This window comes from Engystomops pustulosus, chromosome 6, assembly GCF_040894005.1.
Source record: "Engystomops pustulosus chromosome 6, aEngPut4.maternal, whole genome shotgun sequence".
NCBI lineage: Eukaryota > Metazoa > Chordata > Amphibia > Anura > Leptodactylidae > Engystomops > Engystomops pustulosus.
In genome coordinates, this window is record NC_092416.1 from 28,567,168 (window position 1) to 28,633,208 (window position 66,041).

The 66,041-nt window shown below is 45.0% G+C and overlaps 2 protein-coding genes across 2 annotated transcripts in view; both read left to right on the forward strand.

The window, feature by feature from the left end:
• The first annotated feature begins 28,180 nt into the window (after positions 1-28,180).
• On the forward strand, positions 28,181-60,720 carry LOC140134731 (protein-arginine deiminase type-2-like). The gene is made up of 16 exons (XM_072155274.1): positions 28,181-28,355; positions 38,183-38,366; positions 41,439-41,511; positions 43,259-43,320; positions 44,536-44,653; positions 44,733-44,858; positions 46,384-46,547; positions 47,946-48,049; positions 48,140-48,251; positions 48,343-48,450; positions 55,654-55,805; positions 57,497-57,641; positions 57,962-58,055; positions 58,147-58,223; positions 59,509-59,634; positions 59,713-60,720. The coding sequence occupies exons 1-16, from the start codon at positions 28,261-28,263 to the stop codon at positions 59,947-59,949; spliced, it is 1,977 nt and encodes a 658-aa protein (XP_072011375.1). The 5' UTR covers positions 28,181-28,260; the 3' UTR covers positions 59,950-60,720.
• Positions 60,721-64,844: 4,124 nt separating this feature from the next.
• Positions 64,845-66,041, forward strand: part of SDHB (succinate dehydrogenase complex iron sulfur subunit B) — a 6,233-nt gene continuing 5,036 nt past the window's right edge. Inside the window, exon 1 of the mRNA XM_072155275.1 lies at positions 64,845-65,004. Coding sequence (XP_072011376.1) covers positions 64,939-65,004 — 66 coding nt within the window. The 5' untranslated portion in view covers positions 64,845-64,938. The remainder of the gene's footprint in view (positions 65,005-66,041) is intronic.

The window sequence follows — 66,041 nt, forward strand, 5'->3', positions numbered from 1 at the left end:
TTGACAGAGATGATCAGGGAAGAGGAAGTCAGCCGGGCGATTGAAGGGCTCGCCCTCAAGAAATCGCCGGGTCCGGATGGCTTAACATCTGAGTTTTATAAGACCTTTAAGGACGCCTTGGTTCCCCTCTTGACTGAGGTATTCAATGAGTGTCTTTCCTCGGGCGCTCTGCCGAAGTCAATGAGGAGGTCAGCCCTGATCATCCTGTCAAAGGGTAAGGACCGATCTCGTATTGAGAACTGGCGTCCCATAGCGCTTCTCAATACGGACAGAAAGGTTTTGGCAAAGGTGCTGTTTAATCGGCTGGTGCAGTTTGCGCCCCGGCTCCTTTCGGGGACCCAGCACTGCTCTGTTCCAGGCCGCAGTACATTTAGTGCTGTGCTTTGTGTCCGGGAGGCAGTGGAGCAGGGCAGGGCTGGTAACTGGAAGGGGTACTTGCTGTCCTTGGATCAGGCAAAAGCGTTTGATCGGGTTAACCACGAGTACCTCTGGTCTGTCCTTCTGAGGTATGGCCTGCCGGGGGAGTTTGTCAATTGGCTAAAGGTTTTGTACGCAGGGGCAGAGAGTTTCCCGCTTGTGAACGGTTGGATTGGCCGCTCTTTTGAGGTTGGGTCTGGTGTTCGCCAGGGTTGTCCTCTGAGCCCACTTCTATACGTGTTTGCGATTGACCCATTCCTTAGGAGGGTTGATCGTGGGCCGTTGGTGGGAGTCGGGATGGACCGGGCGGCACCGGAAGCCACTCTAAGGGTGGTAGCGTATGCTGATGATGTCACCGTTTTTGTGTCCTCGAGAGGGGAGGCGCAATGGGTGATGTCAGAGGTTGACCGCTACTCAGAGGCTTCTGGGTCCAAGATCAACCGGGATAAGTGTGAGAGTCTCTGGCTGGGAGAGGGGGATCCAGGGTTTGATCTCCCGGACACTCTTCCAGGGCCCCAAGACTCTGCCAAAGTTCTCGGCATCGAATTTGGCCAGGGGGATTACCCCATGCAAAACTGGGACGGCAGGCTTAAGATCGCCGCCCAGAAGGTGGACCAGTGGAAGGGTTGGTCTTTGACCCTCAGGGAAAGGGTGAACTTGATTAAAACTTACCTGCTCCCATTGCTGATATATCTGGGCAGTGTGTGCATGTTGCCAGAACCCCTCTGGACTCGGGTGTACAGTCTGTTCTTCCAGCTGTTATGGGGGAATAGGCTGAACCTAATCAAGAGGGAGGTTACTTACCGCACGAGGAGACAAGGAGGGTTGTGTATGGTCAACCCTGTGGTGTTCCTAGTGAATACCTTTCTTAAGATCAATGTAGCAAACCTCTGGAAAGAGAGGGCTCCTCCGTGGGTATACTCCTGCAGGGGATGGTTTCGGCCTTTCTTCCAGGAATGGGAGACAGGAGGGCGAGTGAAGGATCTCCGTACACTGCATGGGCATCTTCCGGCTTACGCTACCCCGGTTCTGAAGGTGATTCGCCGGTGGGGTCTGGGAATGTGGGAGATCAGGACCATGTCGAGGAAAGTCCTTGACAAAAGGGTTCTGTTGACCCATTTCCAGAAGCCTCTGGCCCTCAGGGATTGCCCAAGTCGGGATCTTGGGGTGGGTTTAGGTCTTTTGAATTCCATCAGGATCCCCTTGAAGTTTTGGGACTTGACTTGGCGCTGCTTCCATGGAAAGCTGTGTGTGAGGGACAATCTGAAGTGTAGGAGCTCTGAGGAAAGGGGTTGTCCCCGGGAGGAGTGCGGTGGCCTGCTGGAGAGCATGGACCACTTCCTGCTTCAGTGCCCCTTTAACACAGAGGTGTACAACCGGGTGGGCGCTTCCCTACATTGGCCCGGGTTGGCCGGTCTCTCCTATGCGGAGTGGGCCTATGGAGCATTCAGGGGCCTGGGTGGCCGGGACCGCTGCACGTTATTCCTAGTTAGCCTAGTGGTCAGGTACCACACGTGGAACGCACGGTGTTTAGTATCGACGCAGCGTAAAATCCTCCCGGTGGATGAGGTGGTTAGGAACATTCTGGGTGACCTGGTGAAGGTGCGCTCTCTGGAGTATGAGAGGTGGGGCACGGGGAGGGCCTCTCTCCTTTGGAGGGGGTTCTCCTTTAGTGTCCCTTAGTCTGTCATCTCCTCTCCTGGTGTTGGGCTGAAGCTGACACTGTAGATTTTTGTTTTGTATCTGAGGTTATAGTGATGTGGGGCTTGCAGGCACCGAACCTGGGCTTTATGTGGTTGGTTTGTTATGTTGATATGTTTAATGTGTTTGTATTTTGTGTACAGTGTGTATTTATGTAGTTATAGTTAATGTGTATATAGCTTGGTTGGTTTTTGGGGTGTTGGTGTTAGGGTGTTAGGTTGGGAGGGGGGTGGACGGGATTTGGACAATATGATCCTGGGCACTGGTCTGGACTATATAGCGCGAACTTTGGACGTTAGACCAGTGTCTGGGTGGGAGGGTGATGGGCGTGGGATTTAGTTAGTTATATTTAATGTTTTTATTTCCTGTTTGTCTTTTTTTTTGCTGTGTATTCTTTAGTTATTTATGGGGAAAAAAAAAAAAAAAAAAAAAAATTATTATAAAAAATTATATTAAAAAAAAAAAAAAAAATTAGGTGGTGGGATTGGGTGAAGGTTTTGTTTTATAATGCTGATTGTGTGGTGTGTGTGTGGCTGGGCCAGGAGATTTTCGTAAGTCTCTTTTAGTTTGTATTATTGTTTTGTTATTATTATTATTGTTTTGTTTTGCCAGAAGTTATGGCTTGATTTATGTTTATTGTTGTAATGTTTTTCATTTTTATATATAAAATAAAAGATTTACAGGATGTAACTCAGGATCAGTACAGGATAAGTAATGTCATGTATGTACACAGTGACTGCAGCAGCAGCAGAATAGTGAGTGCAGCTCTGGGGTATAATACAGGATGTAACTCAGGATCAGTACAGGATAAGTAATGTCATGTATGTACACAGTGACTGCACCAGCAGCAGAATAGTGAGTGCAGCTCTGGGGTATAATACAGGATGTAACTCAGGATCAGTACAGGATAAGTAATGTCATGTATGTACACAGTGACTGCACCAGCAGCAGAATAGTGAGTGCAGCTCTGGGGTATAATACAGGATGTAACTCAGGATCAGTACAGGATAAGTAATGTCATGTATTTACACAGTGACTGCACCAGCAGCAGAATAGTGAGTGCAGCTCTGGGGTATAATACAGGATGTAACTCAGGATCAGTACAGGATAAGTAATGTCATGTATGTACACAGTGACTGCAGCAGCAGAATAGTGAGTGCAGCTCTGGGGTATAATACAGGATGTAACTCAGGATCAGTACAGGATAAGTAATGTCATGTATGTACACAGTGACTGCACCAGCAGCAGAATAGTGAGTGCAGCTCTGGGGTATAATACAGGATGTAACTCAGGATCAGTACAGTATAAGTAATGTCATGTATGTACAAAGTGACTGCAGCAGCAGCAGAATAGTGAGTGCAGCTCTGGGGTATAATACAGGATGTAACTCAGGATCAGTACAGGATAAGTAATGTCATGTATGTACACAGTGACTGCACCAGCAGCAGAATAGTGAGTGCAGCTCTGGGGTATAATACAGGATGTAACTCAGGATCAGTACAGGATAAGTAATGTCATGTATGTACACAGTGACTGCACCAGCAGCAGAATAGTGAGCGCAGCTCTGGAGTATAATAAAAGGTGTAACTCAGGATCAGTACAGGATAAGTAATGTCATGTATGTACACAGTGACTGCACCAGCAGCAGAATAGTGAGTGCAGCTCTGGAGTATAATACAGGATGTAACTCAGGATCAGTACAGGATAAGTAATGTCATGTATGTACACAGTGACTGCACCAGCAGCAGAATAGTGAGTGCAGCTCTGGGGTATAATACAGGATGTAACTCAAGATCAGTACAGGATAAGTAATGTTATGTATCTACACAGTGACTGCACCTGCAGCAGAATAGTGTGTGCAGCTCTGGTGTATAATACAGGATGTAACTCAGGATCAGTACAGGATAAGTAATGTCATGTATGTACACAGTGACTGCACCAGCAGCAGAATAGTGAGTGCAGCTCTGGGGTATAATACAGGATGTAACTCAGCATCAGTACAGGATAAGTAATGTCATATATGTACAGTGACTGCACCAGCAGCAGAATAGTGAGTGCAGCTCTGGGGTATAATACAGGATGTAACTCAGGATCAGTACAGGATAAGTAATGTCATGTATGTACACAGTGACTGCAGCAGCAGCAGAATAGTGAGTGCAGCTCTGGGGTATAATACAGGATGTAACTCAGGATCAGTACAGGATAAGTAATGTCATGTATGTACACAGTGACTGCACCAGCAGCAGAATAGTGAGTGCAGCTCTGGGGTATAATACAGGATGTAACTCAGGATCAGTACAGGATAAGTAATGTCATGTATGTACACAGTGACTGCACCAGCAGCAGAATAGTGAGTGCAGCTCTGGGGTATAATACAGGATGTAACTCAGGATCAGTACAGGATAAGTAATGTCATGTATTTACACAGTGACTGCACCAGCAGCAGAATAGTGAGTGCAGCTCTGGGGTATAATACAGGATGTAACTCAGGATCAGTACAGGATAAGTAATGTCATGTATGTACACAGTGACTGCAGCAGCAGAATAGTGAGTGCAGCTCTGGGGTATAATACAGGATGTAACTCAGGATCAGTACAGGATAAGTAATGTCATGTATGTACACAGTGACTGCACCAGCAGCAGAATAGTGAGTGCAGCTCTGGGGTATAATACAGGATGTAACTCAGGATCAGTACAGTATAAGTAATGTCATGTATGTACAAAGTGACTGCAGCAGCAGCAGAATAGTGAGTGCAGCTCTGGGGTATAATACAGGATGTAACTCAGGATCAGTACAGGATAAGTAATGTCATGTATGTACACAGTGACTGCACCAGCAGCAGAATAGTGAGTGCAGCTCTGGGGTATAATACAGGATGTAACTCAGGATCAGTACAGGATAAGTAATGTCATGTATGTACACAGTGACTGCACCAGCAGCAGAATAGTGAGCGCAGCTCTGGAGTATAATAAAAGGTGTAACTCAGGATCAGTACAGGATAAGTAATGTCATGTATGTACACAGTGACTGCACCAGCAGCAGAATAGTGAGTGCAGCTCTGGAGTATAATACAGGATGTAACTCAGGATCAGTACAGGATAAGTAATGTCATGTATGTACACAGTGACTGCACCAGCAGCAGAATAGTGAGTGCAGCTCTGGGGTATAATACAGGATGTAACTCAAGATCAGTACAGGATAAGTAATGTTATGTATCTACACAGTGACTGCACCTGCAGCAGAATAGTGTGTGCAGCTCTGGTGTATAATACAGGATGTAACTCAGGATCAGTACAGGATAAGTAATGTCATGTATGTACACAGTGACTGCACCAGCAGCAGAATAGTGAGTGCAGCTCTGGGGTATAATACAGGATGTAACTCAGCATCAGTACAGGATAAGTAATGTCATATATGTACAGTGACTGCACCAGCAGCAGAATAGCTCGTGCTGGATCATTCTGCTGTGAACTGCTGACGGGTGTGGTTGTCTGTGACTGAGCTCCTGCACCACCTGGTGGAAGACCAATCCACCCAGGCCTGCTCTCTCCTCCCCAGGGAGGGAGTGGGTTCTCTGGGATGAATCCTGCAGGAAAGTCCCAGGCTCCTGTCTCCCGGACCAGGCCGGCGGGGGGCAGGAGAAGCCAGTTACCGGCCAAAACTGATGGCGTGAGAAGATCTGCCCGGAGCCAAGGACGCAGCGATGTGACCTCGGCTGCCACCCCCAAGACCCAGGGAAGCCGCAAGGTCTCCGGAACACAGAAGATCAAGGCAAGTGACATCAGCCTAAGTGCTCCTCCTGGAAAGCTGGATGTATGTGCGGGAAAGCTGGGTGGTTCAGCTGGAAAGCTGGGTGCTCACGGAGGTGTGCAAAAAGCATGGGGTGATCTTAAGGCCCGGGAGTCTGCTTCCATCTATGGCTCCCGGATTGCTGAGCACCTCCGTGAGTACGAGGAAGCTGGAAAAGCGCTGAGGAGGCTCCAGGAGGAGATAAGGGAGACCTTGGCCCTAGCGGGGGTGGCTACGCAGAGAAAGAAAAAGTCTGATCTTCTTAACACCATAGACAGACTAAAAGCCGAGGTCACCGCTCTGCAGGAGAAGCGTCATCTAATCCGCGAGCACAGCGGTCCGTTTCGTGAAAAATTGGAGAATGACGCCCGGTTTGATGATATGCGCCAGGAGCAGCTGAGAAAGCTGAAGGGGCTTGAGATCCAGGCGGATGATGGCGATGATGAGGAGGATGAGGAAGACCTGCCGTGTCCGTCTGGTGGCCTGCACCAACACCAGCAGGCCTCGCACGACAGGCTGCCTGCAGAGCAAGCGCCATTACCATCAGGCTGCGGCTCTGCCAACCTGGAGGAGGAAAGTGATGACAGCGGCCAGGGGGGGGCGCTAATGGCTCAGATCCGTCAGCTTGAGTCCCCAGTTCACCTCCAGAACTTTTCCTTCGGCGATGATATGCCAGATGACGACCTAAAGAGAAAGAAGACGAGACCCAAGAAGACCAAGGCGTCTCAGGAGGTGAATCTGGTGTTTCGTCCCCTCCCTGTTCCCTCCGGGCGGGCAGCAGTGCCAGCCTGTCGTGTAGGCCCCGTTACCCAGCCCAGCACGAATCCTGCAGTGGACTCGGTGCCAGGGTGCGGGGAGAGTGCAAAGCCACGTTCCATCATGGCGCAGAGCACCAGCCTTGTTTGTAGTAGCAAGGATGGTGCAGGGAAGGCATCGGCCGAAAGGCCGGACAGTGAGGGCGATCCGGCAGGTCCTGGTACTGTGCGCTGCCCCCTAGTGGGAGGGGGGGGTGGCCCAGTGCCAGGGGCAGTGGCGGTGGCTCCTGTGGCCCTTAGCGCTGTTGTTGCTCCGGTGAGCAGCAGCAGTGTGATGGGGCTGCTGGGGCTTGTAGTGCGGCGCCTCCCAAACATCCCGTGCAGCCTGCAAAGAAAGGCGCAGAAAAAGTATTATTCTGTATTGGTGCATCAAACTCTGAAGCTATGAAAGGGGCAAAAAGACTGTCTGGAGTCTGTAAGGACAAGAGGCCTCTACCACCAATCGAGCAGCGATGCTCAAACATTATAAAAACTGCTGGACAACAAGGGGTTAATGCCAATGAGGCAGAGGGCACAAGTAAGATCGGGGTTGGAGCTGCCTCTTCTCAGGCTGTATCAGCTATGGAGGTGGCTCTACCCCCAGTGCCCAGTGACGCCGAGGCAACCCCAGGTCCTCCTGGCCCAGCTGGTGTGAGTGATGCAAGGAAGCGAGGCAGTATTGTACATAGTGTGGTGAATGTTGGGGTGGTGAATGGTGCTGAGGGGGATCCTGGTGTAAGTGCTGGACCATCTGCACCCCCAGTGGTGGCCGCTCCCATAAGGAGCTATGCGAGTGTCACCGCTGGGGCAAGTGGGGTTAACTCCTTGTCTCCTGGCTCTGGGAATAGCGTTTTGCAAAGGCGTCTTCTGGAGGCTCTCAGGAGAGGGGAAAAGTCAATCAATGTAGAGGGGAGAGAGGTTGATCTGTCCTTCTGGACAGACAGGCATGGCCTGGCAGCCTTCCAAGAGAAAAGGGGGGGAGAGACTGTATGGTCTTTACCCACAACTGGGCCCGGAGCTTCCCGTAGGAATGTGGTTCGTCTTCGCTGGAGGGGCAGTGACGCATGCCCACCCAGGTCAAGGGTGGTGGAGCTCCTCCTGAGGATGAACTTCAGGGCTAGTGACATCTTTGCCCTGATACATTCTTATGGTACTCCGGAGTTCGATGACAGCTTTGTTCGGCCGGAGGGCTTAGAGCTCTTCTGGTCGAATTATGAGCTGGCAAAGAACGAGCCCGCATGGCGAGACTTTGCTGTACAAGCAGTGTCTCGCCAAAACGCAGTCAAGAAGGTGACCGTTTTGACCCGTAACGAGTCACTTTCTTGCATGGACATCATGACTTGGCTAAGTCGTTATGGTGAGGTTGTACAGGTACCGCAGAAAAACCGCGATGAATTTGGCATTTGGTCTGGGGCCTGGACCTTCATGATGAAGTTGAAGTGTTCAGGCGGCACAGTCGCCCACATTCCTTCTTCAGCCTTTCTTGGGCGAGACAGAATCCTGATTTTCTACCAGGGGCAGCCGAAGGTCTGTCACAGGTGCGGTGACCCCACCCACTTTAGCGCCAGCTGCCAAGTGCAGAAGTGCGCTTTGTGTGGTGGGCTAGGTCATCTCGCTGCATCCTGTAAGGACATTAGGTGTAACCTGTGTGGTGAGCTCGGTCACCCTTTCAGCCGTTGTCCTCGCTCCTTTGCCAATGCGGTTGTGACCCCAGTGGAGGAGAGCCATGAGGTTGCTTCTGCTGGGGAAGGTACCAGCAGAGGTGGAGGAGCTGAGGGGCCTGTGAAGAAAAGTAAGAATAAGTCACCTTCTCAGTTGAGGCGGCTTGAAGCCAGACAAAAAGGGAGAGGACTGGGGAAGCCTCAGGTTGCTGGGGTGACCCTTGGTCCTTCCTCAGAGGCTGGTCTTGCTACTGAGGCCCTGAGGGATGATGAGTTGGATGAGGAGGTCAGGAGGATGGAGCGCGAGAAAGGTGCCATGTCCTCCACGTCCTCCCATTATGAGAGTATGGATGAGGATAACAGGATTTGGCTAGAAAATAAGCGCAAGCAGAAAAAGAAAAAGCGCGGCGTATCTAAGGTACCTAAGGAAGGGAAAACTTCCTCCCCTCTGGTTGAGCTTTCCAACCGGTTCCTCACCCTCGATGAGATCGCCTCCTCGGGAAGAGAGGCTGAGGGTGGGGTTCTGGAGGTGGCGGCGGAGCAGCCTGCGGGGGGCGCTGAGTCTCTATCCTCTGGGGATGCTGGGTCCTCAGAGTGGGAGACTGACTCAGAGTCAGGAGACAAGGACGAAGGAGAGGGTGGTCCGGGTGGGTCCTTGGGGGCCAGTAATAACATGGACACCTCAATTTCATTAAAGAGAAGTTGCCCCAATTCTGATGGTAAAAAAGAAAGGGGATCATCCTCAGAGGACAGTAGAGGGAAGGGAGGTAGTAAGAAAAAAGCCGTCTAACTCAATCACTCATGATGGCGGCACCCACTCCGTTGACGCTGGCGTCCATTAATGTCGCCAGCATTAAGTCTGATGCGGCTAGATTTGCGGCCTTTGATTTTCTCGGCCGCGTTGAAGCCGACATTTTATTTTTGCAGGAGACCAGGCTGCCAGATTTGGCGGCCGTGTTTAAAGCTAAGAGGGAATGGAGACACGGGCCTTCCTATTGGTCTCTTGCGGCCGAGCCGTATAGCGGAGTGGCGGTCCTTTTTACCGCACCGGTAGAATGCCGACGAGTTATTGAGTTAGAAATGGGGAGGTGCCTGATCCTGGATGTCCTCATGAAGGGACAAGAACTTCGTCTTATTAACATCTATGGTCCCCAGTCCAAGTGGGACAGGAAGTGTCTCTTTATGAGGATCAAGCCCTACCTTTTTACAAGTCGGCAGGTGGTCTTTGGAGGGGACTTCAATGCTGTCACGAGGTCCCAGGATAGGGGAGGTTCCAGAGACAAGCTGACTTATGATAGCGTCGCTCTTAATAGCATAGCTAGTGAGGCTCGCCTGGTGGATGTCCACATCCGGCACACCCCAGGCCACGCGGGGTTCACCTATTATAGGGGTAGCTGTAGGTCTAGAATAGACAGGTTTTATTTAAAGGAGGAAGCCATCTCTTCAGCAGTGTCCGTTGTTGAGGTGGAGTTCTCCGACCACTGTCTTATTTTGTTTTCTCTGAATGTTACAGAGACCCCCCGGATGGGAAGAGGCTACTGGAAGCTCAATTCGTCTCTCCTGGAAGAAGCAGAGATAAGACAATCCTTTGAGGACTTTCTTCAGAGCCAGGTACCATTGCTGGGCCTTTGTAGCAGTAAGTCAGAGTGGTGGGAGATGCTCAAGAAAAGGGTGGCGAGATTCTTCCGCCAGCTTTCGAGCCTCAGGAGCCTGGACAGGTACCGCCTGTATCAGGGCCTGAGGAGGAAACTCGAGCACCTCGTCTCGACTGGAGGTAGTCGTGAGGACATCTCCAGAGTGAAATCCTTGCTGAAGAGGTGTCAGTACGATAGACACGCATCTTTGGTTTTTGAGAGGGATTACGGGAAATACCGCTCGCCCGACCCTTACAGAAACTGCAAGATGTCAGTGAATGGTAAAGTTGTCACAGGACTGGTTGACAGTACGGGATCCCTGAAAAGGTCCAGATCAGGGATTCTGGAGGTCGCCAGATCCTTCTACTCGCACCTCTTGGGCAGGAAGGATCTAGATCGGGATGTGATGTCGGTTTTCCTGGCTGAAACTGTCCCTGAGCCAGGAGTAGACCCCTCTCTTGATGTTTTGACAGAGATGATTAGGGAAGAGGAAGTCAGCCTGGCGATTGAAGGGCTCGCCCTCAAGAAATCGCCGGGTCCGGATGGCTTAACATCCGAGTTTTATAAGACCTTTAAGGACGCCTTGGTTCCCCTCTTGACTGAGGTATTCAATGAGTGTCTTTCCTCGGGCGCTCTGCCGAAGTCAATGAGGAGGTCTGCCCTGATCATCCTGTCAAAGGGTAAGGACCGATCTCGTATTGAGAACTGGCGTCCCATAGCGCTTCTCAATACGGACAGAAAGGTTTTGGCAAAGGTGCTGTTTAATCGGCTGGTGCAGTTTGCACCCTGGCTCCTTTCGGGGACCCAGCACTGCTCTGTTCCAGGCCGCAGTACATTTAGTGCTGTGCTTTGTGTCCGGGAGGCAGTGGAGCAGGGCAGGGCTGGTAACTGGAAGGGGCACTTGCTGTCCTTGGATCAGGCAAAAGCGTTTGATCGGGTTAACCACGAGTACCTCTGGTCTGTCCTTCTGAGGTATGGCCTGCCGGGTGGGTTTGTCAATTGGCTGAAAGTTTTGTACGCAGGGGCAGAGAGTTTCCCGCTTGTGAACGGTTGGATTGGCCGCTCTTTTGAGGTTGGGTCTGGTGTTCGCCAGGGTTGTCCTCTGAGCCCACTTTTATACGTGTTCGCGATTGACCCATTCCTTAGGAGGGTTGATCGTGGGCCGTTAGTGGGAGTCGGGATGGACCGGGCAGCACCGGATGCCACTCTAAGGGTGGTAGCGTACGCCGATGACGTCACTGTTTTTGTGTCCTCGAGAGGGGAGGCGCAATGGGTGATGTCAGAGGTTGACCGCTACTCAGAGGCTTCTGGGTCCAAGATCAACCGGGATAAGTGTGAGAGTCTCTGGCTGGGAGAGGGGGATCCAGGCTTTGATCTCCCGGACACTCTTCCAGGGCCCCAAGACTCTGCCAAAGTTCTCGGCATCGAATTTGGCCAGGGGGATTACCCCATGCAAAACTGGGACGGCAGGCTTAAGATCGCCACTCAGAAGGTGGACCAGTGGAAGGGTTGGTCTTTGACCCTCAGAGAAAGGGTTAATCTGATCAAAACTTACCTGCTCCCATTGCTGATATATCTGGGCAGTGTGTGCATGTTGCCAGAGCCCCTCTGGACTCGGGTCTACAGTCTGTTCTTCCAGCTGTTATGGGGGAATAGGCTGAACCTAATCAAGAGGGAGGTTACTTACCGCACGAGGAGACAAGGAGGGTTGTGTATGGTCAACCCTGTGGTGTTCCTAGTGAATACCTTTCTTAAGATCAATGTAGCAAACCTCTGGAAAGAGAGGGCTCCTCCGTGGGTATACTCCTGCAGGGGATGGTTTCGGCCTTTCTTCCAGGAATGGGAGATAGGAGGGCAAGTGAAGGATCTCCGTACACCGCATGGGCATCTTCCGGCTTACGCTACCCCGGTTCTGAAGGTGATTCGCCGGTGGGGTCTGGGAATGTGGGAGATCAGGACCATGTCGAGGAAACTCCTTGACAAGAGGGTTCTGTTGACCCATTTCCAGAAGCCTCTGGCCCTCAGGGATTGCCCAAGTCGGGATCTTGGGGTGGGTTTGAGTTTGCTGGAATCAGGATCCCCTTGAAGTTTTGGGACTTGACTTGGCGCTGCTTCCATGGAAAGCTGTGTGTGAGGGACAATCTGAAGTGTAGGAGCTCTGAGGAAAGGGGTTGTCCCCGGGAGGAGTGCGGTGGCCTGCTGGAGAGCATGGACCACTTCCTGCTTCAGTGCCCCTTTAACACAGAGGTGTACAGCCGGGTGGGCGCTTCCATCCATTGGCCCGGGTTGGCCGGTCTCTCCTATGCGGAGTGGGCCTATGGAGCATTCAGAGGCCTGGGTGGCCGGGACCGCTGCACGTTGTTCCTAGTTAGCCTAGTGGTCAGGTACCACACGTGGAACGCACGGTGTTTAGTATCGACGCAGCGTAAAATCCTCCCGGTGGATGAGGTGGTTAGGAACATTCTGGGTGACCTGGTGAAGGTGCGCTCTCTGGAGTATGAGAGGCTGGGCACGGGGAGGGCCTCTCTCCTTTGGAGGGGGTTCTCCTTTAGTGTCCCTTAGTCTGTCGTCTCCTCTCCTGGTGTTGGGCTGAAGCTGACACTGTAGATTTTTGTTTTGTATCTGAGCATGTAGTGATGTAGGGCTTGCAGGTGCCGAACCTGGGCTTTATGTGGTTTTGATATATGTTGATTTGTTTAATGTGTTTGTATCTTGTGTACAGTGTGTATATAGTTATATGTAGTTATAGTTCTTGTGTGTATATAGGTTGGTTGGTTTTGGGGTGTTGGTGTTAGGGTGTTAGGTTGGGAGGGGGGTGGACGGGACTTGGACTGTACGATCCTGGGCACTGGTCTGGACTATATAACGCGAACTTTGGACGTTAGACCAGTGTCTGGGGGGGGAGGGTGATGGGTGTGGGATTTAGTTAGTTATATTTTATGTTATTTAATGTTAATGTTATTTCCGTTATATTCATTGTTATTTCTGTGTTTATTTATTGTTTATTTATTTATGTGTATTTTGCTGTGTATTTCTATATAAAAAAAAAAAAAAAATTAGGTGGTGGGACTGGGTGAAGGTTTTGTTTGTTCTCATGCTGAGTGTGTGGTGTGTGTGTGGCTGGGCCAGGAGGTTTTGTAAGTTTATTTTCGTTTATATTTGTTCTTTTGTAATTCTTTTGCCAGAAGTTATGGCTTTATTTATGTTTATTATTGTTATGTTTTTCACTTTTATATAAAATAAAAGATTTACAGGATGTAACTCAGGATCAGTACAGGATAAGTAATGTCATGTATGTACACAGTGACTCCACCAGCAGCAGAATAGTGAGTACAGCTCTGGAGTATAATACCGAATATAACTCAGGATCAGTACAGGATACGTAATGTCATGTATGTACATAGTGACTGCACCAGCAGAATAGTGAGTGCAGCTCTGGAGTATAATACAGGATGTAACTCAGGATCAGTACAGGATAAGTAATGTCATGTATGTACTGTAACACAAAAGACAGGGGATAGTGTGCCCTGAGCTTGCCCCAACCTCTGTCCCTTCCTATAGCCCCCCACGCTAAACCGTGGGGCGACTACTTGAAGACTCGAAATACACTGATAAGTGTGGGAAGGGAAACACAAATAGACTGACAAACATAAAACACAAAAGAATAGTAAACTATCCGGATTCACAACGAGAGGGTACGTCAATAGCAAAATCAGTAGGCAAAGAGTCAATGTCAAAAAACGAGCCGAGGTCACAACGATACAGATACAGATACGGATCAAGTCAAACCTAATGCTGAGAGCGAGTGGAGAAGGGATTTCAAACACTGGCACAGGTGACTAGTGAAGCTGCAATTTATGCAGCCAGAACTCCACCTCCAGAACCTGATAGGAGCTGGACAGCTTCTGGGAATTAACCCCTCATGGTGCAGAACAACCAGGCATCATGCAGAGGTACACAAGTCCCAGCAGTTCCGAACACAACTCCTAGACAGCGCGAGATCTTAGCAGCCGCTGCCCGGGACGAGAGGGGGTTTTTTTGCGGATACGCGCCGGGGGTCGGAGAACGCTGCTGGCACCAGCAGAAAAACCAGAAGTCCCAGCATTCTCCCTAGCGACCCTGACATGTACACAGTGACTGCACCAGCAGCAGAATAGTGAGTGCAGCTCTGGAGTATAATACAGGATGTAACTCAGGATCAATACAGGATAAGTAATGTCATGTATGTACACAGTGACTGCACCAGCAGCAGAATAGTGAGTGCAGCTCTGGGGTATAATACAGGATGTAACTCAGGATCAGTACAGGATAAGTAATGTCATGTATGTACACAGTGACCGCACCAGCAGCAGAATAGTGAGTGCAGCTCTGGAGTATACTAGAATGTAACTAAGGCTATGTAGTAACTAACACAGACTATTATTTGGGTCGGTGATGATTTTAAAATAACCACCCTTCTTCCAGTCCTCAGATCACCCAGAAACCTCAGCCGGGTCAGGGAGGTGAGTGACAGCTGCACTCAGCAGGGGATGTGGATGCTCGTCTAGTGTTGGTGATAGGGACACATTCTGAACCGTCTAGTGATGATAGGAAACATTTTGCTTCACAGCTTAATTTACAAAATAAGAACCTTAATGCATGCAATAAGTGGGGACATTCTGTATCACAGGTTTTTGTTATCAGTTATCAGCCATTTCAGATACGTCGGCTTGGAAACATTCATGGAAATGTTTAATCTCACAACTTCATAATTGAACTTCCCAAACACTGTCACAATGGGGCAGATTTACTTACCCGGTCCTGTCGCGATCCCCCGGTGCGTTGTCCAATGAGGATTCGGGTCCGGCGCGATTCACTAACATTGTGCGCCCGAGTTCCTGCAGGTGTCGCTGCTGCACCGAGGTCCGCCGAAGTTCACCTGCTTCTTCCCGGTGCATGTGAGTGCTTGATCTTGCGACACAATTCGTTTTTTAAATTCCGCTGGTTTTCCGACGGTCCTCCCCCCCACCCCCACCCCCAGGGTGCAAAACAGAAATATTCGGGAAACCCGACGAAAGTAGTAAATGAGCCCCAATGTCTTCATTGGCTTCATGTAGTTACTCAGCGACTTGCTAGCATATGCTATTCTAGGTTTATGGTTGTCTACCACCTCCTGGTGTTGTATAATGGTACTGCACATTTTTAATGGTCTTTGTACTGAAATGAATCATTTTATAAGGAAAAACATGGGAGTAACATTGAAAGTATTTTTTTAGATTTATGTAGGATGGTTTATTATCAGATAAAATTTATTTAAATATTTTGTACTATGTACTAGGAAGCTGGAAAAAAAACAAAATGTGGTCAAACTGACAAATAAAGGTCGCTGAGCCATTTTATAGCAGATACAGCTTTCACTTTGCAGTCCAAATGACAATATAATACAGCAGACACCTGCCCTGTATGGAGTGGACCTCTGTACACCTGGTTAGGGTTCTTTCAAACTACAATTTTCACATTTGTATTCTATACTTCATTTTTGCTGATTTTATACTAAGCCAATGGGGGTCATTTACTAAGGGCCCGATTCGCGTTTTCCCGACATGTTACCCGAATATTTCCGATTTGCGCCGATTTTCCATGAATTGCCCCGGGTTTTTGGCGCACGTGATCGGATTGTGGCGCATCGGCGCCGGCATGCAAGCGACGGAAATCGGGGGGCGTGGCCGAACGAAAACCCAGCGGATTTGGAAAAACCGCCGCATTTAAAAAAAAAAAATTGTCGCTCGGCACGCGCTTACCTTCACACAGTCGGGCTCGGTGTACTCCAGTGCGTTCCGATGCTCTTCAGCGCAACAGCGACATCTGGTGGACGTCGGAGGAACTACATTAGTGAATTGCCGGAAGACCCGAATCCACCGCAGAGAAGGCGCCGCTGGATCGCGAATGGGCCGGGTAAGTAAATCTGCCCCAATGTCTTCTATGTGGCTATTCCCATTTCCATTTTTTTCACGGATATGAGAACCATGAGGAAAAACAGCAGCATATATGTAAAATAGTAGGGACAATATAGTGACACAAAGCATACTGAAAATGAACACTTCTTTTGTGTACACACAAAAGGAAGGCATATCTGAAGAAGGGCCATGGCTTCTGATTTCATGCAAATGGTACAGAACTTTATGTGAATATATATTAATAAGTTGCTTAATATCATCATGTCCCCAATACAAAAAAAAAATAACATAAAGTGGTCTTTAGGTAATCCATAGGGGTGCAGCACTTCCATGGATGATTGTATAGAAATAAAGGGTGTAGGGTGCCTGGACAGCTTGAAAACCTGCAAATTGTTCTCCATGGTAGGGACACTCCTGGTGTATAAAGGTGTGTAAAGGATCACCAGAGAAGGCTCTTGACGCTAGCGGCAGCCAGGGATCACACGTAGACAAGAGATGTAGAACATTTACCCACAGTTCCTTTATTTCAGAACACAAACACAGCAAAGGCAACAGGCCACGGTAACAGTCCAATCAGTCCTGGTCCAAGGTAGTTGGTTGGATAACGTCCGGCAAAGAATGCTACTAGCCCAGTTCTTGTAGTTTTAGGTTGGAGAGGTTAAGAACTGCTTTAGCAGCAATCCTATATGGGCTCTGTTAGGGATCAGAGTTGCTCGAGGCCTGATATCTGCAGGCCATGTGTTTGGATGTGTTCTGTTCTTTAGCACTCACAGAAAGAGAATCTGTAACCTTCCATCCACAGGGAGTTTTAAAAACTTCCCCTGGGGCTGGAGTTTTCCAGGTATCAAACCAGGGACCTTGTGACAAACAGGATTAACAAATATCAAACAATACATCATTGGTCAATATGTAAACATTCCTTTCCAGGCAGGTGCCGTGCCATAGCATTACCCTCTGCAGCTAGTAGGTGGCATTGTCCGGATTCAGGGGAAGTGGACCCACTGAACCACCGCGGACAATGAAGCAAGACGACACCTGGGAGAGGAGTCTAAGTGGCACCTGGTTTTCACCAGAGCCCGCCGCAAAGTGACTTGGACTTGCTGTGGCGTGGTACCACCAGGTCGCTTCACAGGAACGCCTTTGTCCACGGGGTGGCCAACGTGAAGTATAGAATTGTGAGGCAAGAGGGAGTTGTGGACAAGCAGGAGGTCAGGACAGGCAGCACGGGATCAGAGTCGGGGACATAGCAGAAGGTCTGGGCAGGCAGCACGGGATCAGAGTCAGGGACTTAGTGGAAGGTCAGGACAGGCAGCATGGGAGCGAAGTCAGGAACAGAATCGAGGTCACAACGGGAAATCCCTATAGACGCACAGGGCATAGGGAAAAAGCTTTTTCTAAGGAACGGGGCTCAAAAATATGGCAAGGGACACCAGAAGGGGCTGGCAATATATCAGGGCAGGCGGCCAGCCAGCGCCAATTATCGGCGCGCTGGCCCTTTAAATTTTAAGAGCCACTAGGAGGCTGGAGCTTGGGGACTGCCGCTGCAGCCAGGAAAGGTAAGTGAGGCTGCAGACACAATCCAGGGGCACAGGGATGCACACAGGTCATAGGTCAGGACATGGGTCGCAGGAGCACCTGTGACAGGCATACTTACTAAAGAACCAATACATCACTAAAGACAAAGGACATATTCTTAAGGGCAACTTCATATAGGAACCAAACAGATTGTAAGATTCAGTTGGCCAAACTCCACCTACATCTTAGGGATATTAGAAGTATACAAGATTTGTAAAGGACACGTCCGGCGGGCCATTACACTTCAAACTTTCAGGACATGAAAAGTCGGACAAAAGTCACGATAAAAATTTTCATGCCCTGAGCTAACAGTTCCCTTCTCTATTATTTTCAACTCTGGAAATCTGGAACAAACCTCACACTATCTGGGAAAGACCCCAAAATTTGTGACTGCCCTGCTGAATCTGGGACAGTTTGGAGGTATGCTATAATGATCGACAGGGATTCTGGGTGTCGCACCCACATCACCTATTAATGACCTAATCCAATAGTAAGAGCACAAGTAGAGAAAGTGAGATTATCTGTGGTGGGTGAAGACTCCGCTTTTCCTTTGAACCAGTTAACTTCCCTCCATCATGCTGTATCGGTGGTCAGGCGCAGTAATGTGGGGTAGGAGTCGCAGCCAGCTGGACGCGGCTTGGGATGACAGAGCTGCTTGTCAATGGTAATTAGGAGAGATATTTGCCTGTTGACAAGATGGGTCATTACACATCTGTCAGGGGATTTACAGACGTGACTTTCGTGGGTCTGGCAGCTGGCTGCCCTGTAGTGATCGCAGAGTATGATTATCCGCTATGATATAGCCATGCGCCGTCACTCTCCATGCTATTCCTGTAACATGGGAGAACTGATCCGGCCTCTGTACCCAGAAGCAACCTCACTTCTGAAGGCGGTGACACAAAAGCTCAATTATACAGTTAATAGAAAAATGGCCCCACATTCCGACACCCATAACTTTAATTTTTTAGGGCTCAGTTTGAACATGTGGGTATTAGATTTATATTAACATAGAATGCAATATAACTCTATATTATTAAGCCATGTCACAGGTAGAGGTAAATAGTAATAAATTATATGCAGATCTGGAAGTCTTTGGAGGCTCCTGGCTGCCACAGCAGTGGTAAGGATTTTGTGATCTGCATGCAGGAGAGCCATTCTATTAATCTCACCAAAAGTGAATAGAACTTTGCAGATGCTGTGGTCACATCTAACCACGGCATCTGAGTGATTAAAAGTCTGTGCCTGCTTATCCCTGAACTAATCCCTGCAACCAATCCTTCCTTACAGGTAATAGCCCTGATGTTTGGAGAATAGTCACTTTTGCATATATCCATATGGATAATATATCAGGTAAGTTTTTCAGTAGATGGGTTCTGCATGAAGCGTTTCAAATCCATACTAACAGAGGGTGTGAAGACACACCATCTTTAAATGTTAGGTACTTCTTTGTAGCTGGTGACGGCACCCCTCATGGTGCCCCCCATATTGCTGCAGGTGCTGCTGCCTGAGGCGAGAGACTCAACTTGCATCATGGATGGTGCCTAACAAACCTAGTGGATCAGAGTCGTCTTGGCATGGTCCTGAAAAGTTGACTTAAAGCTAACATGGAAGTTAAACTAATATTTGAGAAACTGCTATTATACAGCAGTAAAACTATCCATATATTGTTCTTCCACATGCCCATAAAGTTCCATAGTCCCTTTTGTAAAGTTGACTCAACCTCTATGCAAATAACCATGTGAGTCCTGCATACTCATGTTCTTCCAGCTGAACCATGCCTCCAGCTTCTGAGATGCCAGCTGTGTGACTTGATGAAGAGAATTACTAAGGGAGAGGGAATGAGCTAGTTAAGAGAGACACTGACTCACTATAGAGAAATCAAGACATTCCCCTCCCTCAGGAATTCTCTTCAGCAAGTCACACAGCCAGCGTCTTTCTCATTCCTGAGGCAGGAACGAGGTAACAGAGCCAAGTTGACTTTGCTGAAGAGAGCTTTCCTTGTCAGGAAGCTCGAGGAGCGGCTGAACTGGAATAAGTAAACTTTACAAACAGACTATGGAACTTTAAAGGCATGCGGAGGAACAATATAAGAGGTTTCCTCCGAAACGCCGTCGTCTGCCTGTTTAGCCATTAACTTTTGGTTATGTTGGGTAGTTCTACGCTTTATAATTTTTTAAAGATATCTTTAGTTAGTGGGGATTAGGTTAACTGACAGTTTTCATTAAAATGGGGCTGGATTTCTCTGCCAGAGATTTTGGACTTCTTGCTATATCACTGCTGGTTTCACTATTCTCATATTTCTCATTTTACACTTCCTTTGATATCTTGTTGTGACTTCGGACTTCCTGACTTGACTTTGTATTTGTATTTTTGTTCTGTTCCCGACCGCTCAACCAACAAGCATGTGACAGACGGAATTGAGTTCTCCTCTTCCCCTTGTTCCCTTGCAGAGACTCAGAGTCTGTTACCAAGTTCTTTATACAGGCAGTCCCCAGGTTACGTACAAGATAGGGTCCAGAGGTTTGTTCTTAAGTTGAATTTGTATGTAAGTCGGAACTGTATATTTAATAATTGTAGATCCAGCCCCAGTGACAATTGGAGTTTAAACATTTTTAGCTGTAATGGGACCAAGGATTATCAATAAAGCTTCATTACAGACACCTTACAGCTGATTATTGCAATCTGGGAATATAGTAAAGCATTCAGAAAGCTTCACCAGAGGTCAGAGGGGTCTGTCTGTAACTATTGGTTGTATGTAAGTCGGTTGTCCTTAAGTAGGGGACCGCCTGTAGTGGGTTTACCCACAGCAGACTGGGCCGTAGTCTGATTGTGGGTTCTGCTTTTGCATTACAGTAGCATAATTGGTATTGCAGTTTGCCATTCATGTTCTGTGGATGTTATAAAACTAGCAAAGGCAAATTCCAGAGAAGAAGTTAAATGACTGTACATATCTAGCTAATATAATGCATAAAGGAGGGAAAAGTACATTTCTGGTTAATTTAGTACCAGAATTTTCTGGGACTTGTGGCACTGGGTGCGGATGATATCGGAGACGCTAGGGTTCTAATTCATTAGGAAAGTTTGTCTGTTTAAGACAAAGGACCACAGTGCTTGTGCCCGTTTTCTGTCTGACTTTGCACTGAAAAGAATGTGCAAAATGTTTGTACATGTATTTATAAAGTGTCTGCGCCAGTATTGTGTCACAGTCGCATTGTGTCCGCCGCGCCACAAAATTCAGCACTTAAGGGTGCATTACGGTGCAGATTCGAAACATGCCACATATTTTACTGCAACACAACAGAATTGTTTTGCATGCTCTGTGTTAAAAGTGCACCAAAAAAATGTGGTGCCAACTTCCCGAGCAGTGCAGGGGGTGCCAGTAATAATAATAATCTGCCGCACCCCATGTATTAGTGAGGCGGACAGATAGGGGCAAATTTACTTACCCGTCCGGAGTTGTTCACCGAAAGTGCATTGTCCGTGTATAATGCACTGTGCCACGATTCACTAAGATCGTGCGCCCGATTTCCTGCATGTGTTGCTTCCCCGCTCAGGCCCGCCGGAGTTCACCTTCTTTTTCCTGGTGCATGTAAGTGCATTGGATTGCAACAAAGTTTGAATGTTAAATCCCGTGCTCAGTCGGATCATCCCTGATTTCTGTTGCATGAAAGCCGATCGCGTGCAACACAATCTCCTGCTAAATACCTGTCACAGCCGTGCAATCCCCGAAAATGTTGGAAAATCTGACCCATAGTACAGTTTGCACTACTTTTGATAAATGTGGGACATAGTGTCCTTTATGCGTGCGACTAGTGCAGCGCACCATCCTGGCACCACACACCCCTGGCACCGTGCCAACCCACACTCCTGAATGAAGAAGCTTTCAACGGGCTGCAGCAATAGAGCCGGGGATAATGGATACGTGTCAGCTGCAGGGTGACTTGTTCACACGCACAGACCTTTCCTAGGAATCTAAATAGCCCCTCCATGAATGATGAGATGGGACTCAATCTACATAAAATCAGTCACAGTGTCATCGAGCGCTAAGAAATGTAGCATCATAATATGTGACAGGGAGTCATTATAATAACTCAGAAATAATCTCCAGAGCTTCGCTCTCTATACCCATCTGTCAGATGTGATACCTGATACTGAGCTGCTGTATCTAAGTCTATCATGTGTTACATTAGTTACTGCTGAGTTGTTGTATCAAAGGCGATCATGTATGATACTGTCTGCTCACCTGCAGTATCTAAGCCCATGATATTTGATACTGTTTAAGCTTATCTTGTGTCATACTTTCTGCCTGGCTACTGTATCTAAGCTTGTCATGTGTGATACTGCCTCCAATGTTGATGTATCTAACATGAATATGTCTAGCAAACGTATATACACTCACCGGCCACTTTATTAGGTACACCTGTCCAACTGCTCGTTAACACTTCATTTCTAATCAGCCAATCACATGGCGGCAACTCAGTGCATTTAGGCATGTAGACATGGTCAAGACAATCTCCTGCAGTTCAAACCGAGCATCAGTATGGGGAAGAAAGGTGATTTGAGGCCTTTGAACGTGGCATGGTTGTTGGTGCCAGAAGGGCTGGTCTGAGTATTTCAGAAACTGCTGATCTACTGGGATTTTCACGCACAACCATCTCTAGGGTTTACAGAGAATGGTCCGAAAAAGAAAAAACACCCAGTGAGCGTCAGTTCTGTGGGCGGAAATGCCTTGTTGATGCCAGAGGTCAGAGGAGAATGGGCAGACTGGTTCGAGCTGATAGAAAGGCAACAGTGACTCAAATCGCCACCCGTTACAACCAAGGTAGGCAGAAGAGCATCTCTGAACGCACAGTACGTCGAACTTTGAGGCAGATGGGCTACAGCAGCAGAAGACCACACCGGGTGCTACTCCTTTCAGCTAAGAACAGGAAACTGAGGCTACAATTTGCACAAGCTCATCGAAATTGGACAGTAGAAGATTGGAAAAACGTTGCCTGGTCTGATGGGTCTCGATTTCTGCTGCGACATTCGGATGGTAGGGTCAGAATTTGGCGTCAACAACATGAAAGCATGTATCCATCATGCCTTGTATCAACGGTTCAGGCTGCTGGTGGTGGTGTCATGGTGTGGGGAATATTTTCTTGGCACTCTTTGGGCCCCTTGGTGCCAATTGAGCATCGTTGCAACAGCACAGCCTACCTGAGTATTGTTGCTGACCATGTCCATCCCTTTATGAGCACAATGTACCCAACATCTGATGGCTACTTTCAGCAGGATAATGCGCCATGTCATAAAGCTGGAATCATCTTAGACTGATTTCTTGAACATGACAATGAGGTCACTGGACTCAAATGGCCTCCCCAGTCACCAGATCTCAATCCAATAGAGCATCTTTGGGATGTGGTGGAACGGGAGATTCGCATCATGGATGTGCAGCCGACAAATCTGCGGCAACTGTGTGATGCCATCATGTCAATATGGACCAAAATCTCTGAGGAGCTTCCAGCACCTTGTTGAATCTATGCCACAAAGAATTGAGGCAGTTCTGAAGGCAAAAGGGGGTCCAACCCGTTACTAGCATGGTGTACCTAATAAAGTGGCCGGTGAGTGTATATCTTCTGTAATGCTGACTCTACTTACTATGTGTGATACTGTATATTGAGCTCATATCTTAGCCAGACATGTGTGATCCTCTGTATTTGTCATGTACTGTCTCACAGACCCTATTAGTACTACTGCCCCTATCATTCTGCTGCATCGTCTGGTTACTTTGAAGGAATGGTGCAGAAATTATGATCATTCGCTAGGTCGAGGGGACCATTTGTCCTCTGTGATAGCACAAGGTCGTGGAGACCCGAGAGCCTATCACTCATCAGATACATTAGATTAGACACAAGGGACCCAAAGGTGACCGATATTAAAATCTTACACCCCCCCCCTGGGAGTGCAGAAAGTCCCATCCACCACCTGCTGCCTACAGTTTTATTTATGGATGATGAATGGTCAAGATGCTAATATCATGTATATGAATAACCCCTCAAAGTAACCATATTATCAATATCAGGTCACCTGGGAAAGCTGGGTGACAACCAGTATGGCTGTCCTTACTATTCCTGCCATGACTTGTAGTAAATAGATCTGAGGTCATACCCCCGGGAACAGAATAAAGCCCCCAAATCAAGCCAGCAGGTGTGCACCCAATTCCAGAGCGTATGTGTAATTATATCAGATGCACATCACATATTCTCATGTATGGAGGATAATAGCCATCATATAGCAGATTACACACCCCAGATATGTGATCCGTAAAAGCCTAGACCTTGTACCCTGTGCCACGTTATAGATTCTTAGGCACTCTCATTCCTGAAATAATTTATCCAAATAATAATCCCAGCTGCGGACATAAAATGCATACAATAAGAAGGGATGTGTCACCTGCATGACTACGCCTCTAAACATACATATACAGTAGTGAGCTCAGTAGTGACCTGCCAGGTTTTTTCCCATTGTTTCCTTCCATTAAACAAAGCCTCAGATCTGTTGCTGGACATGAACGTTGGATGACATACTTCATTGTCTATGATGGGGACCATCCAATTACCAACACAGGTGTGAACAAAGCCGAAAAGTCAGCAACTGCCAAATCCTTCACGCCTGGTGTATTAGTCCACTGTCGTCTCATGCTCATGTCTCATGCTCCAGCCACAATCCCATTGGCTGCCATTGGAAGAAGACTGCATATAATCTGAATTATGATAGTACTGCTACATATATCAAAGTATTTGTGAATATTCAAACAGGAATTTCTGCAGCAAAGGTTGGCATTTTCACAAAAAAAAAATCTGCAGCATACAATTAATATGATGCAGATACAAAACCTCCAGTGCAGGATAATTTATGTGAAGGTTCTCTGAATTTCTTTTCTATGCATCAAAATTCATCATAAAAATTCTACAGTGTTTCAGTTGTACAGGAACCACACATATACAGCCAGCGGCCCTGAAGATCTGAGAAATCATACTTTTGCTGTTTTTTCTACTGCTGCCTGTATCTCTGGGAAAATCCATATTTTCTATCAAAGCCCTATACGAAAGAGGGCTAAGGTGTAACATCAGGCAGGCCAATTTATTGGCTGGTGACCCAGAACTTTCTAGAGAGAATGCAATAGTTTATAAAAGGGGATCTGCCATGGTTCTGGGGTCAGTCTTCTTCTTGTCCAAGTCTAGAGGATAGATTAGTACAAAGCAAAGCCGAGTAGGAAGCCCAGCCTGCAGACTGCCCCTACAAGGCTGAATGAGAGTGTTCAATGGATAGTCTTACTGCCAACAGCCTATGGAAGCCATCTAGATCAGACTAATAGCCAGGAGTTACATTGCACCGTGCAAACCCCCATCTTGCTTTGTCCCTGTCAGCCTCAATGGTTGTGGAGAGAGCCCAATGCCACGAAAAGGATACTGTGACATGCAGAAAATCTTACCTCTTGGACTATTATTGCCCCACACACTATTGTGGGCATGTTGCACATTGGGGAGGGGTGTCCTCACACTGCTATGCCCTGTGCTCTCTGCATTTAACTGCCACACTTTCCCTATTCTCTGCACAGCAGTGAGAGGACACAACCCAGGTACAATCCTGGAATATAAATCCATATTTCACAGCCCTGCTTTTACTTGCAATAAACGCAAAGATTACACAGATGTCCAGGGTCGATACCTAACATTGTCTGTAATTTTCAAGGTGAAACCTAAGCCCCCATAAAATTACCCTGTAGTTGTCTATATTTTTTTATGTGTTGTAGATTAGACTTTACTACAAATTAATTTCCCTCATTGTTTTGTGTTGATGCGTTATGATTACAGCCGCCCCTGGAGACACCAACGCTCTCATCTGCTGGGGACGTCGCTGCCTGGAGCCACCAGACTGAGCTCTGCTTGTTCTCTAGTAGGACTCAGCGATTGGGGATCAACACTGGGTACATCCTAGTATTTATTTAGGATTTTTAACCCCATGACCCCCTCTCCTCACACGGCAGCGAGTCCTTGAAGCTTATCATGTGCTGTTCTTCATAGAATGACATCATACTTTATGTGATGAGGTCACACTGTTTATGGTGAGATCACAATGTATAATAACTTCATGCCACATGTAGTGCGGTGCATATGGTAACATTGTGGTGTAAAAGGTGAGATCAATGTATATAAGACACTATGGGGGAAATTTATCATTAGGCAGGATTTTGAGCAGTTGTCTATGGGGCACATCTACTTACCCGTCCCGTCGCGATCGTCGCCTTGCGTTGTCCGACGAGGTTTCGGGTCTTCCGCGATTCACTAAGATTGTGTGTGTCCAATTTCCTGCAGGTGTTGCTGCTGCACCGAGGTCCGCCGGAGTTCACCTTTTTCTTCCCGGTGCATGTGAGTGGTGATCTTGTGACACAATTTGCTTTTTAAATTGTCTGAATCAGTTGGGTGGACCGACGTCCACGCCCCCCGATTTGTGTCACATGCAAGCCGGCGCCGATGCGCCACAATCCGATCACGTGCACCAAAAGCCAATTAAGCACAAGACGGAAAAAAATCACGAAACCCAATGAAAATGCGGCATTCGGACCCCTAGTAAATGCGCCCCTATGTGTTAGACTGGCAGGTTTCCACCAGTCGGATTTATAGTGCGGTGTATGTGCAGTGTTACATGTCTTCCTATGTGAGTATAACATCCTATGTGTGTGCTCTATGCCCATAGACTGCACCAGTCACACGTATGTTCGACATCTGCTCAATTTCTGCCTTTTTGCAATGTTTTTGCGCAGGAAATTCTCAGATACCTCAAACATAAAATTGAGAAAAAATTTCCCCCTGTAGTAGCAATGGACCCACATATACCATGTGGTGTAGTTTTGCGATTACATTTGCGTTCTTTTGAAAATTCTCAGTTGATAAATGTGGTGTTGCAACAATTATACGCCAAGAAGCCACATAGGACTAATGATAAATCTCGCCTTATATGTGCATATGATGTCATGATGACATCACATAGGTTTTACTACTAGATCACATGCTGTGACAAAGTATATCATGACATCACACTGCACATACCCTGCACTATATGGTACTGATAGGACAGAGCAGTCCGGCATGTGACTGATCCCATGAAATCTGCATGACTAAACCCAAAACATCCTGCAAACACACGAGACTGGACATTAACAAAAGTGCCATTATCAGCAGATTCCAATGCATTCCTGATGCCCACACTACACCCAGCAGTGCACCAGCCTGGACAATGGCGCTTCTAAGTCCATCATGTCTTCTACTCCAGTCCCATCCAGAGCAGCATCCACAGTTCTGACATTTTCAGGCGGAGTAACAAAGAAACGACACAACGCAGATTTTTAAGGAAGATGTATATTATATTATGTGGAATAAACGTCAGGGTCTGTGTAATCTGCCTATGCTCCCAGTGCACCGTTTATTCTGCTGCGTTGCATTCGTGAAGATGTAGAAGAACTAATGTATAACATCCTGGGCATCAGACTGGAGTTACAGAATGGAGAGATGGATCACCCTCCCTGTACCATAATATACTGATATCACATCATACTGACAGCTGTATTATCACCGACAAGAGGGATGAGGCAGCACAACCTGCAAAGCAAAGCATGATGGGGCTTGTAATCCAAATACTAAGTAAAAGTCACTGCACAACTATTATCTATCTGTGATGTACAATGTCAGTATTACAGATGGTTTATTACATGCCGGGTGTATTATATGCTGAGGTATTACAGTCAGAGCGGATTATACCATATGAGGGGTGAATACATAGTAGATTATGTGATGGATTATTACATCCATGGTGTATTATATGATGGATTATTACATCTATGGTGCATTATATGATGGATTATTACATCCATGGTGTACTAGATGATGTATTATTACATCTATGGTGCATTATATGATTTATTATTACATCCATGGTGTATTAGATTATGTATTATTAAATCTATGGTGCATTATATGATGTATTATTACATCCATGGTGTACTAGATGATGTATTATTACATCCATGGTGTACTAGATGATGTATTATTACATCTATGGTGCATTATATGATGGATTATTACATCCATGGTGTATTAGATGATGTATTATTACATCTTTGGTGCATTATATGATGGATTATTACATCCATGGTGTATTTTTGATGTATTATTACATCCATGGTGTATTATATGATGTATTATTACATCCATGGTGTATTATATGATGTATTATTACATCCATGGTGCATTATATGATGGATTATTACATCCATGGTGCATTATATGATGGATTATTACATCCATGGTGCATTATATGATGGATTATTACATCCATGGTGTATTATATGGTGTATTATTACATCCATGATGTATTATATGATGGATTAATAAATCTATGGTGCATTATATGATGGATTATTACATCCATGATACACTATACTGCATTGTCATGGTGTGATGTATTGTTCTTGGGGGCTGCAGGCTCCTCATTGCTCCAGGCTCAGTTTTCTCCTTAATGGGAGTTTCTATACTTATCTGCAGGGATTAGGGTGCAGGGTCCCCCCTCCTGATCCTGGCCCCGCCCCTTGGTTATGACTGACACTGGTCTTGGCCAGTGGTGTCGGGGGGGCGTGGCTCCGGGCTGGGCTGGGGATGACTAGAGCAGCGGCCGGGACTTGTCACCTGCTGCAGGTGCGGAGCGGACAGGATGCGGGGACAGAAGCGGACACTGCGCCTGGAGCGCGGGCAGAGGGTGCAGGCCGTGTGTGTGCTGGGCACCAGCCTCTCCACTAATGTCAATGGGTGAGTGTCTGCCTGATGTGTGCAACCCCTCATCTACTGTGCACCCCAATACCTGCACCCACATCATGCGTCTCCCTATCACTGTGTTACATAGGACTGCAGGACATATCTTAAACATGATCTGTACTCATAGAGATATCACTGTATTATCTGTGGTGTTACATAGGACTGCAGGTCACATCTACTGCATGATCTGTACCCAGAGAGATATCACTGTGTTATCTGTGGTGTTACATAGGACTGCAGGACACATCTACTACATGATCTGTACCCAGAGAGATATCACTGTTATCTGTAGTGTTACATAGGACTGCAGGTCACATCTACTGCATGATCTGTACCCAGAGAGATATCACTGTGTTATCTGTGGTGTTACATAGGACTGCAGGACACATCTACTACATGATCTGTACCCAGAGAGATATCACTGTTATCTGTAGTGTTACATGGGACTGCAGGACACATCTTCTACATGATCTGTACTCAGAGAGATATCACTGTGTTATCTGTGGTGTTACATAGGACTGCAAGTCCCATCTGCTACATGATCTGTACTCAGAGATATCACTGTGTTCTCTGTGCTGTTACATAGGACTGCAGGACACATCTACTACATGATCTGTACTCAGAGATATCACTGTGTTATATGTGGTGTTACATAGGACTGCAGGACACATCTACTACATGATCTGTACTCAGAGAGATATCACTGTGTTACCTGCACTGTTACATAGGACTGCAGGGCACATCTTCTACATGATCTGTACTCAGAGATATCACTGTGTTACCTGTAGTGTTACATAGGACTGCAGGTCTCATCTTCTACATGGCCTGTACTCAGAGCTATCACTGTGTTATCTGTGGTGTTACATAGGACTGCAGGTCTCATCTACTACATGATCTGTACTCAGAGATATCACTGTGTTATCTGTGGTGTTACATAGGACTGCAGGACACATCTACTACATGATCTGTACCCAGAGAGATATCACTGTTATCTGTGGTGTTACATAGGACTGCAGGACACATCTACTACATGATCTGTACTCAGAGATATCACTGTGTTATCTGTGGTGTTACATAGGACTGCAGGACACAACTACTACATGATCTGTACTCAGAGATATCACTGTGTTATATGTGGTGTTACATAGGACTGCAGGACACATCTACTACATGATCTGTACTCAGAGATATCACTGTGTTATCTGTGGTGTTACATAGGACTGCAGGATACATCTACTACATGATCTGTACTCAGAGATATCACTGTGTTATCTGTGGTGTTACATAGGACTGCAGGATACATCTACTACATGATCTGTACTCAGAGATATCACTGTGTTATCTGTGGTGTTACATAGGACTGCAGGACACATCTACTACATGATCTGTACTCAGAGATATCACTGTGTTATCTGTGGTGTTACATGGGACTGCAGGACACATCTACTACATGATCTGTACTCAGAGAGATATCACTGTGTTATAGGTGGTGTTACATAGGACTGCACGTCACATCTACTACATGATCTGTACCCAGACAGTTATCATAGTGTTATCTGTGCTGTTACATAGGACTGCAGGACACATCTACTATATGATCTGTACTCAGAGATATCACTGTGTTATCTGTGGTGTTACATAGGACTGCAGGACACATCTACTATATGATCTGTACTCAGAGATATCACTGTGTTATCTGTGGTGTTACATAGGACTGCAGGACACATCTACTATATGAACGGTACTCAGAGATATCACTGTGTTATCTGTGGTGTTACATAGGACTGCAGGACACATCTACTATATGATCTGTACTCAGAGATATCACTGTGTTCTCTGTGCTGTTACATAGGACTGCAGGACACATCTACTATATGATCTGTACTCAGAGATATCACTGTGTTATATGTGGTGTTACATAGGACTGCAGGACACATCTACTACATGATCTGTACTCAGAGAGATATCACTGTGTTACCTGCACTGTTACATAGGACTGCAGGTCACATCTACTACATGATCTGTACTCAGAGATATCACTGTGTTATCTGTGGTGTTACATAGGACTGCAGGACACATCTACTACATGATCTGTACTCAGAGAGATATCACTGTGTTACCTGCACTGTTACATAGGACTGCAGGACACATCTACTATATGATCTGTACTCAGAGATATCACTGTGTTATCTGTGGTGTTACATAGGACTGCAGGACACATCTACTACATGATCTGTACTCAGAGATATCACTGTGTTATCTATTGTGTAACATTAGACAAGTTGAGCTCTGCTTCACCTTTATAATAAGACGTGATGCTGCGTATATGTGATAATATGGTCACTGATCCTGGAAGAGCCGGAGTGACGCAGCAGTGGGTCCTATGTGACATGGCACCTGCCACTTTTACTAATAGTCATTCCGGTCCATCGGATCCGGCAGTGACGCAGCACCACAGAACTGTTACTAAACGCTGTATGCCTCTGGTGTGCTCGTCCTTCCTATTTATGTAATTGTGTGACATCTCCAGCAACATGGTGTCAGGACTCGGGAGTTGGGGCCATTTGCAGAAATTTATAAGAGAACCAGTGACTAAAGTCCATCAGGTCGCCCCTCGGCATTACAATATGTGACATAAATCTGGGCCATTATTACCCTGTTACCCAAGATATGGTGGAAAATGGGAAGGCAAGCTGACACTGAGGGGTTAACTAAATCCTATAATGCAGCATTTTTCTGGTGGTGGCTATTGGTAACAGGTATAAGGAGCCACAATGTGGGGTGGTTATTGTGACGTTATATGTTATTATACTCCGGCTCCCTATATCCTGGTGCTGGGCACAGGTTCAGCAGCTGTTTAGTAAATAAGTCATTGTTCATTGTTCTGTCTGTTCCAGACCATTAAAATTGAGTCCAATGATACTAAGCAAGTCCAATGAGGCCCTGCATATTCAGTGGTTACTGCATTGCCCTGCCTCCTTGTTCTTGATTGACAGGTCTCGCTGCTGGGACAGGCTGCTGCATGGAACATTGAGAGAGGGCTCTGTTACATAATTGGGCACTTAAAAGTCATGTGACAGGGTGGTGTCATCCAAGGTCCTGTTACTACTGCAGCGTCTACCCCATGTATCTATCTGATCACATGATACCACAGCAGCCTCTATGGACTTCTCTACTCTATTTCTTCCCATCCTCCATGGAGGCTGCTGTGATTTCATGTGATCAGATACATACATGGGGTAGACATTGCAGATGTAACAGGATGTCACCCTGGTCACATGACATGCTGAGAAGAGACATGGGGAGGAGTAGATGGGAGGGGCTGGCCAAGCAGGACAAGCCCCTCTGATGCCAGGTAATGTAAGATAAAGTAGATGGAGATTTAAGGGAAACCATATTAAGCTAAAATAAGGGTGTCCGTTAGTTAATAGGGCTCTAGGTGAACCTATCACTAGCTGAATTTGTGAAAATGTGGTGACAGGTTCCCTTCAAGGTACTAACACTCAGCTTTTCCTGGCTACGGAATGGCAGTCATGCAGGAATACATAAGTCACTGTGGCAGACTTTGACAGATCTCCTAACCCTCCCTGAACATGACCTGATGACTCCACCCCCCCCCCACCCCCCCGTCCGCGGGGGATCATCTGTCACCCCCTCTGTATCTCATGGTTGCAAATCGGTGATGAAACTTCTGCAGAAGGTTGCAGCATCAGTGACCGATCACTATACGGATGTTGCGTCATATCCCCCAGGAAACCTCAGGATCCATCTCCCTGTAATAGATTTATATCAACATCATCCTACATAAAGGGCGGGTGCATTGCCACCTAAATGAAATGATTTTGGAAAATTGGCTGTGCTATACTGCACCATTCAAGTCTATGAGATTTTAACTGCAACATGTCAATATTCTGCTGTGGTTGTGGATTTCCTTCTCCATCCAACTGATATCCAAAATCCATTAGTAGATTTCAGATTTTGATGTTTACAATTGTTAAATTTGCGCATGAAATTAACCTGAGTGCAGAGAGATCTGTGTCATGTTCTGCATCTATATTTTGGGATAGATACAGAAATCTTCCACCAGGATGAAGGATTGCAAACCAAGCACAGTGACATACTGGTGTTTTCACCCTGGCAGGATGTGCTCTTCTTTTACCTCCTTATTCCCTGTTTTTTACAAAAAAGGTTTTTCAAATTATGTATATAAGCCTAAGGAGCTCCAGGCTCCATAGGTGTTAATGGAGCCTGGAGCCCCTAAGGCTCATTTGCAATTTTTAAAGCTTTTTTTTTTTTTAAATCGGGGCATAGTAAGATAAAAGAAGAGCAGATCCTACTAGGGGGGGCACACACCAGTATGTCAGTGTGCTTGGTTTACAATACTTCATCCTGGTGGAAGATCTCCTTTAAGGAGAAGGATTCCATTTGTAATCTACAGCAAAATATAGAGACAAAATGGATTTTATAATCAGCGTTTCATGTCAATTTCCTTATGGCGTGTGCTGCATTTTTAGATTCTGATTGATCATTAAAGTCTTAAGCAATTCATAAAAATCTGCTGCATTTCTCTGCTTTAAAATACGTTCATATGAATATTGTGGTGGATATACAGAGACTAAAATCCTGACATTATGATTGTTACAATGTAACATTACAGAGAATATTATATGAAGACATTATAATTAATGTCTCTCCTGTCCTGGACTCCAGGGTGATGTCATGTGGGACAAAGTCAGGAAGTATATGAGATGAAATCATAAGAGAGACATAAAAGTGCCAAGGAATTTGGGCTGATACGTTGTATCTGTTACAAACAATTGCAACTTTTTGTCATTTTGCATTTCAATTCTGGTGCTCAGAGGTTCTTAATAAATCTGCTGCATCTCGTGCCAAAATAATGATGGTGCACAGAGTGCCAGTGTTAATACATCGGCCCCAGTATTGATCACATAGAAGATCAACATAAATTCGGGCAATTCTGCCGTGAAAATAGATGTTTTTTATTGCAAATTTCCTTCTGTGTTTCACTGTTCCTCATATTTATGGGTGATCCATGAAAATCTGGAGAGATCTGGACAGATCGGTCACATCTAAAGGGAACCATCAATTTTTTTTATAAATTTTGTTGTGTGAATTAACCCTTTCAACTGGCAATATACCAATTTCACTAACATCTTAAAGCAAAATAAGGATTGGGATGAGAAGGGGTCCTACAGCATGTTATACTTTTGTAACTTTGTTTCCTAAGGTATTACCTAGGATTCATGGTTTCATGTGACTGACTTGGCTGACAACAGGGAGCAGTAGATAGAGTCCAGCAGCACAGCACATGGAGAGAAGGGGGTTGCAGATTGCACTTTCGTCGGACTGTTTGTCGTTTTCGGGGATTGCATGGCTTGGACAGGTATTTAACAAGTGTCTGCGCACGCGATCATTTTTTGGCGCAGCTGCGTTGGCTTTCATGCGACACAAATTATGGGGCGGGCCGTCGGACAATCCGACCAATTGTGACTGAGCGCAGGATTTAAATTTCAAATTGTGTTGCAAGACAAGACTTACATGCACCAGGAAGAAGAAGGTGAACTCTGTCGGACCTGAGCGGGGAAGTGACACATGCAGGATATCGGGCGCACGATCTTAGTGAATCGCAGCGGAGTGCATGATAGTCGGACAATGCACTGTAAATGTGCCCCAAAAAGTGTCTGCAAAAAGGCTTATGCTTCTCATGTTTCTCTGCTGATGAGTCTTCCCCTGGTCCAGCGAGTGGTTAATATATTGCCTTCATAGTAGGATCTCTCTCCTGGCAAATGTCCGATGGGGAGCAGCTGTGACTGGCTAATCTCTGTAGAGCGATGGCTCTCAGCACCTGGGTGGGGATATATGAAGCACTGAGCCATCAATAGGAATAGCCTTCCAAGGATTTAGGGCTTATGGCTAAGTGCGTTCTCTGCGGTGGATGGCGGTCAGATCAGCAATTTATCAATGTTTATCTAGTACAGGGTCCAGGAACAGGAGATTCTGGGATTGGCACAGGGGTCCTTAGTAGGGAGGGGGGCGGTATTAAAATTCAACAAGGGGTCCTGTCCTGCTGTTTAAGGACTCCTGTACTTCTTGGTAGGGATTAGTCCTAGGTCATCTTCTCTTCCAGTGATCCTCAGGGTGGTTCCTTCTCACCTAAGCTCATAAAGAAGGTCAAAAGAACTACACTAACCTGGAAACACCTCTGACTAAAGTGGCCACCTTTATAATCTGTAGACCATTGGTGATGACCAAGAAAGCCTGAAAGTAACTATTAGTTGAGCAACATTATAAAACTATCCGAAGATGACCACTGAACAACTGTGCTCGAACTCTCTTATTGATGGCGTCTTGTATTGGGCGGAAATATTTACATGTAGTAAATCTAGGGAAATATGATGTTGGGACTTTCTTCAGGATAGTTTTGGGGTCTTTCTTGACCTTATTGCTACTTATGGCCGCAGATCACTAGTGATGCACATGTTGGTAATTTCTGATGACCCATCCTTTTATCAGAGTGGTTTCTCTTGACCAGACCTTTGCCTGGTACTGTCCATGTACCATACACATGGGCATTTGTTTGTCTCCCAAAGATCGGAGACGGGTCATCATAGGTCCCATCATTTCAATACTACAGCTTAACTGTGGGAACATGTGAGATTTTCTCCATTTGAAGACCACTGGGCTAGAGCATGTTACCATTGAGGACTTTTGGCCAACATTCAAAAGGAGATAAATGTTGCTTTAGAAGAAACTTTTGTTTATGTCCATCAGACCTTCAGAAGGTATCTCCTAGTTCTTGTAGGAGATCCCTCATTGTCCGAGTGTTATTAGTGCAGTAGTTGGAGATGTAACAACCTTCTTGTAATAGATACTTGGTTTTACCGCACTCCACATAGATGACTCCTCATTTTCTTCTCTTATTGGCTGGAGACCTTCAGCATAGTTCCCAAACCAGCGTCTGGGTGTCACAAGTGGATGATTGGTGATGGATGAGAAGTGGCTCCAGTGAGATGTTTGCATAGCACCTTCCCTGTACTGACCCTTACAGCTCATAAAGATCATTTTCCAAAACACGCGTTTACGATGTGGCGTTGCAATGTTGGCTCTATACCAGTCACCTCCCTGCACCCTGTACCATGACAATTACTGCTTCTCTACAACTACAATAGTGGTGGACATGATCGCTATGAGAACTCGGTCAATCCTATTTTACCCAATGTTCCCAGTGGGAAAAGCTTGACTTACTACTTGTTCTAAGGACGTCTACGGCTCCATAGCAAACCAAAATCGCCATGTAGCGCTAGTTTGAAGAATAGTTTTCCTTATGTCATGTATTCTGGTCACCAGTGGGGGCGCAGTGGAACTTAAACCCATCATTATTTTAAAAGTAACATTTATATATTATCTGGAGTCTCCCTTTAATAAAGGGATAAATATACGTGTGTGCGCTAGTGAGTGGAGTATTTACGAGCCTCTCCATGTCCAGCCCAACTCCCCTCTACGGATCATTTATTACAGCTTGTTCCCACTTGTCATCTGAGCCTCCGCTGCCGACCGCGCTGGCTGTGTGCATTCCTTCCCGGTCCCTTCTAGACATCTAAGAACTTGCTAGGTGGAACTTACAGGTTACTGAGGCCCACTTATAGATTACAGCAAGATTTAGGTGTCACATGAATGTGTCTGTAGTGCATTCTGAATGCGGGAGAGAAATGTCATAACGGCGGTGAGTGCACTCCTGTACATAGGTGATTTGCTAATTTCACTGTATACAGATATACAGCACAAGAACAGTGAAATACAGAAATACAGCACCAGAAAGGAGCAGTATCTGGAAATGCAGCACCAGAACGGAGGGAAATGCAGCACCACAATGGAGCAAAAGGTGAAAATGCAGCACTAGAACAGAGCTAAATGCGGAAATGCAGCACCAGAACAGGGCTAATTGCGGTCATGCAGCACCAGAACAGAGTGGAATGCTAAAATACAGCACCAGAACAGAGCGTGAGGCTGAATTACAGCACCAGAACAGAGCACAATGCAGAAATACAGCACCAGAACGGAGCCCAATGCATAAATGCAGCACGAAAATGGAGCGCCATACAGAAATACAGCACCAAAACTGAGAGCTATAGAGAAATACAGAAACAAGCACAAGATGGCACCAGAATCACGTGCAAAACTGAAATACAGAACAAAATGCAATACAGCACAAGAACCAGGGTCTCTTTATACAAATATACTGTATGACAAGTGATTTGACATATTTACAGAGCCTCCCTAATTTGCATATATACAGTACAGATAGATAATGAATATAGATAATTACTGTGTCCCCTTAGTAAAATAATAAATTCTCTTATTTCTCTCACTGCATCTTATAGATGTACACACTATTGATTCTTGTATCATTTGGAGCAGGTGGAGGATTGAGGCTTCCCCCACCTGCTCCAAGTGCCTGGCGGTCACCCCATTCACCGGTGCTAGACACGGTCCTGGTGCTGATTACAGAAGAGTAGGTTGAGTCAATCCATAGTAGGTGGATTACCATTCAGGAACCAGGAAAAGTAATTTATAGCCACATGCAACGTGCTGGAATCCAGTTACCCAAGACAATTCCCGCAATCCCAACTGAATGTGATGGGGCGACCCGTGACTGACACATTTACGAGATGACATTATTAGGGCTCTCCTTATTTAGCCCGGGCCGGGGCTTTATGTGCTGGACACCACCGCCGTGTGAACTGAATGTGTCAATCTCCCGTCTCACTGTTAATCTGCAAATATGGTTTATCGCTTTCTCCAAAACCCTGGAACTTGCAGCTGTTCTGCTGGATGGAGGGAACCGAGGAGAGGGGGCGAGACACGAAATATCACCTGCATTACATGTAAATATATAACGCGGTCTGACACGAGATGAATGTAACAAATGATTGTAAACCTCTGCATTAATCATTTTTCCAATAATTCTTTGGCAACAAAAGTGTTGCGATCCAGAAGATGAGATTGGTCGTGATATAATGGCACACATACACTGGTTACTGACAAATCTTTATATATTGCTGTGTAACAGCCTGTGGCTATGGGTACTTCCCAGCCAGGGCCGGCACCATACCTGGGCAAGTGCTGGGAGGGGCCCACATGGCCCAATCTCAGTCCCAAGCAGCCTATGTGGGGGCTTAATATAAAATAACGCATGAGGGGGCTCTTTGGGATGATAAACTAAGGAATATTTTCGGGAACAGGGGACTATTTTAGTTTCAGAATTTTTAACCTGAGTTCATTGCAAAGGGGCCCACTGAGGTACTGTCACCCGGGGGCCTATTGAAACCTAAAGCCAGACACAAATGTGTCCACTGCCTTCTTCCTCCATTCAAGAAGATAATAAAGATGGTGGGCGGTGGGGGAACCCGTTCAGCCACCCATATAATAATCGGCCATTGCCTGTGATTTCCGATGATATGAAGCCTATGGAGATCTTGTGGTATGACATGAAAAGGGGCGGCACACCAGACATCCCAGAAATATTGTAAGAAACTGACATTTACAGGAATGTTCCACAATTTCCTCTATAATTTGTGTACATCTCATTTCTATATGCTGGAAAAAGATTGGTGTAGACAACTTCTAGGAATCTACAATTTAAGCCTTCACTAGCATTTGTTCCTTTACTCTGGATGTTACTCAGATATGATGAGTACACCTGTCTGTGTGTTATTGTCATTATTTTGGGACATGATGGAGGTCTCGGAGGACTCTGGAGAAATGTCCTAATACTAATCTTCTCTTTCTCCTCTATACAGGGGGTCTCCGGTGGGATGTAAGTGGTTCAGCATCCATCACTCCTCCAATATAGAGCTTGAAGTCCTGAACAGTGACGTCTCCCAACAGAAAGTCATTAATGGGGTAAAACTATGGCCAATCAACAAGAGCACAATGGTGCAATACCAGATGATAGAACCAAGCACTGAGACCAATGATGGCAAGGTACAATGCATGCTATATAAGAAAAGAAATTCATACAGTGATTTGCACTCACTTTTCTGCTGCTGTTGTAGTCCCTGTGTACTTACAAGACATTACTTATCCTGTACTGATCCGGAGTTACATCCAGTATTATACTCCAGAGCTGCACTCACTATTCTGCTGCTGGTGCAGTCACTGTGTACATACATGACATTACTTATCCTGTGCTGATCCTGAGTTACACCCTGTATTATACTCCAGAGCTTCACTCACTATTCTGCTGATGGTGCAGTCACTGTGTACATACATGACATTACTTATCCTGTACTGATCCTGAGTTACATCCTGTATTATACTCCAGAGCTGCACTCACTATTCTGCTGATGGTGCAGTCACTGTGTACATACATGACATTACTTATCCAGTACTGATCCAGAGTTACATCCAGTATTATACTCCAGAGCTGTAGTCACTATTCTGCTGCTGGTGCAGTCACTGTGTACATACATGACATTACTTATCCTGTACTGATCCTGAGTTACATCCTGTATTATACTCCAGAGCTGCACTCACTATTCTGCTGCTGGTGCAGTCACTGTGTACATACATGACATTACTTATCCAGTACTGATCCAGAGTTACATCCAGTATTATACTCCAGAGCTGCAGTCACTATTCTGCTGCTGGTGCAGTCACTGTGTACATACATGACATTACTTATCCTGTACTGATCCTGAGATACACCCTGTATTATACCCCAGAGCTGCACTCACTATTCTGCTGCTGGTGCAGTCACTGTACATACATGACATTACTTATCCTGTACTGATCCTGAGTTACATCCTGTATTATACTCCAGAGCTGCACTCACTATTCTGCTGCTGGTGCAGTCACTGTGTACATACATGACATTACTTATCCTGTACTGATCCTGAGTTACATCCTGTATTATACTCCAGAGCTGCACTCACTATTCTGCTGCTGGTGCAGTCACTGTGTACATACATGACATTACTTATCCTGTACTGATCCTGAGTTACATCCTGTATTATACTCCAGAGCTGCACTCACTATTCTGCTGCTGGTGCAGTCACTGTGTACACACATGACATTACTTATCCTGTACTGATCCTGAGTTACATCCTGTATTATACTCCAGAGCTGCACTCACTTTTCTGCTGGTGCAGTCACTGTGTACATACATGACATTACTTATCCAGTACTGATCCAGAGTTACATCCAGTATTATACTCCAGAGCTGCAGTCACTATTCTGCTGCTGGTGCAGTCACTGTGTACATACATGACATTACTTATCCTGTACTGATCCTGAGATACATCCTGTATTATACCCCAGAGCTGCACTCACTATTCTGCTGCTGGTGCAGTCACTGTACATACATGACATTACTTATCCTGTACTGATCCTGAGTTACATCCTGTATTATACTCCAGAGCTGCACTCACTATTCTGCTGCTGGTGCAGTCACTGTGTACATACATGACATTACTTATCCTGTACTGATCCTGAGTTACATCCTGTATTATACTCCAGAGCTGCACTCACTATTCTGCTGCTGGTGCAGTCACTGTGTACATACATGACATTACTTATCCTGTACTGATCCTGAGTTACATCCTGTATTATACTCCAGAGCTGCACTCACTATTCTGCTGCTGGTGCAGTCACTGTGTACATACATGACATTACTTATCCTGTACTGATCCAGAGTTACATCCAGTATTATACTCCAGAGCTGCAGTCACTATTCTGCTGCTGGTGCAGTCACTGTGTACATGCATGACATTACTTATCCTGTACTGATCCTGAGTTACATCCTGTATTATACTCCAGAGCTGCACTCACTATTCTGCTGCTGGTGCAGTCACTGTACATACATGACATTACTTATCCTGTACTGATCCTGAGTTACATCCTGTATTATACTCCAGAGCTGCACTCACTATTCTGCTGCTGGTGCAGTCACTGTGTACATACATGACATTACTTATCCTGTACTGATCCTGAGTTACATCCTGTATTATACTCCAGAGCTGCACTCACTATTCTGCTGCTGGTGCAGTCACTGTGTACATACATGACATTACTTATCCTGTACTGATCCTGAGTTACATCCTGTATTATACTCCAGAGCTGCACTCACTATTCTGCTGCTGGTGCAGTCACTGTGTACATACATGACATTACTTATCCTGTACTGATCCTGAGTTACATCATGTATTATACCCCAGAGCTGCACTCACTATTCTGCTGCTGGTGCAGTCACTGTGTACATACATGACATTACTTATCCTGTACTGATCCTGAGTTACATCCTGTATTATACTCCAGAGCAGCACTCACTATTCTGCTGCTGGTGCAGTCACTGTGTACATACATGACATTACTTATCCTGTACTGATCCCGAGTTACATCCTGTATTAAGGTACAAAGATATATAGTCACATTTCTATAAAGATCATGGCTTGGGATAAAGGAGAAAAAGGATGCCCCACGCGTATCGTCCGTTAAATGGGCTTCCTCAGGGGATAATCAACAGATTATACCCCAGAGCTGCACTCACTATTCTGCTGGTGAAGTCCCTGTGCACATACATGACATTACTTATCCTGTACTGATCCTGAGATACACCCTGTATTATACCCCAGAGCTGCACTCACTATTCTGCTACTGGTGCAGTCACTGTGTACATACATGACATTACTTATCCTGTACTGATCCTGAGTTACATCCTGTATTATACTCCAGAGCTGCACTCACTATTCTGCTGCTTTGATGGAAGTAGATGTGCACACAGATAGACCTTATGATTAGTGATGAGCATACCTTTAAGTTAAGGTTCGGGGGTTCAGGTGCATCCCACACAGGAATGGTGCCCCAAAATGAAGTCCCTATCTACTAGCCATTGCTGTGATTGGTCAGAGGGACACTCTGACCAATCGCAGCCATGGCTAGTAGCTAGGGGTGTCAATCTGCCTGAAGACTCGCTCAAATCATACTTATGATTATGGGTGATTAGCTGCCTTCTAGTGCTGTGGTTTTACATTTTAGATTTTTTTTTTTCCCTTTTAGATAACCTTTGCTTATTATGGGGAAGGGTCAGATGCTCCTGTGGACAAAGCTGGAATCTACCTGACCGGGATAGGTATGTCTGGATCTTTCAAATACCTTGTAGAGCCCAGTCCAATCACTGGCTGCCATCGAATTAAAAGGGAACTCTTAAAATAGTAGAAAAGTGATGGGTCTTTTCTTGGTTACCAGTCTCTACAGCCTTATAATAGCTACTGGATGAAACTGGCAATTTTTCCAAAATTTTGCTTGGATTATGTTAAAGCTCCAGTCATAGTTAAAGGGTTAATAAGAGAAGGTGAAGGAGGGAACTAGAAACCTGAAATGCAGAATAATAGGAGGCCCCTGCACACCCATATAACCAGAAGCTGAGGGTCGTCTATGTAGAACCCGGTCACAGGAAACATGTGGCAACTATAAATTACTGTCACATAGGACCCAAAAATATCCCAGCTCAAGGTGGGAATCCTCTTACATCACCAGAATGTAAACCACCATCTTACCCCCAGACCAGCAGAGGATGATTTAAAGGGATAGTCACGCACCATATATATTTATAGATCCCTGTAATCTACCTGCTGTAGACTGATTTACAGTCTGTGGCTACAAGATCTGATAGGGCGCCGTTCGCTATAAAATTTTACTGTATACATACTACATCCTATAACCCTAGTGTCCGGCCAACTGGCCCAATTTGCAACATTGACCCTATTTTATTGGGGTGAGGAGTGGCCAAGACCCCCTGCTGTTATGTGAGAGCACATGGGGGGGAAATGTGACACCCGTTATGTGTTCTTTTAAATCCTCCTTCTAAGAAAGACTAGACATGTGCGCATTACATCAGGACGCGGATCACGATGGCGCCGATCACTTGATGTACGACATTTGGGATGAGTTCAGGTTGCACATACTGTGGATTACACGGCTCCTTCCATTGTCAGGTGACGCATAGGGCCCAATATACTATATAATGAGACATCCTGGATCCTGAATGAGATCATAGAATGTATATAAGACTCATTTATAGACCAGTTTTACAAAAGGGTAATATGAATCCATAATATGGCTGCAAAGTGGTAAGTGAGCCTATAGGGATAGAAATGGTGCCGTGCTGTGAGACAAGTGAGCATGGCTCCACCATGGAGACAAATGTTCAAAAATTATTGTGACTGTCGTTTAAGATAGAAGAAAGTTTTTAGTTGGTCAGATACCAATTTAACCTTCGTTTGACTTCAGGGTAGTTTCCAAAAAAGGTTGTCCGAAGAATGTTGGTAATTTTACAGAGCAAGTTCGCTACACTGGGGCATTTCCAAAGGTTGTGGCCAATTACTGAGAATATACAGTTGTAGACCCTAAGTCTACAGTGTTTAGCCCCAGGACATAACCACTATGGGGCTCATTTACTAAGGGTTCGCGGAGCGCATTTTCGTCGGGTTTCCCGTCGATTTCCGGTTTGCGCCGCATTTAACAGGGGATTTTGGTGCACGCGATCGGATTTTGGCGCATCAGCGCCGGCTTGCACGTGATACAAATCAGGGGGCGGGCCGTTGGATTCGGACTACGTGCAGGATTTAACATTTTGAATTGTGCCGCAAGACACGCACTTACAAGCAACGGGAAGAAGAAGGTGAACTCCGGCGGGCAAGCGACGAGTGCAGGAACTTGGGCGCACGAGCTTCGTGAATCGCGCTGGACTTCATCTTCGTCGGACCGTCCGAATTGGGGATCGCGACAGGACCAGGTAAATAAATTTGCCCCACTATGTTCATATATATATTCTTTGGTGTTGCTTTTCTCTAACCTCTGTCCTGTTCATTTGTCAGATATTTCCTTGGATGTCGATGCAGATCGCGATGGAAATGTAGAAACAAACAACCCACATAAGGTAAACCGAACTGCGTATGAGAGTTAATTTACTGTATGTAAATGTTGTGATATTTTGTTACCAGATAAAGGGTTTTTCCAAAATGGAATGTCGTCCCAGTGGTCAGACCCATACACCGATCATGAAAACTAGGGAAAACATGTATCCCACAGAACTGTACTCTGCTATCTCCAGCTATTCCATAGAGAGTGACTGTTTGATTTATTTGGGGAACTGGGACTCCTGTTCTTATCAGTTGGGGTCCAAGCAACCACTGTTGATCAGATGTGAGAAATTAACCGTTTTGAATTTTTTTTTAGATTTTTAGAGCAGATAATAAAATCTAAAACAAAGTCTAAAATTATAAAGTAAAGCATCTTCTCTGTACCTTGTTTCTGCTCTTTCTCCTGTAGTGAGCAGTCTATCTGAAAGCATTGAGAGCTCTGTCCACCTCAGGCAGATAACACTAAGGATTAACTTTTTTCACACCTAGAACATATTCTCATTGAAGGTTCAGCTCTGTGAAGTGATTAGACTACACAGGGACTGTCATTAGGTACATTATCAGGTTCTTATCTGATCAACTGTCAGTGGTGTACAGGGAGCGGAAGCTGATTTATAGAAACTACATCAGTAAGAAAGACAGGGGGAAAAGAAAGACACAGGAAGAGATTCATTTAATAAAGTGTATTGCAAGTTTACTATCATAATCTATTATAGATTTATAAAAAGTTACTGAAATTGAGAATTTCACCCCGAAAATGAATGTTCATGCTTTTTTACTATAAAATTTTCACATGCATTTTGAGTCCTGGTGGGTACTGCAATGATCTGTCCATAATTAGTGTGAGAGTATGGTCTAAGAATTGTATTTATATTCTAAGAATTGTAATTATGGTTGGGCAATGTACCAGTCTCCACCCTATGGAGGGAGATTAAAGGGTCTGTGACAAGTCTGGAGTTTATAAAAGTGGAGGACCTAGACACTGGATATATGTGGAAGGGAGGTGTCTATACTTTCCTTAATTATGTGAATACTGTAGTCTTCCTCCCCTTATCCTGAATTGACTGATAACAGGGAGTAGTATCTCCATCCACCTGCCCTATAGTCAGTTAATATATGAAATGTTGATGTGATGATGTTAAATGGACAGGTCCCGATTGCTACACCCCCTGGTCCTGCACTGTCCCTGTACCCTTTATATATTCTCTATAATATTGTGTGTTGTCATTTAGGCCTCTTGGACCTGGGGTCCGGAAGGTCAGGGGGCAATCCTGCTGGTGAACTGTGACAAGGACAGTCTGTTCTCCCGCACGGTGGATGGAGGTGATAATGTAGTGCTGACCAAGACAGGTAAGTGATCAATGTTCAATGTCCTCGCTATGTCATAAGGGGGAGCAGCGATGACCTGACCCGTGTGTCCCCCTCACAGATCTCCTGGACATGTCCAAGATGCTGCTCCGGATCAAAGGACCTGAGAAACTGCCCACCGGATACCACCTGATGGTCTACATCTCCGCTACTGATGCCCCCAGTTTGGGAGTGTTCAATCTGTACAGTGAGTTCCCTGATACCCCACTCGCCCTCTGATATGGTCTAAATAATGTTAATTTATTGGTAAACCTAAAATATGAGTCACATTCTAAATCCTTTGATTCACTTTTCTTATACTGTGCATAAGTTACAGGATATAATCCTGTTGATGCAGCTTTGGAGGTGGCTAGAGTATAATTACAGGGTAATTTTTATATTTTACATTCATTCAAGTTGCATTCCCAATTCTGTTTATATCATCATGCAACTCCCTGCTTGTTCAGTGTCTGTACAGTTCTACTCTACTGCAGTGAATGCTGGGAGATGCATTATGGGATCTCCAATGGATCAAAAGTGAGAGTAACTAGCAAAGTTGTGACAAATCTCTGGCTATAATGTATGCTCTGAGAACATAATTGTCAATGCTGCTCTGGATGTGAATGGATTAAAAAATGTGATATCCGAACACTATGTAGGTGCAGCTCTGGAGATGTGGATCTCACATAAGACATGACGTTACAGAGCAGTTGTAATATTTGCTCCGGATGTGCATGGATAATAAAAAATTTATTTTGGACAGCAGTGCGAATGCTGCTCTGGATATTATTGAAGCATAACACTTATGTAGAGCTTGTTGGAGTGTATGGGTTATTTCTGTTTGTATTCAGAACCAGTTCTTCAATTATCCTTTAGCAGCTCTGGATGTGATTGGAGTATTTCAGTTACATAAGAGTTACTACTAAGTAAAGCATTTGAGATTTAAAGTGGTGACCTCAGTCCCAGTTTATAAGGAGCTTGAAGTTTTGTGGTCGTCTGGATGTAGTCCCGCCACCAACACTGTGAGAGCCCAATTGACAATGACAAATTTCTGAGCCTCCTGAAGTGGCATCTACCGAAATCCCGAGCTCTCAAACCTGATCCTCCCCGAGAGGCTGTGGAACATTTATTAATGCCGCTCAGGACATCTGATCCTGGTACAACAAGAGGCTGCTTGGCGCGTAACGAGAGCCTCGGGGACAGGAATGTATATTAGTGGCCTCGCACTTGTCACAAAAGCTGCAGTAATGGACTATTAGCACATTGTGCATTAGAGAAGTAAGACCCCGATAATCGAGAGGCGGCGCACCTCTGTCGGGGGTTAACTGGGTCATCTAATCATATGTAAATAAGGCATAATTATTATATGATGAACAGTTCTGCTTACAATATTTCAAGTCTGGATCGTCCTTTGGAATGTATACAGTCTGCATTGTACACTGATACATTGTAACAAAGTGTATTGGAATATTTACAGCCTGGACTGTACACTGATACATTGTAACAAAGTATATTGGAATATTTACAGCTTGGACTGTACAATGATACATTGTAACAAAGTATATTGGAATATTTACAGCCTGGACTGTACAGTGATACATTGTAACAAAGTATTTTGGAATGTATACAGCCTGGACTGTAGAATGATACATTGTAACAAAGTGCTACACAATGTATATGTCCGAGTGCTGCTCCAATAGTCAGATGACCTGTCCTGTGCTCTCCCCCGGTAGATAAAGTCTACAGACACGTCCTGGGCAGAGATAAGCTCTTCTACAAGGCACGGTACACGGGCACAGGCGAGCTGGAGTTCTATGTGGAAGGGCTCCGTTTCCCGGATGAGGGATTTAATGGATTGGTGACCATCAAGGCCAGTTTGCTAGAGACTCAAGTCGAGGTAACATGCATAGAGGAAATTTCGATTATTATTTTTTGTTTTGTTTTTTTACTTCTCCGAATAATTTTTTGTCATCATTTTTGTACAGTATGTCTCTGTTATCATGAAAGATAAGGTTGAATAAATACGGAGGTCCAAAAATTGTAATCTAGACTCTTACAGCGTTGAATCCAGAAAAAAAAAACATAAGACCAAATTGGCCCACATTGGGGAAAAAAATGTAATTCCTTAGTCCGTGTATAGTAAATCCCTGTCTCATCAGAAAAATGTGCAACATTCCCCAAAGGGGCCTGACCTAGGGGCTTGTGGGCAGCTGGATTTCCCCTTGTACAGGAAAAACTGGTATCCAGCACACAGCCAAATCCTTGGTATAGTTGATGATAAAAAAACAACTTTTTACCATGTCAAGTTTTCCACTATCCACATAATAGGGGATAACTTGTTGAGTGATAGGGGTCTCAGTGGTAGTAACCCCACATATCATGATAATGGGGTCCGTTATACCCTAAACGAATGGAGTGGCAGTCATATATGCACCCTGCTGCTTATCCATTCACCATCTATGGCACTGGCGGAGGTAGTAGAGTACTGCACTCCTTCTGTCAGTGCTATAGAGATGAATAGAGCAGCCAGCTGGACCATTGTCCTCTTGATCCATCTGGGTCCCACCACTTAGATCCCTAGCATTTGGTAAGATGTCCCCTATCCTGTGGCTGGACATACCCTTTAAGCATTCCTAACATCCTATGGCAAATTACGAATTTACTCCAAGTTTGACAACTTTTTCTTGTAGTCTAATTCTGTAGGACACATAGCGAACATTATAGGTATCAAAGGGGTTTAACTCTGCATTTCCCAGTTCCTGAGTTGCAGATATTCATCCCCTGTACATAACTGTTACATAACTATGCATAGGGTAAATCGGGAAGGTGTGGGTCTCAAATGTGAAAGGGGTCGTCCAGTGCATTTCCACGGTGGTCCGCTTTTTTGGGACTGGTATGGAAGGGAGATCTCCCCTTAGTCTGACCTCCATATATAGAAGCCTGACGCTGTCAGCTTGTGTCCAGTAACCGGATCAAATTTTTCGGTTTAGTGTCGCTATCCTTGGCTTAGGTTTCGCTCCTGTTTCTGATGGTGCTAACAACATAATCAGCGTCAGTGCGAGTGGCTGCCAGGGTCTCAGCTTCTTGCATGGAGCATAAAAGGACAAATTACGACAAGGACAAGGGGGGTATAATAAGGTAATGATTCAATATCTTGGATCCCAAAGCATCTCCCAATGTTCTGTAATGTATAGTTAGATTTAACCTTTGCTCTGCCTGTGTATTAGTTGCTGGAGCAGAACTCGGAGTCTATTCATGAACTGGAAAGTTTAATGTTGCATCCATCCTCCTGCAGGGGATCCCGGAGACCCCCATCTTCACTGATGTGGTCACGTTCCGCATCGCCCCCCTGATCCTTACACCCAACACACTGGAGCCAATAGAGGTTTTTGTCTGCAGGTAACAATGGATGTGTTGAAATATGTTACAGTCTGTAGTTGAGGTTCCAGGACTAAGATGCCCAATAATGTTTCTGCCTTGTACCCGCAGTGTGAAGGACAATTTCCTCTTCCAGAGGGAGGTCACGAAACTGGCAGATGAAGCCAAATGCAAGACCCAGGTGTGCTTTGAAGATGTGAACAGAGGGGATCGCTGGATGCAGGTCAATGTCATATTATAACTACAGTCATGGAATGGGGTCATCTATAAGCGGAAATATCCAAGTACTAGAAATGGTATGCATTCTCTTACAGGATGAGATGGAGTTCGGGTACATCCAGGCTCCGCATAAAAGTTTCCCTGTTGTGTTGGATTCTCCCAGAGATGGAGAGCTGAAGGATTTTCCTGTTCGGGAATTATTGGTGAGTTCAAGTTTTTGCAATATGTTGACACTCAGAATACACTAGAGGGCAGTGATATCACTGAGAATACAGCCTATCCATCACTAGAGAGCAGTGACATCACTAAGAATACAGCCTATCCGCGCTGACATCACTGAGAATACAGCCTATCCATCACTAGAGAGCAGTGACATCACTGAGAATACAGCCTATCCATCACTAGAGAGCAGTGACATCACTGTGAATACAGCCTATCCATCACTAGAGAGCAGCGCTGACATCACTGAGAATACAGCCTATCCATCACTAGAGAGCAGTGACATCACTGAGAATACAGCCTATCCATCACTAGAGAGCAGTGACATCACTGAGAATACAGCCTATCCATCACTAGAGAGCAGTGACATCACTGAGAATACAGCCTATCCATCACTAGAGAGCAGTGACATCACTGAGAATGCAGCCTATCCATCACTAGAGAGCAGTGACATCACTGAGAATACAGCCTATCCATCACTAGAGAGCAGTGACATCACTGAGAATACAGCCTATCCATCACTAGAGAGCAGTGACATCACTGAGAATACAGCCTATCCATCACTAGAGAGCAGTGACATCACTGAGAATGCAGCCTATCCATCACTAGAGAGCAGTGACATCACTGAGAATACAGCCTATCCATCACTAGAGAGCAGTGACATCACTGAGAATACAGCCTATCCATCACTAGAGAGCAGCAGTGACATCACTGAGAATACATCCTATCCATCACTAAAGAACAGCAGTGACATCACTGAGAATACAGCCTATCCATCACTAGAGAGCAGTGACATCACTGAGAATACAGCCTATCCATCACTAGAGAGCAGTGACATCACTGAGAATACAGCCTATCCATCACTAGAGAGCAGTGGCATCACTGAGAATACAGCCTCTCCATCACTAGAGAGCAGTGACATCACTGGGAATACAGCCTATCCATCACTAGAGAGCAGTGACATCACTGAGAATACAGCCTATCCATCACTAGAGAGCAGTGGCATCACTGAGAATACAGCCTATCCATCACTAGAGAGCAGTGACATCACTGAGAATACAGCCTATCCATCACTAGAGAGCAGTGGCATCACTGAGAATACAGCCTATCCATCACTAGAGAGCAGTGACATCACTGAGAATACAGCCTATCCATCACTATAGATCAGTGGCATCACTGAGAATACAGCCTATCCATCACTAGAGAGCAGTGACATCACTGAGAATACAGCCTATCCATCACTAGAGAGCAGTGACATCACTGAGAATACATCCTATCCATCACTAAAGAACAGCAGTGACATCACTGAGAATACAGCCTATCCATCACTAGAGAGCAGTGACATCACTGAGAATACAGCCTATCCATCACTAGAGAGCAGTGGCATCACTGAGAATACAGCCTATCCATCACTAGAGAGCAGTGACATCACTGAGAATACAGCCTATCCATCACTAGAGAGCAGTGACATCACTGAGAATACAGCTTATCCATCACTAGAGAGCAGTGACATCACTGAGAATACAGCCTATCCATCACTAGAGAGCAGTGACATCACTGAGGATACAGCCTATCCATCACTAGAGAACAGTGACATCACTGAGAATACAGCCTATCCATCACTAGAGAGCAGTGACATCACTGAGAATACAGCCTTTCCATCACTAGAGAGCAGCGGTGCCATCACTGAGAATACAGCCTATCCATCACTAGAGAGCAGTGACATCACTGTGAATACAGCCTGTCCATCACTAGAGAGCAGTGACATCATTGAGAATACAGCCTATCCATCACTAGAGGGCAGTGACATCATTGAGAATACAGCCTATCCATCACTAGAGAGCAGTGACATCATTGAGAATACAGCCTATCCATCACTAGAGAGCAGTGACATCACTGAGAATATAGCCTATCCATCACTACAGAGCAGTGACATCACTGAGAATACAGCCTATCCATCACTAGAGAGCAGTGACATCACTGAGAATACAGCCTATCCATCACTAGAGAACAGTGACATCACTGAGAATACAGCCTATCCATCACTAGAGAGCAGTGACATCACTGAGAATACATCCTATCCATCACTAAAGAACAGCAGTGACATCACTGAGAATACAGCCTATCCATCACTAGAGAGCAGTGACATCACTGAGAATACAGCCTATCCATCACTAGAGAGCAGTGGCATCACTGAGAATACAGCCTATCCATCACTAGAGAGCAGTGACATCACTGAGAATACAGCCTATCCATCACTAGAGAGCAGTGACATCACTGAGAATACAGCTTATCCATCACTAGAGAGCAGTGACATCACTGAGAATACAGCCTATCCATCACTAGAGAGCAGTGACATCACTGAGGATACAGCCTATCCATCACTAGAGAACAGTGACATCACTGAGAATACAGCCTATCCATCACTAGAGAGCAGTGACATCACTGAGAATACAGCCTTTCCATCACTAGAGAGCAGCGGTGCCATCACTGAGAATACAGCCTATCCATCACTAGAGAGCAGTGACATCACTGTGAATACAGCCTGTCCATCACTAGAGAGCAGTGACATCATTGAGAATACAGCCTATCCATCACTAGAGGGCAGTGACATCATTGAGAATACAGCCTATCCATCACTAGAGAGCAGTGACATCATTGAGAATACAGCCTATCCATCACTAGAGAGCAGTGACATCACTGAGAATATAGCCTATCCATCACTACAGAGCAGTGACATCACTGAGAATACAGCCTATCCATCACTAGAGAGCAGTGACATCACAGAGAATACAGCAGAGATATGTGACATCACTGAGAATACAGCCTATCCATCACTACAGAGCAGTGATATCACTGAGAATACAGCCTATCCCTCACTAGAGAGCAGCAGTGACATCACTGAGAATACAGCCTATCCATCACTAGAGAGCAGTGACATCACTGAGAATACATAATATTTTTTAATAATACTTTATTGCCCCACATGACAATAACTTGCAGGAGGACAAACTTACTTGACCCTAAAAATCTCTGCATAATTTTTGGCTAGCGCCAATCGGTGACCATTATTAGACTAGTAGTTGCCATTGGATTGGTCAGTTCATCACCAGGGCTTTGGCCGCATGTTCTTTTCTCTATATTTTGCAGTGGGTAGAGTTTTATAGTTGTGGTATATTAAGCCATGAATGTCCCTGTCATGTGTGTCAGATGTCACCCGGGTATTCTGTGCAGGCTCGTGTAGCCGGGGGTTTTCTGGGCAGGCTTCCCGGGCATTTTGCAGGTTGTCTTACAGTCTAATGGAAGACGCTACTTGATTAATCTCAATCTGTAATGGAAAATCGGATCAGTTCACAATTCTGGGTCCTGGGCCAGGAGATGACACTTCTCCCCCTCTGCAGTAGAACTTTGGGCTTAGCAGCTGCCCTATTGAGCGTGATGGATCGTTATTGAGTTATCCCCAGGCCAGGTCTCGTCTTACTCAGGGGTGGGATTCAAGTTTTTAACAATGTGTTCCCTACTTTGTCAGCAAGAAGTCCGTTGTGTAGAACGGCACAAGAAATAACTTGTACCTACTTGTATAAACAATTTATATTAAAGAGAACATGACAGAATGATTTGGGTCCCTAAACCAACTGGTCCTTATGGAGGGTCGTTAACAATCTGGCACAGATCTTCTCCAACTTATGGGGACATATCCCATTACATTAACACAATGGGGCTTATTTACTAAGGGTCCTTCAGCTGCATTTCCATCAGGTTTTATGACATTTTTGGGGATCACGCCCCGGGGACAGGTATTTAGCAGGCGATTATGTCGCACGCGATAGGATTTAGTTGCAATCGCGGCACAAATGGGGCGGGGGGCATGCCGGATGATCCGACAGATTCAGACAAAGCACGGGATTTAACTTACAAAATTGTGTCGCAAGTCATGCACTTACATACACCGGGAGGAAAATGTTGAATTCCGGCGGATTTCATCGGGGAAGCGACACATACAGGAAATCGGGTGCACGATCTTCTCGAATCGCGGCACAGGGCATTGTTGCCGGACAATGCACTTTCGGGATCTCCTCCAGACCGGGGAAGAAAATGTGCCCCAATATTTGTATCAACCTTTTATGTATATAAAATGATTAAACAACATTTTCCTAGCTTTGTAGCTTTTGGCCTAGAATTGAAAATACACATTTGTCTAACTCACACACCTATCTGCACCGAATAGTTAGTTGTAGATATACAGTATATGCTCTAATATATAAACATATACATCTCCTTGTAACACCCAGAAATATAAAAATGTTATGTTGCTTTCATAGGCCCAGGAGGTAGTCCTCGGGTTACATATAAGATTGGTTCTGTAGGTTTGTTCTTAAGTTGAATTTGTATGAAAGTCAGAATTGTATATTTTATAATAGTAGCTCCAGGCAATGTTTTTTGAGTCTCTGTGACAATAGAATTTTAAAAATGTTGGGTTGTCATAAGAACCAGGATTAACAATAAATCTTAATTACAGACACCTGTGATAACTGTTATAGTGGTTTATTGTAGCCCAGGGCTAAAGTACAGTAAATTACAAATATCCAGAGGTCCTTTTGTAACTTGGGGTTGTCTGTAAGTCGGGTGTTAGTAAGCAGAGGACACCTATTGAGTATTGAGCACTTACTGTAAAGTCAGCAACAGATAACATCTCTGAATGGAGGAATCACTTTTCTTCTTCTACCTGGCACAATGGTAGCTTCTTTCAGCTACAACTCCTAACTTCATTATCATCTCCTCCCCATTCGTATCACATAGTGTTCTGTTGTTCCTATGGGGATCACTATTACATCCCCACAGTAGCCAATATAGTAATGGTAACTCCACATTAAGGGGGTGATGTGACATCAACTTTTCTTAGTAGTGATGTAATGAAGGGTCAGTGTTATCTATATAGAGGTCATTGTACAGGGAGGGGGAGGAGATAAGCTGTGACATCATCTATTGTCAGTAGTGATGTAATGATGGGTCAGTGTTATCTATATAGAGGTCATTGTGCAGGGAGGGGAGGAGATAAGCTGTGACATCATCTATTGTCAGTAGTGATGCAATGATGGGTCAGTGTTATCTATATAGAGGTCATTGTACAGGGAGGGGGAGGAGATAAGCTGTGACATCATCTATTGTCAGTAGTGATGTAATGATGGGTCAGTGTTATCTATATAGAGGTCATTGTACAGGGAGGAGGAGGAGATAAGCTGTGACATCATCTATTGTCAGTAGTGATGTAATGATGGGTCAGTATTATCTATATAGAGGTCATTGTACAGGGAGGGGGAGGAGATAAGCTGTGACATCATCTATTGTCAGTAGTGATGTAATGATGGGTCCGTGTTATCTATATAGAGGTCATTGTACAGGGAGGGGGAGGAGATAAGCTGTGACATCATCTATTGTCAGTAGTGATGTAATGAAGGGTCAGTGTTATCTATATAGAGGTCATTGTACAGGGAGGGGGAGGAGATAAGCTGTGACATCATCTATTGTCAGTAGTGATGTAATGAAGGGTCAGTGTTATCTATATAGAGGTCATTGTACAGGGAGGGGAGGAGATAAGCTGTGACATCATCTATTGTCAGTAGTGATGTAATGATGGGTCAGTGTTATCTATATAGAGGTCATTGTACAGGGAGGGGGAGGAGATAAGCTGTGACATCATCTATTGTCAGTAGTGATGTAATGAAGGGTCAGTGTTATCTATATAGAGGTCATTGTACAAGGAGGAGGAGGAGATAAGCTGTGACATCATCTATTGTCAGTAGTGATGTAATGATGGGTCAGTGTTATCTATATAGAGGTCATTGTACAGGGAGGAGGAGGAGATAAGCTGTGGCATCATCTATTGTCAGTAGTGATGTAATGATGGGTCAGTGTTATCTATATAGAGGTCATTGTACAGGGAGGGGAGGAGCTAAGCTGTGACATCATCTATTGTCAGTAGTGATGTAATGATGGGTCAGTGTTATCTATATAGAGGTCATTGTACAGGGAGGGGGAGGAGATAAGCTGTGACATCATCTATTGTCAGTAGTGATGTAATGATGGGTCAGTGTTATCTATATAGAGGTCATTGTACAGGGAGGGGGAGGAGATAAGCTGTGACATCATCTATTGTCAGTAGTGATGTAATGAGGGGTCAGTGTTATCTATATAGAGGTCATTGTACAGGGAGGGGGAGGGGATAAGCTGTGACATCATCTATTGTCAGTAGTGATGTAATGATGGGTACGTGTTATCTATATAGAGGTCATTGTACAAGGAGGAGGAGGAGATAAGCTGTGACATCATCTATTGTCAGTAGTGATGTAATGATGAGTCAGTGTTATCTATAGAGAGGTCATTGTACAGGGAGGGGGAGGAGATAAGCTGTGACATCATCTATTGTCAGTAGTGATGTAATGATGGGTCATTGTTATCTATATAGAGGTCATTGTACAGGGAGGGGGAGGGGATAAGCTGTGACATCATCTATTGTCAGTAGTGATGTAATGATGGGTACGTGTTATCTATATAGAGGTCATTGTACAGGGAGGGGGAGGGGATAAGCTGTGACATCATCTATTGTCAGTAGTGATGTAATGATGGGTCAGTGTTATCTATATAGAGGTCATTGTACAGGAGGGGGAGGGGATAAGCTGTGACATCATCTATTGTCAGTAGTGATGTAATAGGGTGCAAATGCTCACAGAAGACAGAAAGGCAGATGTGTAATGGACTTCTGCAACCTCTGTTTAGTGAAAATTAGGTCTCTGGTGAGAGGTTCCCTTTAAAGAGAAAACTCTTTCATAGAAATAAGCCTATCTGAGTGAAAATAGAAATATTTTTTGGTTTTCATTGGTCCTCCTTTGTCCGTTCTGTGCTACTTCGAACAGACTTGTGATAAACCAGCTGATTCCTCAAGCTCTTTCTTGTGATCATTTGTATTGTTGCTGTTTACAACTCTATTTCTTTTTATTCGTGATTTTAAAAAATCTTTAATATGAAAAATAAAATGTAAATATTTAGTACCTTTTTCATTAAGGATCAAAAATTCCGAACTGAATATTTATCTTAAAAACATGGTTTAAAATTTACGCCATTTTTATTGGATTCTAGATAGAAATACATATCTGCTTCTGTATTTTAATCTTCTTTGTTCATTCCAGGGACCAGATTTTGGCTATGTAACAAAAATTGCAGCTTCCGAGAAGGTCACAAGCCTGGATTCCTTTGGAAACCTAGAAGTGAGCCCTCCTGTGACCGCCGCGGGCAAGAAGTATCCTCTGGGGAGGATTCTGATTGGTAGCAGTTTCCCTACGTAAGGATCTAGCACTGTCTGACACGTGGTGCAGGGGTGACAGCCGGACGCTCCACTGTCTGTGCTGTGTGGTAGTAATGCATATTGGTCAGATGGGGCGCTGGAAGTCTGGCCCCTGTGTCCTTCCTGAACTTCTATAATTATAGATCCTCAGCTGTCACATGAGTGGCAGTAAACTCCTATCTGCTGCTTCGCTGATCCGGCAGAGTTATTTGCAGGGGCACCTCGCTGCGCTCACCTCTGTAACCCAAGTATCACCCCTGCCAGAGGTGGCGGGGGCACGCACATGGCTAATGTGAGCCCTCGCACCAGATTGGAAATGACGTACCCGCTGTGGCTGTAGCCTGTATTACATGATCTCAGCAAACGTCTGAGATGCTTTATGTGTTTGAGTATCCTGGACTTCATTGGGATCGAACCCCCCTGCTTCATCTTTATCCAGGAGACAGATTCCTTTATATCATTGTAAACCCAGTTGTCCCCTCAACCCCCATCTTTTTTCGACCACCAGCACAGAGCCATGTAATCTGTCCGCCATATCCATAATTTACATCAGATCCTTTCAGGTAAACAACATCACACAACATATTCCACTAGCTTTATATTTTTCATTATTATTTTATCAAAGATGAAGCCAAAAATGGAAAAATCATGTGTTCTCTAAGAATCCCTCAATATTGATGGGTGGGCATCATCTTTCCTTCTTGGCATTGTGTTTACACACATCTGAATGCTCCAAATCAGAAAGCTGCCAAAACTTCTGCTGTTATAGAACCAGTCACACTGGATGCTGATCATTTACTCAGGAATATCAGAGTTTTGGTAAACAAATAATAACACAGGGGAATCTGTTGTGTGATGTTCTTCATCTGTGGTTCTAAGTAACTTGATCCTGACCACCCATGCCGTATTTTGAAAGCAGAAGGTGCGGGTCCTGAGTCGGCAGCAAAGTGCGGTTTGAATTGCGCTGAACGCAGCAGCAGGACCCAGTATCCAGCTGTCATTTTAAATCTGCACCCCCTCTAACTTTTAAATACAGCTTTTAGGAAGATTGTTAATAGTATTTAAAACAAAATGGAGGTACAATTTAAAATTGTCTAATTTTGTTGGTAATGTTTTCATTTAGCCCTTAAATTTAGACATTCACAAGAAAACCCATACTCAAATTTGTTATGCACCCCTCACGTAGATGTTACTTGTGGTATGGACGCACAGCGAGGCACAGAAGGGAAGTTGGATCATGCGTAAGCCTTTTTTGCTCTACTGATGTATTGCAGGGTATTATTATGCTGATGCATAGGCTGACACACTGCCTGTAAGGTCTTGTCTGTGACAGGATCTTACAGGCATTTACTATGCATAGCCCTGGGGTCTTCGATCAGACCCTAGAGCTGCCATAGCGACCCTGCAAATGTTGCAAGGGGTGCCGATAAGGCAGGGAATCCCCCTGCAGGCATTTAATTGCTGTGGGCGATATAATAATCACACTATTTAATGGGTTGCTATGACCACACGTGAAACACAGAGATGTCAGCTGTAAGATACAGCTAACACCATGTGTTTCCCGAGTTTTTAAACCCTTTCAGGCCTAGGTATTAAGTGGTTAATACCTTTTAGGACTATATGGTTTTGTGATATGTAAAACCATTCAATTCTAAGATGTGTTCTATTACACAATTCTTTCTTTACAGCACATCTGGCAGAAGAATGACCAAAGTTGTGCGGGATTTTCTGTATGCCCAGCGGATACAGTCGCCGATTGAGCTCTTCGCGGATTGGCTGTTTGTGGGCCACATTGATGAATTCATGACCTTTGTACCAGCACCAAATCAGAAGGTACAGTCTGCAGTGAATACTTAGTTCAGGATTACTGCAGTAGTGTGTAATTGTCAACATCACTTTTTATTTTTAACCTTATTGTGGCAACTTATACATCATAACATTGTGACATGTGTGTCTTAGATGACATATAAATTGCCGTAGCTGATTATATGAAAAGGATCCCACACACAAACACATTCAGAGGACTTGCATTTACTATTATGTTGCTGCCATCTGCTGGGCATCCCCTGGAAGTGTAATGTATTTCAGGGTTGTACTACAAAATATGGTTGTGCGATTTGTATGAAGGTCTTCTTCTGGCTCTCTCTCTTTAGGGCTTCCGTCTACTCCTGGCTAGTCCAGCCACATGCATGAGAATTTTACAAGACAAGAAGCAGGAAGGACATGGAGACGTCATCATGTTCCAGGGTGAGAGCGGCTGCACTGTCCTGTCTGGCACAACATTATTATTGTGATCATTCCAGGGATATTCAACAGTATTTCCACATTCCTCTGGCAGGATTAGAAACCAAGAGATGGACCGTAACAAAGATCCTATCCACAGACATCATTGTACACGAGAACCTCTATGCACAGGTATGAAGTCCGGTTTGGACATCATGTGCGCCATGCAACATATTACTTGTATGGGTGCACCCGTGGGAATGACCGATGCTGCACTGGGAACTATGGGAGCGCATGTGGAAGCAGTGGGTGCTGTAGTGGTGCGTACGTGGTAGAGGCTGGTTCTGTACTAGTGATGGGAATTACGGCTCTAAGCGAGTTGGATCATTAGGCTCGGCTCACTAATAAGAGCCGGCTCTTCTAGCTCCTAAGCGGCTTCCTATTAAATGTATAATAGGGAGTTTTAGGCCAGTCAGTTACCCCACACCACACCATGATTTTATCGGGTTAAAGGAGGCGTGGTGAGCCACTTGGGTGTGGGGTTAAAGGAAACCTACCACTTGTACTTCTAAGCATCACATACCGTGCACCAGCTCAGGGTGAGCTGGTGCCGGAGCATATCTTCGTTATTTCCATTAACCGCTTTTAAACAACTAATCTTTATATTCAAAGCAGCTGTACACGCTCGGCGCACCATGCACGCGACTGTGCGCGCATGATGTCACCGGCTCTCCAGCACTTCCTCTTCAGACGCAAGCGTGGTCGCGCGCATGGTGTGCCGAGCGCGTACCACCGTGCGCCGAAGCTGCTTCGAATATAAAGATTAAAAAAGTGTTTAAAAGCAATACAGCGGTTTATGGAAATAATGAAGATATGCTCCGGCACCAGCTCACCCTGAGCTGGTGCACGGTATGTGATGCTTAGAAGTACAATTTGAAAGTGGTAGGTTTCCTGTAAGAGAAATGAGCTGACTCCCATCATTCACATAGAAGAGCCGGCTCTTCGAGATGGTTAGTTCGTGAACGACAAATCACTATTCTGTACCTGTACGTATGTGGGAGCAGCCAGTGCTGTACTGTAATACATGGCCCATTTAGATAGGAGAGGACTTCTCTGACGCTTTGACTAATTTTTCAGAAGAATGGACTAGGGTCCTGGATACTGACCTCTAATCTCGTTTAGTTTAGTTATTAGTAAGTTTTTAAATTTCCCTCACCCATCCTCTATCCCTCATCTGTGGGATAAATCACAGTCGCCATTTAGAAAGATTCTTCCGCTCTGAATCATAAAAGATTTGGATTCCATGTGTGAAAAATGGAAGATTCGCTGTGAATCTATGAATCGATTTTCCCGTATAGAGAGAGAACGTATAGAACATGGACTGAACATGTAGAGATGTATTAATACCTGGGTGGTGATGAATCTATGGATGTGTCTATGGAAGGTCAGAGGATAGTAATACCTCATTGTATTGCAGCACTGCATTGACTGGAACAGGGATATTCTGAAGGCAGAACTTGGCCTGACAGAGGAGGACATCATCGATATTCCTGCTTTATTCAAGCTGCAAAACGATAAGGCTGTGGCCTTCTTCCCTAACATGGTGAGTAGTGGGATGTGACGGGATCTCCATGATGCCCATAGATGTGCAGCATACCCTGATCTTCTTTGTTCCCTCCAGGTTAATATGATCGTTCTGGGAAAAAAACTGGGAATTCCTAAACCCTACGGACCTGTGATCAAAGAGACCTGCTGCCTGGAGGATTATGTCATCCAGCAGCTCAAGCCCTTAGAACTGAGGTGCACGTTCATTGATGACGTAGTGTCATACCACAAGAGACTGGGCGAGGTGCACTGCGGCACCAATGTCCGCCGGAAGCCATTCTCGTTTAAGTGGTGGAATATGGAAGAGCCATAGACGTGGTCTGCAAACTCCTCATCCTTGGCAATCTCCTTCTGAGCTCCAGTCTGCAGACTTATCATCTACCACCGGATGATTTTGGGGTTGTTTTTGTGGGATTTCGGTTATTGCGGATTTTTGGTCGGAAAGGAGCATTGGCAGATTCCTCCTATATAGTGGCTTCCCACAAATCTCTTGGTTCTCCTAATATACATTATTACAGATCATGGCCTTCCCTCCAGCATCCAGTCTTCTATATACAGAGTAAGGACAGAGGTGACTGCTGAATACAGACCAACCTCAAGGATGATGGGGGTGATGGTTTTTTATTACATTATACAGATATATCACATAGTGGATTTTTGGGAATTAACCCAAGTGGATTTTTTGGGACTCACACCATTGCCTGTAATGGGATGTGATGATTAATATGATTTTTTTTACACTAATACCTTATTATTCCATAAAGTGTCTTATTTTCAATGTGTTTTCATGATGTCATGATGTTCCTCTGTCATATCCTGCTTACTAGAACAGGTAAAAGGACCTGGAGGGCGATCCATTCACATTCAACATTTTTCAGGGCTCCACAAAAATGGAAACCATTGTAGCCATGGAAGCAATTGAAATGCCCTAACAACCAGACCTTGTGATACATGTCTGATCCGTGATCCATGGTGCAGTTTTTAGCTCTGTATTCCAGTGCCTTCAGCCATTGTCTGGACTCTCCACCCTCCATCACAACCATCATCCGGTGTTATTACTAACCACAATAATAAAACCTGTGGAATAAAACCTCCTTGTCGTCTGCATTTATTAGAGTACTTACAGAAGTACTTGTGGAACTACAACCCCCAGCATCAACCTTAAATATCATCCTATAATAATAGTTGCAATGTGGGGCATATAAAGATCTCATGCAGCGCCAACAATAATTTATCTGATGCCCAAAAACATAATAAAATACTGAAAACTGATTTGCGCTATTGAGGCTAGTCAGGAAAGATGTAAAGATTACTGCTCCATATTATAATGTACTGGCACAATTGAAGTGAAGTCTAGGAAACCAAAGGACCCGTCACTTGCATCTGCAGCTTTGGACCTACTTTCTCTTAGGGCTTATTCACACAAACATACTCAGCCTGGCTGTATCGTGGCTGCATTTCAGACTGAGTGCTGCTTATAGTATGAGAGTCAAAGATCATTATGTATAACATTGCAGGGAGTCCCTGAATACCTGTGGGATAACTGTGCTATACTATCATATTTTCAGTATGGCGCCGTCCGTGAAATGTGGTCACCATACAGTCTGTGTCTCATGGATAAAATACATTTGTAAGAATGAACCCTAAGGCTTCAGATGCTGCGTTTTCCTGTCCTGGTAGAATCACAGAGCCTCACAAAGTCAATCAACCAGCATCCATCACTTCATAGCCTCTGATAAAAAATGATGAGATGACCGCTATCAAAGGGGGGTGAGATTCATACATTTGGGGAAACGCATAAAATCAGATGGAACAGCTAAGCCTTATGTGCTTTTTTTGACAATGTGTCCTGTTTACTTCAGTTAAAGGGGCATTGTCACCAGATTTTACTCTGCTAAATCAATAGTATCCCCATTTATGTTATGAAATATCCTTTCTAGTATTCCTTCTTTTGTCTGAAATCTCCCCCTGTTGCCTATAAATCAGTGATGGGGAACCTTTTAGCGTCCAAGTGCCCAAACTGAAACCCCAAACTCCCTTCATTTATGGCGAAGTTCCAACTAAAAATTAAAGCAGTAACTTATTGCTGCCTGTTCTTTAACAATATTCAATCATACTGGCCTGAGGACAACAACATAGTAGAAAGAAGGAGGGAAAATCTGCATCATTGTAGCGTCTTTGCAGTGTCATTCTGTACACAGAGAATCATGGGGCCAGCAGGAGGTCCTCCAAATATAATTAAACCCTTTCTACACATTCTCCCTCTTCCTACAGTCCCAAGTAGCCAAGTACGTCACTTTAAAATATCACTGAAAGCAGCATCTTTTAAGTTGCTTGGAACTGCAGGAAGATTCTTTGGGTCTTGTCTGGTGTGCTGGAGCGATGGCCCGGGTGCCCACAGAAAGGGCTCTGAGTGCCACCTCTGGCACCCGTGCCATAGGTTCGCCACCACTGCTATAAATAAAACAACAACAAAAGAATGAGCTGAAAAGAGTCCGCTTGGACCTGGTAAAATGCTTTTGGTAACATCAGAACTGTGGTTCTGTGAGCTTCAGAATCAGAGTTATAGGAGGGAATTGGATCTTGATCGGCAGCTCACATTTTAAACTATGTATTTAACTGTCTGTATCTCTGGTTCTGTAGATCACAGAACCTCAAGTAAAGATCTGTCAGTTTTGTGTTGTACAAGACCTTAAAGGATATCTACCACCAGGATGAAGGATTGTAAACCAAGCACACACAGACATACTGGTGTGTGCCCCGTCTGGAACGATCTGCTCTTCTTTTAGCTTATCATGCCCTGTTTTTTACGGAAAAGCTTTAAAAATTATGCAAATGAGCCTGAGGGACTCTGGGCTCCAAAAGTATTAATAGAGCTTGGAGCCCCAAAGGGTAATTTCCATAATTTTAAAGCCTTTTTTTCCTAAAGTACAAGGGCATATTAAGCTTAATGAAAAGCAGACCTTGCCAGAGGGGGTACACACCAGTATGTCTGTGTGCTTTGTTTACAATCCTCGATCCTGGTGGTAAATTTCCTTTAAATAGTCACAATTCTTTGTAAACCACCAGTAATTGCAATTTTTTTCGACTCATGCCACCTCCACGCACGTGCCTGAAGGCTTGAAAGCTAAAGCACAGTAGAATTATGGGCCCTGGATACATAAGGATGCCAGAGCCTGTGGGTGTATCTAATGCAGTAGAAGGTTGGTGTTTAATTATATGCTGGTGCTCCATGCATATCCTACTCATGCATATCCTACTCATTTCTTCCATTTGATGCGAAAAGCTTATTCTAGGTACTATGGAGCCTTTGAAATAACACTCTTCTTCCAGCCTCTAAAAGTGACTTGTCTTGCCTCAACTGCATACAACTTTGGAGGTGATTTTGTACAGGAACGCTTAAAAGATGAAAACTACACTACATGTACAGCAGGCCAACACAGCTAAAGTGCTGTGTGTGAAAAATTGGTACTTAGGGTAATGGCACCTTAGTCTCATTAGCATAATCAATATTAGTATTGATTTTGGAAGGAGACCATGATTAGCAAATATAAGGAGATTACCACCTGGTGCCTGGATCTATGAGTAAGTGTCCTTGGTTTATCATGATGGATTTTGATGGAAAGTTAGGAGCGCTCCTCCTGGAATGATGTCTGTAGCATTTCACTTCATCCATCTTGTTTCAGCGCCACATACTTCAGCTTCTGAAGCCTTTGATGCCTTCCCTCTTCACAGTCATCTTTCACTGACCCTGGCACCGCAGCTCTGGGTCACAACTGGAGTTATGGCTGCCACATTTGACAACCCCAACCGCAGTCTTCCATGTCAGTGATGCTGCCCCGACCATCCATTATCATAGAAACAAAAGGTTCCTCTGCGCCATGAACTCCCTGCATTCTCCATTAGGCACACAAAGGCTGAGTTATTTCTCTATGTGTTTTTTAATGTGCTTTTTGTGCCAAACTTAGTTTGCCTTTTAGAAACTTGCAGCACACAATAAAAATTAACTCCGAAACATCATAAAACATTCTCAGATGTTGTCTTTCTAAACAGAGTCTGAGAATTTTTGGAGGGAACAATGTAAATTGTGTCAAAGACATCACAAGAATGATGTTGAGAAATGGTTGATTTCTGCAAGCAGAGGTGGAGTGTATTTACATCAATTTGTGCTAATGAGCCAAAGGGGCTCTGGGGGCGTTACCAGAGCCCCTCCCTGCTGTAGCTTCACCGACTGTTACATTGTCTCCTCCTCTGTTCCCTCAGCACTTCCCCACTTCCTCTATCCACTGCTATCTCAAAGACCATTTTGCAAATGCGTTTTATAATCCAAATCAGATGAAAGGTCTTCTGCACCCTTGAAAAACTCAAATAGTTGCATAAAAACGCAACACAAAGGCAAAAACGCAACATAGAGACAGGAGGGCCACAAACACGTGCATTTAAATTAAACATGAACTTCTTTCCAAATGCGTAAAAAATGGAGAAAAAACGGCAACGCATCGAGTGAACGTGGCCTAACAGCCTCTGAATCTGCAGTACGGAGGTGCTCTGGTAATGCTCTTCTGTCTCATTAGTATCATTTTAAAAGTTTTAGAAGGAAGGAGGCCAGGGATAACAAATCTGAGAAGATTATCACAGTCCCAGCGCCTGAGTCTATGAGTAATGACCCTGGTTTATCATTATGGATTTTTATAGTAGATTTCCTTGAAAAACTGTGCAGCAACCCTCCAAAAAGTTTCATGTGTGCAAAAGAAACCAATCTTTTATAAACTCCCCCCATGGCCCACGTAATGTACAGAGCACAAGGTTTCACCATTTTTTGTGCATAATTTTATTTTTTTCCACACGGCAAAAGATTTTCTTGAGAAGAATTTTCGGCTTTTGACACAATTAATAGTGAAAGTGATTTATTTTTCAGTATCTGCCCTCATACAGTCACACACCCGCCCCAGTGCTGGCACTACACATCAGTCATCAGCTCTACACAACAACACATAGTTATACTCCGTCTGCCCTCCTGATTGGACAACACCGCTGACACTCTGGAGTTACACAACAAATGACACACAGAGCCCGCCCTATTTCCATGGAGACAGCAGAGGTTATTCAATGCACCATCGAGACGAAACAACAGACGCAGAGCGGCCTGGAAATTCCATAGATGACGCGGTCAGAAAGGACGGCCGCTCTATACCCGCCCTTAGCGTAGAATTCTGGACTTTATAGTCGTCTCTATGGTCTTTTGCTGCGCCGCGAGCGGTATTATGGGAACTGGGAGGAGTGGAAAGTTGCAGAAGGAAAAATGGCGGCGGTCGTGTTATCCTTGAGACGTAGCGGGTCTGTCCTGAGGACGGCGGGGGCGCTACAGGTCAGAGAAATTAGTCGCTGCGGTACTGTGCTCATGTGTATGGGAGTGGGCTGGGGGCCTACAGGTGCTGTCACTATATTCCCTGTTATTGGGGCGTCATGGCTGCAAGTGCACCTGTATATGACTCCCATCATCCATACCTATCCCTATAGGGTGCAGTAATGTCTGCTAATCACTTAGTAGTGCCCAGGCTGCCATGTTCACCCATCTATCCCGCTTCCTCGTTGTGGACTAACCAACCACTATACTGTCCTGACACTAAGCTGAGAAATACACAGGCCTCATGAGTGACTGCAGGTGCCCTGGTCGATATGGCTGCCCACCAAGACGACTAAGCTAATCTAGCCTGGTTCTGGTACTGTCCAAGATCCATAACAGGGCAACAACCCCATCTCCAGCTACCTGACAGTCATGAGTGCACGGAGAGAGCGAAATTGTTACCCAATAAGACCAGCAGCCATAACATACACTGGGGGTAGGAAGACTGTATTCTTAGTCTATGCAAGACTGGACCCAGGTGGTGTCAATAAAGAACCCTCTGTGCTGCAATTCACTAAGAGTGTGCACCCGATATCCTGCATGTGTCGCTTCCCCGCTCAGGTCCGCCGGAGTTCACCTTCTTCTTCCTGGTGCATTGTCTTGCAACACAATTTGAATCTTAAATCCCGCGCTCAGTCCGAATCAGTCGCATCGTCAGGCGGCACGCCCCCCGATTTTTGTCGCATGCAACAGAATCCCAGCGCAGACACCTATTAAATACCTGTCAAAGCTGCGCAAATCCCAAAACAGCGTATAGTCTGACGAAAGTGAGATCAGCGACCCTTAGTAAATAAGCCCCAGTGATTAGATAATTATCTTACCTTTAAGATTACTATAATTTGCTCAATTGGCTATTTAAGCACAGAACATGCTTGCATGAATATTTGGATTCTATTAACACTATATAAGCCTAAAAGTTATTTATACGTTTTACTGAAAATTTCATACTCAAATAGTGAGAGGAGTATTATTGGGTAATAATAAGAGAGAAACTTGTG

Coding starts and splice junctions, on each gene's coding strand:
- LOC140134731 (XM_072155274.1), top strand. CDS start 28,261: ATGCGGGGACAGAAGCGGACACTGCGCCTGGAGCGCGGGCAGAGGGTG. Junction 48,050..48,139: donor ATAGAGGTTTTTGTCTGCAG/GTAACAATGGAT, acceptor TTGTACCCGCAG/TGTGAAGGACAATTTCCTCT. Junction 58,056..58,146: donor AGACGTCATCATGTTCCAGG/GTGAGAGCGGCT, acceptor TTCCTCTGGCAG/GATTAGAAACCAAGAGATGG.